This window comes from Electrona antarctica (assembly GCF_951216825.1).
Source record: "Electrona antarctica genome assembly, chromosome: 10".
Taxonomy (NCBI): domain Eukaryota; kingdom Metazoa; phylum Chordata; class Actinopteri; order Myctophiformes; family Myctophidae; genus Electrona; species Electrona antarctica.
This window is the reverse complement of record NC_136791.1, coordinates 15,776,708-15,839,908: the sequence shown is the minus strand read 5'-3', so window position 1 is coordinate 15,839,908 and position 63,201 is coordinate 15,776,708. Positions and strand designations below refer to the sequence as shown.

General features: G+C 41.2%; 3 protein-coding genes across 3 annotated transcripts; 1 reads left to right on the top strand and 2 right to left on the bottom strand.

Annotated features, from left to right (window-relative positions):
- Positions 1–30,826: 30,826 nt before the first annotated feature.
- Positions 30,827–34,610, top strand: cst7 (cystatin f). Its single transcript, XM_079512749.1, has 4 exons — positions 30,827–30,934; positions 32,170–32,354; positions 32,981–33,097; positions 33,717–34,610. The coding sequence occupies exons 1-4, from the start codon at positions 30,889–30,891 to the stop codon at positions 33,795–33,797; spliced, it is 429 nt and encodes a 142-aa protein (XP_079368875.1). The 5' UTR covers positions 30,827–30,888; the 3' UTR covers positions 33,798–34,610.
- A 2,083-nt stretch (positions 34,611–36,693) lies between these two features.
- Positions 36,694–51,673, bottom strand: apmap (adipocyte plasma membrane associated protein). The gene is made up of 9 exons (XM_079512811.1): positions 51,392–51,673; positions 48,991–49,107; positions 45,994–46,109; positions 45,700–45,792; positions 44,055–44,171; positions 43,324–43,498; positions 41,749–41,883; positions 40,885–41,077; positions 36,694–40,528 (listed from the first exon to the last, which is right to left on the bottom strand). Exons 1-9 carry the CDS (start codon positions 51,481–51,483, stop codon positions 40,319–40,321), a joined length of 1,248 nt encoding a protein of 415 aa, XP_079368937.1. The 5' UTR covers positions 51,484–51,673; the 3' UTR covers positions 36,694–40,318.
- Positions 51,674–51,975: 302 nt separating this feature from the next.
- LOC306931419 (uncharacterized protein) lies at positions 51,976–62,468 on the bottom strand. The gene is made up of 9 exons (XM_079512824.1): positions 62,245–62,468; positions 59,104–59,367; positions 58,501–58,564; positions 57,898–58,007; positions 56,833–57,435; positions 56,260–56,435; positions 55,045–55,285; positions 54,472–54,735; positions 51,976–53,939 (listed from the first exon to the last, which is right to left on the bottom strand). Exons 1-9 carry the CDS (start codon positions 62,392–62,394, stop codon positions 53,505–53,507), a joined length of 2,307 nt encoding a protein of 768 aa, XP_079368950.1. The 5' UTR covers positions 62,395–62,468; the 3' UTR covers positions 51,976–53,504.
- Positions 62,469–63,201: the final 733 nt, after the last annotated feature.

The window sequence follows — 63,201 nt, the reverse complement described above, 5'->3', positions numbered from 1 at the left end:
TTTTTTGGTACGAACAGACAGACAGACAGACAGACAGACACGTAAACTAACAAAGCCAGTCGTAGGAGTGGTTTACACCACTCAAAAATAGCTCCAGTCAGTTTCTGTCACATTATTTAGTCAATAAACTTACAGTGCCATCTTGTATTTTTAAAAAGGTGCATTAAGTGATATTTATTTGTTAAATAAAGTGTTGAATAGCTCTATATTCTGATATTATTCTGTTGAGTTATAGGTTGTGATGTTCTTCTCAATGTCAGTGCTGATCAAGCACATCCATCGCCAGCACAGAGCCTACAGTCTGAGCCTAAGTCTCTATAGGTGGAAAGCTTGTATGTCCCAAAGAAACATTACTTTTCAGGAAATGGTCAAATAAAAATACCTTAAAATGGATCCAATGTAGCAGTGTTGATTGTGTCGACTAAAACTATGATGTGTTCGTCGACTACCTTTTTTCATTGACGAAAACTAAATAAAGACTAAGCTACGATGACTAAGACTAAGACTAAATATATTAACAATTTCGTCAACATTTAAAATCTAGACTAAAATGTTAGTGCTAGTACCAAAAAAATATTTTTTGCTACACTCTTGTACGATGCGGTAGCACATTTATGAAAAATGGAAAGCACTCAAACAGTCAAAGTTGATATTATATTAAACCACTACGTATATTATCTTGCCTGCATCTCCTCTCTGTCTCTCCTCTCTCTCTCTTTCTCTCCCCCGGCACGGTCGAGGAAGATGGCCACCCACCCTAGAGTCGGGTTCTGCTTGACGTTTCTTCCAGTTAAGGGGGAGTTTTTCGTTACCACTTCCCCAAAATTGCTTATGGTGGGATCTCTGTCGGGTCTCTGCTCTACATCTAAAGTGTCTTGAGACAACTTGCTGTGATTTGACACTTGACACTAATAAAATTGAACTGAATTGGATTGAAACATGGACATATGAGGTTTCTGTTTGACAGTAATGATTTGCACTCTGAATTACGGAGAGAGGACGGATTAGAGAAGGACAGATAGGGAAGGACAATGACAGGGAGGGAGCTGGAAGGTACAGTTCCATCCCCAGCTCTGTCGAGGTGTCCTTGACCACATATTTCTTTCACAGAATGTGTTATGGTCATTCACCAGGAGCGATGACGACACAAAGACATGAGCAGACAAAATTGGAACTGGTTTGGAACACAATATAATTGAAGCTGATAAATGGGTACTTTGGCTGAAGATTTGTCACCTATATCTGAAAATGTATTTTCCGTTTATTGAAGATGTGGAGAGGTGCTGCAGAGACCAGTGTTGCTGAAGAAGAAAAACGTTTTCATTGGCTACTGGCTGTGACATCATGTGGGTCACAATAATAACTATAACAACATGAGCTATTCAAGCCCACACCGTTTCTTCAGGAACAGTATTTTCTAGTTACATAATTATTATTACTTATTAGAAATAGTATTAGAAATAGTACATATTACATATTACTCAGAATTTGTTGGCTGCCTTTTGAAAACATTTCGTTTAAAAGGTCAAGAGAGATTGCTATTTTACTTTATAGCCTTTTTGGCTGATTCTTATTATTCCAATTAATTGTATTCAGCTCCAAAAGGAGCTGGCTAAACAGATTGTGTTAACTTGTTGTACGTCTCTCTTAGTTATTTTGCGGGTGGGGGTTGGAAAAATAATAATAATGTAATATAATATATACTCTTGATTCCAAGTTATAACTAATATAATATAACTTTTTTAAGGAGTAATATGCGATATGTGGTAATTGGCGAGGGATCATGCTCCTATCTGTCCCAAGCAAGGTCCTGACCAGAGTCATCCTGGATAGATTGAGAGAAGCACTGGACAAGAGATTAAGACCAGAGCAAGCAGGGTTTCGCCAGGACAGGTCCTGTACAGACCACATCGCTACTCTGCGTATGATAATCGAACAGTCCATTGAATGGCAGACTTCTCTCTACCTAACATTTGTGGATTTTGAGAAGGCCTTCGACAGTGTGGACCGAGATACCATCTGGAAGCTGATGCAACACTACGGAATCCCTCAGAAATTCATCAACATCATCCAAAAGCTGTATGAAGACTCCGACTGCCAGATCATCCACAATGGAAAGCTAACTTGCCCTCTTGAAGTTAAGACCGGGGTGAGACAAGGCTGCATGCTCTCACCAACAATTTTCTTGATGGCCATCGACTGGATCATGAAAAACACAACCATGGCCAGTAAGACTGGCATCCAGTGGACCTTCACCCAACAACTCGAAGACCTTGACTTTGCAGACGATATCTGTCTTCTTTCTCACAAACACCAACACGCACAGTCAAAGCTAACACTACTCTCCGAAGAGGCAGCAAAGACTGGCCTCAAGATAAATGTGAAAAAGACAGAACTCATGAAGGTAAACAACAAACAGGATCTCCCAGTCCAACTACAGGGAGACAACATCAAAGAGACTGACCGCTTCACATATCTCGGGAGCATACTGGGCAAGGATGGTGGATCAGATGATGACATCAAAAGCAGAATAAACAAGGCCAGACACGTTTTCACCACACTACGACCCATCTGGAACTCCAAGGCACTGTCCTTCCGAAATAAGACCAGAATATTTAACACCAACGTCAAGTCAGTTCTCCTCTATGGATCAGAGACATGGAGAGTGACAAATACTACCACCAACAAACTCCAGACATTTGTCAACAGATGCCTAAGGCGCATTCTGAACATCAGGTGGCCCGATACAATATCAAATGCCAGCCTGTTGGAGAAAACCAACCAAAACTCCATCAGCCAGGATGTGAAGAAGAGAAAGTGGGGGTGGATTGGACACACCCTCCGAAAACCTACTGACAACATCACTAGGCAAGCACTGGACTGGAACCCACAGGGCAAAAGAAAAGTGGGGAGGCCAAAACAGACCTGGAGAAGATCAGTGGAGAGTGAGGCAAAGACGACCGGATTATCGTGGGCCCAGCTGAAGAAAACTGCTCAAAACAGAGTCCGATGGCGGAGTGTGATTGCGGCCCTATGCTCCACCTAGGAGCCTACAGGAATAAGTCAATATGCGATATGTAACATATTACTCGTCTGAGTAATATTGTCCAACACTGGTGATTGCTCCTGATGAGCATGCATGGTTGGTGCATTCCATGGTTTTTCCTCCGCCCAACGCAAATTATTGTTTCAACCAGTTCTCAAACATTTGCTTGTCAAGGATGGCCACATTAATGTATTTCTCCGCATCTCCACCTCATCTGAAGTTTGCACACACACACTAAAAGCTGGACATAGGCGGGGATATCGCCTCTCAAAAATAATAATAATCTGCCACTTGAATTAAGGTGACTTAATTGATTGACATCAAGGGCCTCTCAGCTCAAACCCACAATGCAATACTTTGTTTTCAAATATTGTACCACAAACGTCAGTAGCATTACAAAGTTATAAGGAAACCCAAACACAAGTTTTCCCCCTGTATTTCCCATTCCAAGTGCGTTAGTCTTATGTATTATGCCATTGCCGCTATACCAAAGGCCCCTCGCGTACATTATTTAACTATTTTCAGATATTTAATAAAATATCTTTTGGTGGGTTGATCTTGTTGAGCTTGTCATTTTGAAAGTAGCTCTCAAGTCAAAAAAGTGTGGGCACCCCTGGCCTAGAGCAAGTGCATGTGTCTCATTCAAATGTGAGACAGAATAAATCAGCCTTTTTAAAAAGGACGTTTAATTCTGTTCAATGGAAATCATCATGAGATTTAATTACTATGCAAATGCTGGCAGCGCACTGCATGGGAGACAAGGGCGCACGCACGCACGCACGCACGCACACGCACACGCACACGCACACGCACACGCACACGCACACACACACACACCCCTCTCAAGCCAAATCTTTGCTCCGTTCCATGGTTGCAATTAATGGCGCATTGAAAATTGCTAAATCTGCAAGCTTGCAATCAACGTATGGCAGATGGGATGTGTCGATCTGCGATACGTCGTGAGCTTGAAGATCTGATCATTTTGGAGTGTGACTCAGACGTAGGCCCCAATCATTCACAATGTGCTGAAAAATCTCATCACCCTTCAGCCAAACAAGGCCACTGGCCGTGACAACATCCCCACGAGATTCCTCAGAGACGCTGCTGTCTCTGCTGTCTGTAGCAAATTTGAACCTGGCAACTACCGCCCTGTTTCCAGCCTTTGTTCCATCTCAAAGGTTATAGATTGATTCAAGAACAAATCAACAGCTACCCTCACCGAGCGTAAGCTGCTGTTTGAATTCCAATCTGGCTTCAGAACATCCCACTCCACTGACACGTGACACTGACATTTGAACGACTACATGAAACGTGAGGTAGACTCGGGAAAATTCTGCAGCATGGTCATGCTGGACCTCCAAAAGGCGTTCAACGCTGTAAATCATTCAATTCTACTGGACAAACTGAAGACGATCAGTTTTGATAGCTCATCAATAAACTGGATGAAATCCTACCTGGAAGGAAGAGAACAAGTGGTTGACATCAATGGAGCCATGTCCTCGTCTCTCCCAGTGAACTGCGGGGTTCCCCAAGGAAGCATACTTGAGCCGTTACTGTTTCTGCTTTACATTAACGACATGAATGCTGCCTGTAACTGCAAATTGTTCTTGTTTGCAGACGACTCAGCACTCTTGATCTTGGGCGAGAACAAGATGCAAGTCGAGGAGGCCCTCAGTTCCGAACTAACCAAAATCTGCACATGCATGGCCTACCGAAAACAAACTCTCGCTCAAACCAGGCCCCACCGACTGGACGTATAGGTGGAGCTGATTCACAGCAATAGGGTATGAGGGGATTTTGTACAATGTAGTGTCTAGCTTCAGAGACGTTTTTATTTCTATGGAGAAAAAAAAGTCTATATATTGTTTATAGACAGACATACATTCTGCTGACCGGGGCTGTCAACATTGAGCAATTTCTTTTATAGGGAGTTATATGTGACCAAAACATTAACAACCTATACCAGTAAGACGCCTGAGGGCGAGAAGCGACCTTGCCCTAAAGGGCGAGGTCACGTGCATGCATCCGCCTGGGTGACAGGAGACTGCTGGCCGAGCACTGGCGCTTTGGCATGGGGGGCCAGATCAACATATGGAATGAATTCTGTAGTAGTGGCCATATACGGAGCATGTGCAGGGTTTGATGAGGTCAGATCAACATGTGGAATGTCAGAACAGGTCAGCTCCATCCCCGCACCTCTAGCTGACAGGATTCATACAGCATTAATGGTGGGCAGGAAAATCATTGTTAAGGAATGGAAGTCTGAGGATTTGCCTCCAGCACATGTATGGTTCACTCAGCTTGGTATTGTGGCTGCTTTGGAGAAGTTATCTTTTAAGATGAATAATCAGTTAGATAAATATGATTCGAAGTGGAACGTGTTCCTCAGTCATGTTGATGTGATCCATGGTCAGGCAATGCCCTTTTGATTGTTTACTGTCTTAGTATACATATGATACGGTTGATGATGCTGCGTGTTTGGTCGTGTAAACTAATTTAAATTTGATTTATTTTTATTTGTTTATCTTGTCTATCCTTGTTTTATATTATGTTTTTGTGTTAATACATAATATCCATGCATACGTATTCTGTTACTGCTTGTGTTTGTTTTTTCTGTTTATGTGTAAAAAATCCAAATAAAGTACTGATCATAAAAAAGAACAGGTCAGCTCCATATGGAGATCTAAGGTGTCTGAGGGGGCAGTGTCTTGAGTGTACAGGGTTTGATGAGGGCCCAGGTAGGGCCGGGCCTTCATTTTGAGGCCTGTTGAGAACTCTAGTTTCCGCCGGCTGCCGGGCGCGGCTGCACTAATAACAAAAGGGAGACATCGAAGAGAAAGGATGGATGGGGAAGGATCAACATATGGAATGTCAGAACAGGTCAGCTCCATATATGGAGATCTAACGGTTTGAGGTCAGATGTAGAGTTGCTGGCCAATATTGATGACATCAGTGATCTCCATCCCATTTGAAAACATTCTGCATGATGAGTAGCCTACTTTCTTCTGATACTGTATGTATGTACATTTTGAAATTTTTGATATATACATTTGTACTTTAAAAGTACATTTACTTGTAACAGAGTATAGTTGCAGTAGATACTTTTACCTAAGTCAAAAAATAGAGTACTTTTTCCATCACTGCATAGCGTTACCATTTACCATAAATTACCAATGCGAACCATATTGCATTTTGCAGAGAGTACACCAACCTTTCCATTTACAGTACATAGATGTATATTTATATATATGTACTCGCTCTCCTTTCTAAACGCGTCAGCGTGTCTGATATCTTATGTAAGGTTACTGCACATCCATGAGCCACTGTATATCTCTGTGCTCTGATTGGTGGAGAATGATCCTACATGTAGCACCCCAGGCTCTTTTGCAGACATATGTAGGATGAAGAGCAGGCATCACACACAAACACACACATGCACGCACGCACGCACGCACACGCGCATGTACTATACTGTACTTGTGAGGTCAACATTTTAGGATGGTGACTTTGATTGCCATTGATTTATTTAACATTTTTAAATCTAACCTCTAAATGTCTAAACCTAACCTCTAATAGTACCGGCAATTGAACATTACAGTATCATTACAAGTATAGGCTAGGCTAAGTAAGGCATGACAATGAAATTAAATTGGGGGGGGGGGATGTAGTGGTTATTCAACAAAAACAAAAAGTACTCGTATTCGTACTCTGTATCGGCGAGTACTCAAAATTAGGCACTTCTACTCGTACTTGGTCTGGGGGAAAAAAAAGCTAACGGGACAACTCTAGTCAACGTATCGTATCAATCAGGGCTTCCTGTCGCAAGCCTGAGTTTCATTGGTTCACTCTGTGTGTGTGTGTGTGTGTGTGTGTGTGTGTGTGTGTGTGTGTGTGTGTGTGTGTGTGTGTAGTAAGGAGTAAAAGTACAATATTTGGATCCGAAATGTAGTGCAGTAGAAGTAAAATATTGGAAATTCATGGAAAAACTCATGAATACCTCAAAATTGTATACTTAAGTACAGTACTTAAGTAAATAGTACTTAGTTACTTTCCACCACTGTGCGCGTGTGTGCGTGTGTTTGTGTGTGCATCATCTCATCTGTATTCCACTCAGACTAAAACATATTGCTGTGTTGACCCCCAGACACAGTGTGACATATGGTGACGCTCAATGTCACAGAATTATTGTTGCTATCGAGCAGAAACCTCTTATCTCTTCAGACTCCACCCTATAGCCCGCAGCACTTGCCCTCACCTTGACGACCTTGCAGGCTTATGCAAAGGTTAAAATGTGTGATTTAGATAGCATGTTATGTAGACAGATGCCAGGTCATTATTGATCCGGCATATTCTACTGTAGGACTGATGATAGGTTCTTATGTATTACCTTATGTTGTTGTTCTTATTGTAAATCGAAGCTCTGGATTAAGAGAGTCTGCTAAAGCATTCACCCCCCCCCCCCCCCCGTAAATTAACACACCTACATACTACAGCAGCGTCACACAAATTAAGCGTCAAAAATAGCAGATCCACATGAGCTCAAAATGCAGCATGAAGTGGCACATTTTGAGCTTGTATTTGAATCCTGAAAAGTAACAGTTTTGGACAGATGTTTTCACCCAAGAGAGACGATATATGCATGCCCGCATGTACGCACGCATACAATAGGACAGCTGAGAGGGAGACAGCATTATCACTTCCTTCTGTCTGAATTTCATTCTCTATTCCCATATCAGTTTATCTTTGCATTATTGGCGTGACAAAAGATTCATTTGTATTATCAAATAGAACTCTCTCTCCCTCTCTGTAACCTAGCAACAGGCTCCAAAGACTTTTTTAAAAGAAAAACAATTCTCAAGTCTCTTATAGTGTCGACTGTGCGTGCACGCGCGCGCGCACACGCGCACGCACGCACGCTCGCACGCACATATTTAAAAAATATATTTTGAAATATATATATTTTTTTCTAAATGCAGGAAAAAAAAAGTACTCGAGTCGTGACCCATACAATTACAAATGGGTCCCATAGGGGAAACAGTCCCCTATATATGCCCCAGCATTGACATTTCTTCTATACACGTCTCATTCTGCCATAGGATATAAGTCCTTTCATAGTATTAGTAATCACCTGAAGGTCATGGAGAATCAACCAGCTGCGATAAGTATAGAGCATCGCAGTCACGCCCCCTTTCAGAACAGTGGCACTGCAGGAAGTAAATTCCCCATTCATTTTCCTCAATTAATAATAATTAGAAAGAAGGGAAAAAGGCAGGATACAACACTTTTTGTTTTGTTTTTCTTCTAATTATTTGATCGGCCCAAAACATTGTGTTTATTGTCATGATTTGTCACGAGCCGAGTTAGCTTTGTCTTCTTTTTTTTTTACTATTTTGAAAAACATTTTTGTAATAGTTCAACTAGCCAATCTACATTGACACGTTGTGAGCTTGTAGACTGGCCATTTTAACTATTAAAAAATGTTTTGCAAAATAGTAAAACAAGGGAAAGAAGTTTAGGGATAAGGGGTTTAGCGGTGACGAAAATGGAGCCCTTGGTCTAAAAGGATAGCACCAAAAAAGGTCCTTGTTCCTATGTATTCAATTCATAAACAGGGTGAAAAATAACAAAATTCAATATCATCAAAATTTTCCATCTATCTCCAACCGCTTATCCGGAGTCGAGTCACAGGGGCAACAGCTCCAGCAGAGAGCTCCAGACCTCCCATTCCAAAGCAACATATAGTAACTTCATCCTAGGGATCCTGAGGTGTTCCAAGGCCAGTTTGGAGATATAATCCCCCCATCTGATCCTTGATCTGCCCGGGGGTCTCCTTCCAGTTGGACGTGCAACGAGGACCCAGTGGCAGATGTAATAATCTGGGTGCTTTATATAAATATTTTTTGAAAAGTCTATGAGGAAAATTTATGGGGAATTCACTTCTGGGTTTCTCGTCGTCATGAAAGGGGGCGGGACTGTGACGCTCTATATCGTCTCTGTTGGGTGGAAACCTCATACAGTATGTCCAAAACTGTTACTTTTCAGTAACTTTGTAGCAGGGGGCTACTAAATTGTGCGCGCAATTGCACATTTGTTTTTAAATGGCGTAATGAGCTGCAGACAGTAGGCTAGGCTACTACAAAGACAGTGTGTTAGAACAGTACTAAACACGGCTGATTTTCACCCAGACAATTATATTTTTGTAATTTTCATAATGTTGCTGATGTCTGAGGTGGGTGGGTCTTTCAGTACCCACGTTTAGTGATAAAGTGATAGAAAATCCCATACACTCACAATGGGCTTTTTTCACTGGACCATTCTCACATGTCCCATTTTTCACCAATTTTGTCTCCCTGTAGTGATGGTTTGACAGAGCTAGGGTTAATTAATAAAAGTAAATTGAATCATACAAATGAAACATAATGTGGGATTAATTGCCTAAACAGTTATTTTAGATTTGATTAATTTAAGAAGGGCACATAGCCTATCCTACAACAGCAGAACGCCAATACTTTCAACAACTTTGAAGAACTTCACCAGGTTGGTAGACAAACCGTTCCAAAGAATTTGCCAGGAAATCTGTGATTTTCCTGAAAATCCGTCTACAAGCTCAGTCAGCATAGTCATCATATTGTAATGTCTTCATGACAAATTGTATAGGCCTATTATAGCATACAAAAGCAGTGATGTGTTTTTCTACTAGAGTATCAACATATGATTTACAAATAGACATGTGTCTATGAGGTTGACAGATATAGACAGCGCTGAGTAGGCTACAAACATTTGTGCAAAAAGAGTCAAATTAATGCCATATTATTAAGTTAAGACAACTAAATTACATTTGATTTATGATGACAGACAGTTTGATTGGATAACGCATCTGTGTGCAGCAGTGCAGAATGTAGGCTAGCTAGACAGTGCAAAAATGCAATTTTGTATAGGAAAGAAAACTTTTAGCCAGCATTAGCAGTAGCCTACTCACCAATGCTGCAAAGGAGCATGAAGAATGCACTTTTGTTGGTTACAGAGCATGGAAAACATTACGTTTTGCCCTAATTAAGTATTGTGTTTATTTATATTGATAGTCCATGGTGTTGACTGTTGTTGTTTAATTGTTTTGTTTTATGCTCGGGGAGAACATAATGAGCTGAACGCACAATGAAATGCACAACAATTATACCTCCAGCTGTGAGCACAGAGCACCATCTACTGGCCAACACAACCATCACAGTTCAGTTGACCTGATACATTGACAATACAGTCTGACATGCAGACTAATGTAGAGGAGCACTCCACTGCAGCAGTTAATTGAACTTGAACAATTTAATGCATTATAACAAAATAAATGATAATCAATTTACAAATATAATACAAATATTATATAAAAAATGTACTTAAAGGTATATTCAGTGATTTCACTTAATTCAAATATCACTTATCACAACAAAACTTATTAGTTTTGTTGTGATAATCCTCCCTACTATAGAGTGTGCTGACCATATAAGGAGTTCCTCCCTGTCCCCAGTTAACCCCTGGAGGTCAAAAAACCTTAGGTTCGTTTTTGGCTAGCCAACCCCCCCCCACCAGGGGGGGCTTGGTGTGTGTGATGTTGGCCTGTCGCGTGTCACCCCACTGTAGTGCATGCATGTGCACATCTTGTTACCGGGGCAGACCGGGGTTTTTTCCAAATCACCCAAATCACTGAATGCTCCTTTAAGCAGCTAAAATAGCAGATCCTCATTGCCATGCGTCGCATCAAGACATGTACAATAGTGAGCTTGTAGATCAGTTATTTTGTATTAAACTGTCAAAGTATAAAAGTCTAGGGCTTAAGTGGTGAATCAGATTAATCGATTTATACAGAAATTATTCTATTGTTGTACCTCACTGATTCTGATTCATTCATTGATTAGGCCTATTCGATTAATCCATACGAAAGTCTTTAAGGAAATAATCAACATTTGCGGCCCTAGACCAGTGGTTCTAAAAGTGTGGTCCAGGGACCCTCAAGGTTCCTGGAGTTGAGGGGGTTCCAAATGGACCCTAGACCTAGGTATGTAAATCTGAGATCCAGCTCTAGCTTAATTTAGACTGTGGCTCAAGAGGTAGAGCAGGTCGTCCAATGATCCATGGGTCGGCGGTTCGAATCCCGGCTCCTCCTGTCTACATGTCGAAGTGTCCTTGGGCAAGACACTGAACCCCAAATTGCTCCCGATGTGCTGGTTGGTACCTTGCATGGCTTCCGCCGCAATCGGTGTATGAATGTGTGTGTGAATGGGTGAATGTAATGCACAATCTATGTAAAGCGCCTTGGATAAAGGCGCTATATAAATGCACCATTTACCATTTACCATTAGAGTAACAACTATCAAACAAAATGTGTAGGTGGCATTATACACTGGCTCCCTGTGTGTCAAGTAAGTGATTAAAAAATACGTTGCATGACAATGTTTAATCTACAACAATTGATAATCTGTTCTCAATAAAAACCTATTTGACAAAAAAAAAATACGTTGCATGGACTATAACGCTTTGAATGATTTAGGTCCAAAATACATTTCTGATCTTGTATGATATCATGAACCATCGAGAAGGCCTGCTTTCTGTCCCTAAAACCAAAAATAAACACGGGGTAGCAGCATTTAGTTTTTTATGCTCCACATATGTATCTGGAACAAACTCCCAGAAAACTGCCACCCTTATAAAACACATTGAATTGGGCCTTGTTGTTGAAATGTGCTATACCAGTGGTTCTGGTATAGCACATATACCTTATGCAACATAATGTTATCCAACGACAACAAAATATTAAAAGTTTTGGGTCTGAGAAGGCTAAATCAAATTGGCTGTGGCTCAAATGCCAAATTAATAATGGACCTTGATAGGGTACAAAAAAGGTTGAAAACCAGTACTGTGCTCTACGAATAAAAATAACTGCCTTGCCTTGCCAAGGTGGTTTTTACATCAACTGTATAAATGTAGCAGGTTTGTGGTGGTGGTACAAAAGTGTGTGTGGTTGTCGACTCAAACAGTCAAACAGGAAGTGGAAACAAAGACCACCTCCCCCACACAAGACACCCACCCAGGCGCTCTCAGTCTGCCTCTCTCTCTCACAAGCACGCACGCACGTGCGAGCACAGTCGCACACGCACACACACACACACACACACACACACACACACACACACACACACACACACACACACACACACACACACACACACACACACACACACACACACACACACACACACACACCGATGATATCTCATCATAGCAGCTGATGAGTCATCACTGATAATATGCAGGTTTAATCATTTGAAGTACAACTCTGGTAAGAGCCGGTAAGAAGTTAGATAATTGATGACTGTGTTGATTATAGCATGCACTAGGCTATAGCATGCACTCTACTTTCAATCATTGATTGATTGATTGATTTATTAACAGTTTGCTGAATTACAGTACATTTCAAGTACAAAAACTGTTAACTGTGAGTGGACGACACCATAAAGCATTACACTTGTTTACAATAGGGTCCACCATTTTCAATTCATCAAAACATTAAGAGACGTACGAATAGGCCTATACACAACTATATAGTCAAAACAGGAAATCATCATAGAGGAGGTAAAGGGGAAAGAAACATACAGTGAGGGGGAAAAGGGGTGGGTGGGGGATTCAGATTTTACGGGGGTTTTGAATTGCAGCCGTCCGTAGGTGCCCTTTGAGAGCTGGGAGTCAAGGGATTTGCATGTCTTAATGACTGTTGGTAGGGCGTTCCACATTTTGGTGACATAGGAATGAATTTAGACCCTTGTTTGTGCCAAATCTGGGTTGCACATGGTTTGTTGAACTCCCTCTGGTGTTGTGGACTTCATGGCATTAAGGAAGTATTTAGACAGGTACATGGGTATCTTGGTGGTGTAGCGAATCTTGTGGACCAGACCCATTGCAAGATGCTGTACTCTGTCGTCAACCCTAAGCCATTCCAGCCTGTCAAAGTGGGCAGGGGTGAGGTGGGTTCGGGGAGTGAGGCCAAGTAGTAGCCTGACCAGTTTGTTTTGAGAGGTCTGGAGCCTTGTTTTAAGGCCTACCAGGCTGAAATAGTATTATAGTAGTATACCTGCACTTATTATAATTAATTATTGTAGCTACAACAACGATGGGTATCACTGGTGGGTATCATGGTCATGTGATCAACTTTATATTCACATCACAAAGAAGTTTTTGTTCTTTCTTTTTAGGAATTCGAGACCTTGTTCATGCCTGAAGAAGGTCAGCATAGACCGAAAGCTTCCAAATAAATATATTGATTGTGCACAGATTTGAGTGTACGGAGCTTCCCTTTATTTTTTCTTCATTCTCCTTTTGTGACTCCAGCACCTTACTTAAGTTTTTTCCATAGATGAGCTGTGTTTTTTTTAAACATTTTTGTCAGGAAGAGGAAAACAGATTCTTTCGAGATGTGAATACAGGGAAGTCCTGAAGCGGCCAAGAGAGGTAACAGATCTGAGAGAAAGGGGAAGATTGTTCTCATGATCAAATGGAGCTTTGTAGTGGAATGACCTGCATCCAACATCAGAAAATATTCTTTAGGGAACAGTAAAATAGGGATGTTGTGTATGTCTAAGTGGAGATGGGGATGTACTGTATATGGTTCCATACGGTTTCAAATAAAGGATAGTTTAAAAAGGAATAGGTACCAGTTTAGTTGCCTTCTTGCCTTAGGCAAGAACAGTATGAGGTTAGAGTTTCATACAGTGTTGGAGGTGGTAGCACTTTGGTATGTCTACAAAGATAAAGAGCAAACTTGTCAGGTTCAACCAACCACATAATCCACAAAGGGCTTTGAGTGTACAGTGTACACAGCTATATTGCAACTAACTGGCTTTTTTTTGGCCCAGTTGCTTGCCAAAAAAAGATTTTGATAATAAAATAACATATATTATTTGATATAGAAGGATGGTTTTCCTGCTAGAACTGTCGCACCTCCCATGGTGTCCATGCGGACTGTGCATGGCAGGGCCGCCCGCTTCCCTGAGCCAGGCCTAAACCTGACCGCATACCAAAAAGTAAGTTTTGCTGCAGGGTCATCAGCTGGCGACCACCATTCATCGATGTTTCGCCACTTATCCAGAACATCTCCTGGTCGCGGGGAAATAAACAGGGACGTCTCCCTGACACCCCCTGCAGCGCAACTTATTTTGATGTTGTCCCCCCCCTGTCCCCCCCCCCCAAATCTTGTACTCTGTTCTTGGGTCACTTTGGGGTGCAACTGGGTCCACTTTTTGGGGTTCATCATCATCATCCCTTTCTTCCTCTTCTCTCCTTTCCTCCTGCCCTGCCTCTGCAACGTTGAGCCATGCATGGCACTGTGGTTATCTACCCGGCCTTGGATCCCATTTGATTGACCTACACTTTCCGGGGCAGTGCAAGGTTGCATGTGGCTACCACCACACTTCTTCTTTCCCATTGAAAAATGCATTTTCTTTGTGACACCCATGAATCGGAACTTCCAAGCCTAGAACTCGATTGATTGATTGTTCATAACATGCTCTGAAACCATGACCACCCATTGTCAGATGGTTGACTTGGTCTAGATTTTTGAGTGGGCCATGATCCAGGTTAGAAATGGTCGAGTACCAGTAGTTGAATAGGGCAGAAGTAGCATATTCTTTTGTTCTATATATCTTTTGTTCTATTGTGTGTAATTATTAGACATAATGGACATAATTTCTATAGATTTCTATACATGCTTTGTGTGCTGTTGTCTATAGTATGTACAAAATAAATCTATTCAGACTCATGTATAAACAAGACTCTTTAGAAATCTTTAGAGAACAGGGGCTTTCTTTTGTGTGTATTTGTGTGCTTATTGTACACTGTTTGTGCATGTTTTTGGTGTACACTTTCTGTTAATGTGTGACCCTCTCCTGCAGAGAGTGGGATGCTAGAACCGTCTCATGCCTTTTTGTCTCTATTGACAAAAGGCCCTCATTAGGATGTCATTGAATGGTAATGTCTGTCTGGCTGAGTGAGTGAGTGAGTGAGTGATCCTATGGAAAGAGGGTCTTTTCTTTTGTGTTATTATTGTGTACACTTTCTGTTAAAGTGTAACCATGGCATGCCTTTTTTGGCTCTATTGACAAAAGCAACTCATTTGGACTTGTGACGACTCAAAGCCATTGAATTGTAATGTCTGTCTGGCTGAGTGAGTGAGTGAGTGTGCGTGCGTGCGTGCATTAATTGCATGGACTGTTCCCCATGGATTCAGTCTGTCTGTCTGTGTGTGAGAGATGTAAAGGAGCCATAAGCCTTTGGAAGTAGGGTCTTTCTTTTGTGTTATTAGCAATAATAGCCAAGTACAGGTTTTTGTGTTCACTTTCTGTTACACTTTAACAGTCCCGTGCCTTTTTGTCTCTATTGACAAAAAAGCCACTCATTTGGACTTGTGACAACTCAAAGCCATTTAATTGTAATGGATAGGTCTGGCTGAGTGTGCGTGCTTGCGTGCGTGCATTGTAAGGACAGTTCCCCACTTTAGGGGCTCAGTCTGTCTGCCTGTGTCTCACTCGTAAAAACTTTGGGTACAGTGAGTGTGTGTGTGTGTGTGTGTGTGGGTGTGGGTGTGGGTGTGTGTGTGTGTGTGTGTGTGTGTGTGAGATGTAAAGGCCAATCTATAGAAAAAGGGGGCTTTCATTGTAATTCATGAACAAAAGCCTTTTGTTATGGATAGGTGACTGCTTAGAACTAATGGACTAATTACTTAATTAGATCTCTCTCTCTCTCTCTCTCTCTGTGAGCATGTGTTGCGTGCGTGCGTGCATGCATGTTTTAGGGTGGTTGGTTTATCCAATAACTTTAGAAATATAATATATATAATATAATATTATATATTTATTCCATGATTGGGCAACAGTGTTAAAACGGTGTTCACCCATAACTCTGAGACATCCTGTGACATAACAGCTGTAACTAGTACTAAAAGTAAAACATTTCGTAAAATACATGCCGGTATAGGGCATGCATGTTTAAAAGTATAATTGACATGATTATGGGCATGTCTTTTAGACCACTAGATTTTAGTTAAACAGAACTGTCAAACATTCATGTTTTGACAGACTGCAAATAATTACAGTAACTGATGGTCTGCTAACATTTACACATTTTAACCAAATACATGCGTACATGCGTACATACATTTACACATTTTAACCAAATACATGCGTACATGCGTACGTACATACATACGTGCATACGTACATACATACATGCATACATGCATACACGTGTATGCTATTATTATTATGCTTTTTGCATGATTTTATATGACTGGACATGACTATATTCTATAACAAGCACCAACATGATGTTTGTTACATTTATTCAGTACATAAGTCTAACCATTAATCACTGATACCATTTTTTCTTGTGTTTTAAAGTTACTAACGTATGTAGAAGTATGAAGAAAATGTGTTAGACACACTTTTAAAAATTATACGAAAGTATCAGTTCTACAATCTCCCAATGCATCACTATTCACTGCCATTGTTTTATAGAATGCGATGGCAAATTATATTGAATACACACCATACAATTGCAACACCTAGGTCATTCTGCATTATGATGTATTCTACAGCAATATGCATGAGCAGAGACCTCTAGTTCTCTAGTTTCTCAGCGACTTGCAAAAGTCACTGAGTCAAGTTTTTTAAAACTGTAGTGTTTATGATAAGTTTATGATATAAATATGCTCACGTAAACAAGTTGAATCATACAACTTGAATCATTATACAACTTGTAGTAGTTATCTTGTATGCTCTAATTAGCATCTTATGATGTATAACATCAGGTGTGTTTTTAACACATGTTGTAAGCCTATGCATACATGCAAATCTACAGTATCATATATATTTTATTCTTACATGTCCCCCGTAGTCCATACTCATACTCCATACACCATACAAACTTAGCTGTAACATTATTCCATGTCTTAATATCTGACAATGTTCATTTCAAATTAAATTAATTTGAAAAATCTATATCCATTATGACAAACCATTAGTATATATATATTTAGGCTATTGTATGATCTGTCAGTGGTCAGGGATGGATTAACCCAAGAATTATATGTGAACGGTGTGCAACACGGCCTACAGTAATTAGGCAACTACTGCTAGAAAAGCCATATGCTAGAAATGTTCTCACACTGAGTGATATATCCTAATGGTATTTGTAGTAGTGTTATGATTAGGCCTAATGATCCAATCCTTGTAGGTAGATCGGTAGCGAGACAAGTTTTATGCCTCCTGGTAAAAGTTATACTCCCATTGTAAAGAAACTGTGATACGCACTCATGCTATGGTAGAATATCAGCATGTGAATGCTCTTGCATAAGATGGTTAATTACTAAACTAGTGTTTTTCTAGGACATTACAGTAGACCTAACTAATTTCACTTGTAGAAATTCATGAAGAATAAGCCTATAGCCTTTTACTAAAGAACAGGCAATATTTTGAAATAAGGCCTCATTATGTCCATGGCAAGGCATATGACTCAACAAGTTACATTTAGACAGTTTATGCTCAAGAGACAATCTTATGATATGATTATGATATTGTGTCATAGGCACAGTAGGCATGGTGAATATTACCGGTTGTCTGTATCGTTGAACAGAGGTATTATACCTGCAAGTCTAGCATGACTACCAGTTATTCAATGCAACCTATTTTTTCCTCTAACTATAGTGTTTTTAGATGGATGCTAGTCCACATCCATGAACCTCTGCAAAAAACTTTACTCACAATACCTACAAAACCATTAAAAACATCTATACCATACACCCTACATTACGAGAATGCAAAACATGAAACAAAAACATGCAAATACAGAACAGAATGTTCTGTTACAGCCAGTGTAATATCAAAATAAATTGATACAGATCCTATACAGATCAAAGAAAAAACAAAAACTATACCTGCAATCAACACAATGGACCAATACCAGATCACCGAAACATAAGTTCATCACAAATGTATAGTGACACCTACAGTATCATCAATAAGGCACTAACATCAACACCATACAATACATCACAACACCGCAAAACACACGTAACATGAAACATGCAAAAATGCATACAAATAAAAAGTGCCATCTGACTGACTGATCAATAGTTCAAGTCAAAAGCCAATGCCTCCAATACACATCCATTAGCAAAAGGCATCGGTATCAAACATAATGTTTTGAATAGTATGATATAGGCTGCAAAGGCAGCAATATGTATGCATATATATATGCATTATAGCATAGAGGTCCATAATACAATCATATAATACACAAAAACAACTATTGCATATTATTCAGAACCAATACACACCACTACCCAACAGCATAAACACTGTACAACACCAATCAATATTAGCTGTACATCTACACATCATTACGACTAATGAAGTGCTCAACAGTCTAGTTCAACAGACACTTAATAACAAAGTATGTAAATATCTGAATACTTTGCCTTGGCAACGTAACTGTATATGATTTCTCATATAAAACTCAATTGAAACGAATTGACCGGACTATTTAATTATAGGTGAACACATTATGGTGAACACATTATGGTGCTGAAGTTAAGTAGATATTGTTGGTTATAGGTAATGATGAAGCCTTATGTCCAATAGGGGACGAAGAGGAGTAAGTAAGTAATAGGTAATGATGACTAGGGTAGATTGATTGCATGATATTTGATTGATTGACATTTGATAGTTCATAGACTATAGTCTAGACTACAGGGGTATAAGCTATGCTGCTATAGGCATACAAGGATGTATTTGCAGTATATTACAGTATATTTTCAATCCAAAAACTGTAGATAGGGTCTGCACACAAAACACACTGTTTTTGTGTTGACAACAACAACCCAACATACTAGTATATATGCAATAGTATCAAGCATATATATATATATATATATATATATATATATATATATATATATTTTCTTTTTTAAATAAAATACTCTGTACTGTGTATGTGTAGAATAATAAGATATGCTTGAACGGTTCAACTACGTGCTAATATATATATATTTTTTTTATAACCTCCTAGAAAAAACTGTATGGGGGCATATAAAACACATTAACATCAGTATGTCTGATGGTGCAGTGTGTAAATGTAACAAAGACCATTATAACAGGTTATGTACACTATGCTTATATATGGTAATATGTTTTTCCAAGAATTCAGAAACTACAGTTTAGAAAAACGTGTACACCTAAACCTTCACAAAAACGATATATAACTACTATGAGTGTATGATATTGTTGTTTGACAAGCAAGTATGTACATGATAATTTAGTTTACGCAGATATGCTAAGCATAACGACTGAATGTTACAATTATCCACCAATGGTGGTTGTTAGTTACAGAATATATCAATTCTTAGTTTCATGAGTTTCAGAATGGTATTTAGTCAAATTCCATGTAACGGTAAAAAGTTATGATCGTTGTCATGACAAAAACTGTGTATAATGATAAATTACTTATCTGATATACTGTACTGTACAAGTAGTACTGTATGTAGTACTATACCATAATATTGAAAAACATAGATATTTCAAATCCGTACACTACCGTACAATCCCTAACCCAGGCATATATTATCTACATCTAGACATCTACTCTATGTCTGCGCTATTCTATGACCCCATAAATGATTCTAAATGTTAGGCCTTCTTAAAGTAGTTTCATGTCCAGTGTATGCTACATGCTTAAATTATAAATTGTACACAATATTGTTCAAAATCATATATGTCTAATAATGAACAAATACTGATACATGTACATATAGAAACCTGCACTATTTTGCGATACATTTGTTTGAAAATGCTGTTGCATCTTGAATTGTGACATTGTAAATGTACATGTAAACAATGAATTGAATAATCAATGAGAGGGTGTGGTGTTTGGAGTCAGGTCCCTATTAAAAGGGTGGTCACAGAGCTGTAGGCCTACAGAGAAAAGACAGCTAGCCTTATTTGCACCAGATAAATTAGGAGATACTTCCTCATCAATTATTTCCTCTCAATTTTGTCATGGAGCCTATGGGTAAAGCACGTACCCCTAATGAATCAGTGGAACACCAACCGTTATTGCAGACTGAAACAACCGATGCAGATACAATTACAGTACCTAGGTACAGATCATACACCCCTCTCAAAGTATGGGGGTATAATCCGCCAGAGGACAGCTTTGCCTATACCCCTGATTTCGAAATATATGAAGAGAGAGCGGAGGACGATGTTATGACAGCGGACCCATGCTACATGAACATACCTGTATACAGGCCAAGAGATGATGAGGAGGACATGGTGGACTCTGATCTGGTGGACTTAATAATCGATACGGATGACGAGTACTATGACCAGAGAGATCCGTTAGATTTGACTACAAGCAAGAAAACTCCTGGACTTTCCGAAAATTCACTACCCATCACAATCCCATCCTCCCCAGCACCGAACTATGAAACACAGAACTATTCCAAACCACCGCCATCCCCTGCAGACTCTGGTGATGAGGATGCAACATCCATTCTAGTTGCATCCAAGGCCTGTATCTCGGAGTCTGCTTTACCTACAGTCAAAACGAATTGGCTGAAACACAAAACTAGCTGGATGAAACCCAAAACTAACTGGATGAACAGAATGGAGGACATTCTTCAGGTCCCCACATACGGAAGGGGTCGCATGAATGTTAAAGATATAAAGATTGCAAAAAAGTTATGGGATATCGAAAACGAACAGAAAAATAGAGATTCACATGAAGGGACATAGGGAATAATAGATATTAATGTAATAGACTTAGTGTAAAAACTACTAAAAGTCATTGATTTGTAAAATAATGAGGTAATATTGAACTGTGTACTACATGATTTAATATGGATATCTATGTCTATTAAATGTTTCTTGCTAAATAAAAAATATCAAATACATATTCTTCCTCTTTTTTTATTACGTGTTGTTACCCATGTTAAATTCTAGTTAGATTCTGACAATGTAATGCAGGTACTAACTTGGTAAGGCTATGTCACTGTGGGAGTGGACCTAAAAACGCAGAATGCATAATTTGTGCTATGACTAATATGACTATTGTGCATGTACAATTATCTACAATTGTCTATTAAAGTAACATTAGTACATTAATCTCTGTATCAGTGAATTAGTGTATTGGTTTTACACTACACATGTGTACTCAATGACTCAATGATTGCATACTAATAGTATTGAACTATTAAACTATTAAAACATGACTATTACTAACTATTACATGTAAATATTATAGGCCATGACATGTTTCTCGTGAAACAAAAACAATGATTCAATACTGATTTATACTATCACACAGTATGACCTCAAAGGTAATAACCATGAATAACAAAAGGAGTTATTCTTAGAAGGCTCCGCCTCTCTGAGACATGTTGTTAAATACTGCGGGGACAGGGCCCCAGCATGAGTGAGTAAGCCTAGACACGAGCTGTCCCAAAGAAAGAAAGAAAAAGAAAGAAAGAAAGAAAATATGTGCTCTACCGGTCTGAGCTATGAGGATGAGGATAGAAAAGTTTGGGCGTTATCGGACAGGCGGAAAATACGGTTGTCTTTTTTTCAGTTCAAGAATTATCCATATATTGAACTCTATACATTGGACTCAGGGGACAGTATCTTTGAAGACAGATTGCCTTACATACGAGTCTATGAATCTGAATTTGAGAGTTTGGTAAATGGTATTTTGGACTTCTGCAATTATCTGCAGTTGGAGCAGAAGCTAAACCCTGCCTATGTCAAACCATCTCGAAGGGTGCGCGTGGATGATACAATACCAGCTCGTAGTGATGATGAGGGCTTCATCGTTGACTGTTCTAGGTCAAAACTATGGCTGTTAGTGAGATACAAATCTCAATGCCATAATCTTTTGGAATTTCCTAAATCTATAATGGAGAAAGAAAAATACTTTCCAATCCAACTATCCGTTGGTTTGGACGATTTAGGTATTCTAAGGCATGTGTTAAGGGAAGGTACTGTTTTTTTCAAAGCAACAAAAGAGAGCCGAAAGATAGCTTTGATGGAAGAACGGATTAGAGGCTTCAATCGTGTAGATTCAGGGTATTCGGGGGATTGTCCTCGTGTAAAACAGAGGCGTGTGGATTGTCAAGCATGTCCTGGACCTAGAGTCCGTACAGGGATTTCATTTGGTGATTATATACCTAATAGGCATACTGGTATCGATCTCGCAAAACCTGCGGGAGCTACATTATTCTCAATGCCTGATGACAGCCTGGAAACTGACGCACCAACACCAAAATGATGCAGCTACTACGCCCACCCCTCCTACACTATAGGTAAAAAGACTCACTCCGCAACCTCTACCTTATACTCTGTGTATAATTGTGATATCACCATTCACCATGGAGGACTCTACTTTTTCAGTGTGCGAATCCAGCTCAAGTGGAGGAGACAAAGCTTGGTGGATGGACCCTTGGCGGGTTGTGTATGAGGCACCATCATGGTGGAATCCCACCAGTACTGGGGATACGGACGAAGACGCTGAATATGATGAGAGGGCATTTTGGGGTTATGATACGGGGGACGCTGAATTTGTTTGAGAGGGTAGGCCTATTATCCACAAATTCACCCGTTCCCCATGACACACCAACCACGACCACCACACCAGTGCTTTCGACGCCATCCCCAGTGAATTTTCCCCTGACTATGGATGAGACTGATGGGGTGATCAGCACAGTCTTTCTAAATATTATGAAAATACGAGTTGCTCAACTACTCGAAAAGGCTATAACTGAGCATATGAAAGAGGATTGCCATGGCTGTCAAATAGATCATACTAGTCAGGCCATACATTCATGTTTACGACCTACCCCTAGATATTACTTCTACAATCATTTTAAAGATTTAATTGAAAAACTATGGACTGTTGACTTTATACCGGGGATTATGAAGGTATTGAATACTAAAGGGAATGTAGTACCACTGTCAGTGTCAAGAATCCATCGACTATGCAAATCTTTTCTGCATGACCTGAAGGATGTACCCGATATATCACAAAAAATCAAAGACATAACTAATGGTCCGATGAATGATCCGATTGCATAGTTGTATATATTGGATGAATATATTGATGAATTCAATGTCTTGAATGTTTTTTTCTTTTTTGCAAAATTGTTTTTATTGTGATGTTATTGTTTTATTGTTGTGTTACACTGTATGTATTGTTTCACTTGTTTGTTGTGGACCCCAGGAAGAGTAGCTGATACTTCGGTGGCTGCTAATCCATGATCATCATGACAATGATACATATGAATAATAATAATGAATGCTGTGTTCATTCTTGAATATGTAATCAAAATAAATATGTAATCATAAAAATGTATATTTTGTTATCATTTTTACTACATACATGGTGTGCATACATAGAGTAGATGTCTAGATGTAGATAATATATACCTGTTCGTGTACATGCACAATAGTCATATTAGTCATAGCACAAATTTTGCATTCTGCGTTTTTAGGTCCACTCCCACAGTGACATAGCCTTACCAAGTTAGTACCTGCATTACATTGTCAGAATCTAACTAGAATTTAACATGGGTAACAACACGTAATAAAAAAAGAGGAAGAATATGTATTTGATATTTTTTATTTAGCAAGAAACATTTAATAGACATAGATATCCATATTAAATCATGTAGTACACAGTTCAATATTACCTCATTATTTTACAAATCAATGACTTTTAGTAGTTTTTACACTAAGTCTATTACATTAATATCTATTATTCCCTATGTCCCTTCATGTGAATCTCTATTTTTCTGTTCGTTTTCGATATCCCATAACTTTTTTGCAATCTTTATATCTTTAACATTCATGCGACCCCTTCCGTATGTGGGGACCTGAAGAATGTCCTCCATTCTGTTCATCCAGTTAGTTTTGGGTTTCATCCAGCTAGTTTTGTGTTTCAGCCAATTCGTTTTGACTGTAGGTAAAGCAGACTCCGAGATACAGGCCTTGGATGCAACTAGAATGGATGTTGCATCCTCATCACCAGAGTCTGCAGGGGATGGCGGTGGTTTGGAATAGTTCTGTGTTTCATAGTTCGGTGCTGGGGAGGATGGGATTGTGATGGGTAGTGAATTTTCGGAAAGTCCAGGAGTTTTCTTGCTTGTAGTCAAATCTAACGGATCTCTCTGGTCATAGTACTCGTCATCCGTATCGATTATTAAGTCCACCAGATCAGAGTCCACCATGTCCTCCTCATCATCTCTTGGCCTGTATACAGGTATGTTCATGTAGCATGGGTCCGCTGTCATAACATCGTCCTCCGCTCTCTCTTCATATATTTCGAAATCAGGGGTATAGGCAAAGCTGTCCTCTGGCGGATTATACCCCCATACTTTGAGAGGGGTGTATGATCTGTACCTAGGTACTGTAATTGTATCTGCATCGGTTGTTTCAGTCTGCAATAACGGTTGGTGTTCCACTGATTCATTAGGGGTACGTGCTTTACCCATAGGCTCCATGACAAAATTGAGAGGAAATAATTGATGAGGAAGTATCTCCTAATTTATCTGGTGCAAATAAGGCTAGCTGTCTTTTCTCTGTAGGCCTACAGCTCTGTGACCACCCTTTTAATAGGGACCTGACTCCAAACACCACACCCTCTCATTGATTATTCAATTCATTGTTTACATGTACATTTACAATGTCACAATTCAAGATGCAACAGCATTTTCAAACAAATGTATCGCAAAATAGTGCAGGTTTCTATATGTACATGTATCAGTATTTGTTCATTATTAGACATATATGATTTTGAACAATATTGTGTACAATTTATAATTTAAGCATGTAGCATACACTGGACATGAAACTACTTTAAGAAGGCCTAACATTTAGAATCATTTATGGGGTCATAGAATAGCGCAGACATAGAGTAGATGTCTAGATGTAGATAATATATGCCTGGGTTAGGGATTGTACGGTAGTGTACGGATTTGAAATATCTATGTTTTTCAATATTATGGTATAGTACTACATACAGTACTACTTGTACAGTACAGTATATCAGATAAGTAATTTATCATTATACACAGTTTTTGTCATGACAACGATCATAACTTTTTACCGTTACATGGAATTTGACTAAATACCATTCTGAAACTCATGAAACTAAGAATTGATATATTCTGTAACTAACAACCACCATTGGTGGATAATTGTAACATTCAGTCGTTATGCTTAGCATATCTGCGTAAACTAAATTATCATGTACATACTTGCTTGTCAAACAACAATATCATACACTCATAGTAGTTATATATCGTTTTTGTGAAGGTTTAGGTGTACACGTTTTTCTAAACTGTAGTTTCTGAATTCTTGGAAAAACATATTACCATATATAAGCATAGTGTACATAACCTGTTATAATGGTCTTTGTTACATTTACACACTGCACCATCAGACATACTGATGTTAATGTGTTTTATATGCCCCATACAGTTTTTTCTAGGAGGTTATAAAAAAAAATATATATATTAGCACGTAGTTGAACCGTTCAAGCATATCTTATTATTCTACACATACACAGTACAGAGTATTTTATTTAAAAAAATAAATATATATATATATATATATATATATATATATATATATGCTTGATACTATTGCATATATACTAGTATGTTGGGTTGTTGTTGTCAACACAAAAACAGTGTGTTTTGTGTGCAGACCCTATCTACAGTTTTTGGATTGAAAATATACTGTAATATACTGCAAATACATCCTTGTATGCCTATAGCAGCATAGCTTATACCCCTGTAGTCTAGACTATAGTCTATGAACTATCAAATGTCAATCAATCAAATATCATGCAATCAATCTACCCTAGTCATCATTACCTATTACTTACTTACTCCTCTTCGTCCCCTATTGGACATAAGGCTTCATCATTACCTATAACCAACAATATCTACTTAACTTCAGCACCATAATGTGTTCACCATAATGTGTTCACCTATAATTAAATAGTCCGGTCAATTCGTTTCAATTGAGTTTTATATGAGAAATCATATACAGTTACGTTGCCAAGGCAAAGTATTCAGATATTTACATACTTTGTTATTAAGTGTCTGTTGAACTAGACTGTTGAGCACTTCATTAGTCGTAATGATGTGTAGATGTACAGCTAATATTGATTGGTGTTGTACAGTGTTTATGCTGTTGGGTAGTGGTGTGTATTGGTTCTGAATAATATGCAATAGTTGTTTTTGTGTATTATATGATTGTATTATGGACCTCTATGCTATAATGCATATATATATGCATACATATTGCTGCCTTTGCAGCCTATATCATACTATTCAAAACATTATGTTTGATACCGATGCCTTTTGCTAATGGATGTGTATTGGAGGCATTGGCTTTTGACTTGAACTATTGATCAGTCAGTCAGATGGCACTTTTTATTTGTATGCATTTTTGCATGTTTCATGTTACGTGTGTTTTGCGGTGTTGTGATGTATTGTATGGTGTTGATGTTAGTGCCTTATTGATGATACTGTAGGTGTCACTATACATTTGTGATGAACTTATGTTTCGGTGATCTGGTATTGGTCCATTGTGTTGATTGCAGGTATAGTTTTTGTTTTTTCTTTGATCTGTATAGGATCTGTATCAATTTATTTTGATATTACACTGGCTGTAACAGAACATTCTGTTCTGTATTTGCATGTTTTTGTTTCATGTTTTGCATTCTCGTAATGTAGGGTGTATGGTATAGATGTTTTTAATGGTTTTGTAGGTATTGTGAGTAAAGTTTTTTGCAGAGGTTCATGGATGTGGACTAGCATCCATCTAAAAACACTATAGTTAGAGGAAAAAATAGGTTGCATTGAATAACTGGTAGTCATGCTAGACTTGCAGGTATAATACCTCTGTTCAACGATACAGACAACCGGTAATATTCACCATGCCTACTGTGCCTATGACACAATATCATAATCATATCATAAGATTGTCTCTTGAGCATAAACTGTCTAAATGTAACTTGTTGAGTCATATGCCTTGCCATGGACATAATGAGGCCTTATTTCAAAATATTGCCTGTTCTTTAGTAAAAGGCTATAGGCTTATTCTTCATGAATTTCTACAAGTGAAATTAGTTAGGTCTACTGTAATGTCCTAGAAAAACACTAGTTTAGTAATTAACCATCTTATGCAAGAGCATTCACATGCTGATATTCTACCATAGCATGAGTGCGTATCACAGTTTCTTTACAATGGGAGTATAACTTTTACCAGGAGGCATAAAACTTGTCTCGCTACCGATCTACCTACAAGGATTGGATCATTAGGCCTAATCATAACACTACTACAAATACCATTAGGATATATCACTCAGTGTGAGAACATTTCTAGCATATGGCTTTTCTAGCAGTAGTTGCCTAATTACTGTAGGCCGTGTTGCACACCGTTCACATATAATTCTTGGGTTAATCCATCCCTGACCACTGACAGATCATACAATAGCCTAAATATATATATACTAATGGTTTGTCATAATGGATATAGATTTTTCAAATTAATTTAATTTGAAATGAACATTGTCAGATATTAAGACATGGAATAATGTTACAGCTAAGTTTGTATGGTGTATGGAGTATGAGTATGGACTACGGGGGACATGTAAGAATAAAATATATATGATACTGTAGATTTGCATGTATGCATAGGCTTACAACATGTGTTAAAAACACACCTGATGTTATACATCATAAGATGCTAATTAGAGCATACAAGATAACTACTACAAGTTGTATAATGATTCAAGTTGTATGATTCAACTTGTTTACGTGAGCATATTTATATCATAAACTTATCATAAACACTACAGTTTTAAAAAACTTGACTCAGTGACTTTTGCAAGTCGCTGAGAAACTAGAGAACTAGAGGTCTCTGCTCATGCATATTGCTGTAGAATACATCATAATGCAGAATGACCTAGGTGTTGCAATTGTATGGTGTGTATTCAATATAATTTGCCATCGCATTCTATAAAACAATGGCAGTGAATAGTGATGCATTGGGAGATTGTAGAACTGATACTTTCGTATAATTTTTAAAAGTGTGTCTAACACATTTTCTTCATACTTCTACATACGTTAGTAACTTTAAAACACAAGAAAAAATGGTATCAGTGATTAATGGTTAGACTTATGTACTGAATAAATGTAACAAACATCATGTTGGTGCTTGTTATAGAATATAGTCATGTCCAGTCATATAAAATCATGCAAAAAGCATAATAATAATAGCATACACGTGTATGCATGTATGCATGTATGTATGTACGTATGCACGTATGTATGTACGTACGCATGTACGCATGTATTTGGTTAAAATGTGTAAATGTATGTACGCATGTACGCATGTATTTGGTTAAAATGTGTAAATGTTAGCAGACCATCAGTTACTGTAATTATTTGCAGTCTGTCAAAACATGAATGTTTGACAGTTCTGTTTAACTAAAATCTAGTGGTCTAAAAGACATGCCCATAATCATGTCAATTATACTTTTAAACATGCATGCCCTATACCGGCATGTATTTTACGAAATGTTTTACTTTTAGTACTAGTTACAGCTGTTATGTCACAGGATGTCTCAGAGTTATGGGTGAACACCGTTTTAACACTGTTGCCCAATCATGGAATAAATATATAATATTATATTATATATATTATATTTCTAAAGTTATTGGATAAACCAACCACCCTAAAACATGCATGCACGCACGCACGCAACACATGCTCACAGAGAGAGAGAGAGAGAGAGAGAGATCTAATTAAGTAATTAGTCCATTAGTTCTAAGCAGTCACCTATCCATAACAAAAGGCTTTTGTTCATGAATTACAATGAAAGCCCCCTTTTTCTATAGATTGGCCTTTACATCTCACACACACACACACACACACACACACACACACCCACACCCACACCCACACACACACACACACACACACTCACTGTACCCAAAGTTTTTACGAGTGAGACACAGGCAGACAGACTGAGCCCCTAAAGTGGGGAACTGTCCTTACAATGCACGCACGCAAGCACGCACACTCAGCCAGACCTATCCATTACAATTAAATGGCTTTGAGTTGTCACAAGTCCAAATGAGTGGCTTTTTTGTCAATAGAGACAAAAAGGCACGGGACTGTTAAAGTGTAACAGAAAGTGAACACAAAAACCTGTACTTGGCTATTATTGCTAATAACACAAAAGAAAGACCCTACTTCCAAAGGCTTATGGCTCCTTTACATCTCTCACACACAGACAGACAGACTGAATCCATGGGGAACAGTCCATGCAATTAATGCACGCACGCACGCACACTCACTCACTCACTCAGCCAGACAGACATTACAATTCAATGGCTTTGAGTCGTCACAAGTCCAAATGAGTTGCTTTTGTCAATAGAGCCAAAAAAGGCATGCCATGGTTACACTTTAACAGAAAGTGTACACAATAATAACACAAAAGAAAAGACCCTCTTTCCATAGGATCACTCACTCACTCACTCACTCAGCCAGACAGACATTACCATTCAATGACATCCTAATGAGGGCCTTTTGTCAATAGAGACAAAAAGGCATGAGACGGTTCTAGCATCCCACTCTCTGCAGGAGAGGGTCACACATTAACAGAAAGTGTACACCAAAAACATGCACAAACAGTGTACAATAAGCACACAAATACACACAAAAGAAAGCCCCTGTTCTCTAAAGATTTCTAAAGAGTCTTGTTTATACATGAGTCTGAATAGATTTATTTTGTACATACTATAGACAACAGCACACAAAGCATGTATAGAAATCTATAGAAATTATGTCCATTATGTCTAATAATTACACACAATAGAACAAAAGATATATAGAACAAAAGAATATGCTACTTCTGCCCTATTCAACTACTAGTACCACTTATTGTGTGGATTACATCTTTGTTTATTTTGTACACTAACATGAACAAATGAGTTGTACACAAACCCATGTAAGAAAACATGGTGTTGAAGCGCTGGGGTCAGAACAGAACTTGTCCACACAGTTCATTTAACTCAGAGAGTGTACACATGGAATCAAATGGGTCCATTTGATTCCATTCTCTGGGTTGATTCCAACTCTCTTTGAGTTACAAAAGTACAATTTACAATTTACAATTTAGGCATTTAGCAGACGCTCTTAATCCAGAGCGACTTACAATAGGCAAGAACAAAAAGCATGGGAATACATCACATATGTAACAAAATGCATTTATCGCGAAACATGCGTAAGCTAAGACCGTGACTAGAACATATCTATATAATGACACTATACATATAAACTATAACTAGAACATATCTATATAATGACACTATACATATAAACTACACATATGTGCTATACTATGCTGTAAGTAACTCAAAGAGAGTTGGGGGTGGTGGGGGGGGGGGGGGGGGCAGGATGCTGTGAGCTGTGGTCAAAGTGTTGAGTTGATACAGGAAGCCAGCGTGTGCTATTGAGACACGCACACACACACAGCACGCACGTACGCACGCACGCACGCACGCACGCACGCACGCACGCACGCACGCACGCACGCACGCACACATAAGGGGAGAGAGAGAAACTGACAGAGAAAGAAGGAAATAAAGAACATAAGAAATATAACAAGAGACAGACAGACAGAGATTCATACAGGCAGGCAGGCAGGCAGGCAGGCAGGCAGACAGACAGACCATCATGACGGGACATGTGCTGCCATTCACCTCTCTGCTAGTCTTCCTGGGTAAGAGAGTTACCATGGAAATACATCTATTTTATTGTCGTTTTTAGACAATAATCTGTTGGATTATTGTTGCCATGGAAACAGAAGAAGAATGTTCTTGTTCCATGTTTGTACCATTGTTAGTGAAATATCTGTTCTATTATTGTTAGACTGTATCCTTTATTGTGGGGCAATATGGGCTTGAAGGAGGATTTCGTACTGTAGCTGTTGGGCAGAAACCTCTTATCTCCATATTTTAACTTTTCATGGTTGTGTAATTTGTACATTAATGCCCTATTTTGTCCTACTCAGAAAAGTTGCCACAGAAAAGTTGCAAAAAATAGCAGATCTACAAGCTCAAACCGTGTCACAATCGGACCCGGTTTGAGCTAGTAGATCTGTTGTTTTTTAATCTGAATCCAGAAAAGTAACAGTTTTGGACAGTTTGGAGTGCAAGGAAGATGGAATCGTTTGAATGTTATATTTTACATCACCATCTTACATTGGGATAACTTTTCTTGCTGTGAATTTGAAATATTAGGCTATATTGTCGTCGTCAGGCAGAAACCTTGTATATTATTCATGATTCATCTCTTTGTTTTATTTTCATAAATGAATGCCCTATTTTATGCTTCGTCGTATGACTCTCAACACATCACGATGCGACAAGTTGAGAGATGCCCAAAATAGGCACGCCAGGTTGAAAGGTTAAAGTTCCATTATCTTATTGTCTTTAGTGACTTAACTATTACTTTATCCAGTCCATAAGGTAGAGTATGTTATTAATACAAACGCCCAACGTAACAATGAGGTGGTTGTATTTTATCTCCCCTGCTATTCTACTGAAACTTTAGATCCTGTGTCTACGTTTGACGCAACCTTTGACACGATCCCGTTTCTGGTTTGACAAAAATCTTGACCTGAAGCTCAAAATTGACCTCCCCTATGCCTGCAGGCTCTTTAAAGCCTATTTTATTACGATTTTTGTAGAGACCACAACATAGAGGAGCGGCAGTGGCCTGTGTTATCCTTTTAGCAATATTATATAACTAACTATACAATCAATCTACTAAACTATTATCATTCTTTTATTATATTTTTGCACTCACTTATAGGACATGGTATTTTCATAATGTGTTATATGATTGGATTAAATGCCGTAATGAGACTGTAAGGTTTTCAAGGTTTGCAATGTTTAGTGTTTTGTCCTGGTCCTGTCAATCAATCAATCAATCAATCAATCAATCAATCACCAGGGTGTTTGTCGGCGTTGGGGGAGGTCCAACAGAAGGGTCAAGCAGTGCCCGGGTTTCCTTACAACATCAGCACGAATGACACGGGTCTGCACAACGCCATCCTGACTGGCACCTACTCCTTCAACAACCAATCCAACGACATCTTCCTCTTCAAACCCTCTGCCATTGGTGGAGCCCAGAGACAGGTGGGTGAGAGGAGGTCACAGATGGTCCCGTCATGCCTCTGCTTTTAATGTCCCCTTAGGCAGTGGTGGAAAGTAACTAAGTACATTTTTTTAAGTTAAGTACTGTACTTAAGTACAATTTCCTTTACTTTAGTTACTTTGTACATTTGGATTATTATTATTACAAAACATACAGTAACCACTTCAGCCCTTATCTGTCTTGACGTGGCTTGTTGCTTGCCGGTCTGCCGACTTGGAGATCGAGGATCGATTCCAGATCGGTGCGGGTTAGGGTTAGGCCGCACGTCCGAAACAGTCGAGAAATGACAGTTACCATGTGAGGGTCCTCGGGGGGTCCGAGTGGGGGTCCCCGGTGGTCCCCGGAACATCCAATGGCCCAGGGCTCATACTGTAGTGTACTCTGTGCCACATTAGTCTGTGCTGTACTGGCCACTTTAGGTGTTGCAGCTTTCCATGCTCAGACATAGGTACAGACACAGAGACATACATATGGACGGACATAGCTCCGTAATGGAGCGGAGGCACCGCTCAAAAATTACACAGCTTTTACAAATCGAAGCATAAAACAGAAATAAAAGTACAATGTTTTTCAGTTTATTAGAACTAGCTCATGCTCTGTATTGCAGATCATTAAAGGAATCCGCTACCTGGTGGACTTGGAGATCTCCAGAACCGTCTGCAGTAAAAGACAGGAGAACCAGGATCTGTCCAACTGCCACTTTCAACAAGGACGCTTCCACCAGGTAACCAACTCAGCCTGGCATGGTGTGTGTGTGTGTGTGTGTGTGTGTGTGCAGTGGTGGAAAGTAACTAAGTACATGTATGTATAAGTAAAATTTTTAGGTATTTGTACTTTACTTGAGTATTTCCAATTTCCAATACTTTTTACTTCTACTCCTGCAGATTTTGATTATTACAAAACATACATTAATCACTTCCTACATTTGAAAACAGGACATTCTGCATAATGAGTACTTTCTACTTTTGGTACCTTGACTACATTTTGATGCCATTTACTTTTGTACTTTACGCAAGTACATTTTGAATTCCTACATTGCAGCCTGCACCTTTGACCCTACTCAGGGAGGGATTAACCCCCACCATGGCCCCTGGGCCGAGAATGTTTGCAGGGCCCCCATAGCGTACGTGCGTGCGGCATTTTTGTGTTTTTATCATCCTTTTGACCTAAATTTAACAAAATCAATGGCCAATGAAGGGCCCCAGGGCCAGGAGCCCTTTTCAGGGCATCAAACTACCGCGCGGTCCAATTTCCCCGAAGGACCCCTGGGCCACGGCCCCACTGGCCCAATCGCTAAATTGTCCCTGACCCTACTAGCCTAACCTGTTTTGTTTCCCATGCAGACTTTGCAGTGTCACTTCGAGGTGTGGTCCATCCCCTGGCAGCACGTCATGAAGACCACCTTCTTCATCTGTCTCCCCTGATGGATGATCTTAAAGATTTATGGTTGGCTTTACCGCCTGGTCCTTCATCATTAAAAATGAGCTATCAAGATATATTAATATTCCCATCAAAATGGTTAAATTTAACCATCACTGCCTTCAAACCTGGTTTAAACATGCTGTTCTCAATGCTCATCATACTGCCTTCAAACCTTATAGGTTAGGGCTGACGACAGAGTACAGCATCTTGCAATGGGTCTTGTCCACAAGATTCGCTACACCACCAAGATACCCCTGTACCTGTATACCGTATTGTTTTCCGAATAGTCTAGTCCCTCATTATAATGTGACCCGTTTTTTGGGAGATATTTACATTGGAAAAAATCTTATATTCAGGCCAATAGGGTACTTCCTTAATGTCAGTTCACACCCACAACACCAGAGGGAGTTCATCAGACCATGTGCAACCCAGATTCGGCACAAACAAGGGACTGAATTAATTTCGCTCCTATGCCAACAAAATGTGGAACGCCCTACCAACAGTCGTTAAGACATGTGAATCCCATGACTCCTTCAAAACCACTCTCAAAGGGCACCTATACAGACGGCTATGATTCAAAACTGTCCCCCTAAAATCTGAATCCCCCTACCCCCTTACTGTATGTTTCTTTTCCCTTTTTACCTCTTTACATGATTTCCTGTTTTTTATATAGAAGTGTATATTTGTACGTCTCTAAATGTTCTGATGAATTGAAACCAACAGTGGACCCTGTTGTAAACAAGTGTAATGCTTTATCAGTGTGTCGTCCACACAGTAACAGTCTTTCTATCGAGTTGTGCTTTCATGTGAAATGTACCCATTCTGCAAACTGTTAATAAATACTTCAATCAAATCAAGCAATCAAACCTGGTCTAAACATGTTGTTCTCAATGTCTTAAAACCTGGTCTAAACATGCTGTTCTCAATGCATTTTCTGACATGATTTACATCAGGGGTCTTCAACAGGGGGTCCGGGACCCCCAAGGGTCAATAACAGTTTTATTTTTTTATTTTTTACATTAATCATTAATTATATAGCAGCGCTTTTCTGAGGAGAACATTATCCGAAAGTACAAGCGAGGCGTTGTGAGCTTGTAGCCGGCTATTTTCAGCAAAGAGATTTGGTGTAGTGGGAAAAAGAGCAGACCAAGTACAGAGTCAAGTTTACTAAATACTGAGGGTTCAATGTGGTTAAAAGTCTGAAAATAGACATTAACATGAATCCAACATACACTGATGATAGTTGCTGATGAGATAATATATATGAAAACGTTTAATCTGCAACACAATAGAGCGTCGCAGTCCCACCCCTTTCATGACGATGAAGACAATTTCCAATTCATTTTTCCCATAGATGTTTCATACAGTATTTATTTAAAGACCTGTAAGCCTCGGTCAAAGCCAACTCGGATCGTGACAACTCATGACAACAAATAATTAGAAAAAAGAAAAACAACAAAAAAGTGTCGTATTCTGCCCTTTTTCTTCTTCTTTCTAATTATTTGTTCGGCCCAAAAGATTGTGTTTGTTGTTACTTTATGAAACGTCTATGGGAAAAATGAATTGGAAATTGTCTTCCGGGCCACTCGCCGGGGGCTGGACTGCGATGCTCTATTGTAGCTATACAATATGTAGTGGGGGGTCCCTGCTTCATCTCTGTCTCTCAGATAAGGGGGTCCTTGGCCTGAATGCTTTGTGAACAATTAAACAGATGTATTGTCAACACGTTTTGATAAAACAAATGAAGTATGTTGAATTTTGTGTCTCACAAATACAAATGTCAGGCAAATGTATACTTTGTTGTGTCGTATGTCAGAGTCACCAGCTATAACAATGCAGGCCCGGGGACCCCCAGGGGTCTTTGAGAGCGTATCAGGGCATCCCCATATGTTGATCAAACAGTTTAACCTCTTTAACCCTATATAAACAGTATTGGCTATTTGAAAATAACAGATCTACAACCACAACTCACAATGCATGTAGATAATATGGTATTTTCATAACAATCTACAAAAAAATTATACATTTAGAATATTTGGCTATATATTGTAACAACACAAATCTTGTATGGGAGGTCCCTATAGCTGAAACTTTTGTTTTTTGTTTTTCTGATGCGGTCCACAGCCAAATAGGCCTACAGTACATATAATATTATGTCCCCGACAGGAGAACATTGAGAGGAGATACTGCTTTATACATGTTTTTTAAAGTAGAACTTGCAGGTTAAAACCTACACTTCCAAAGATATGCAGTGGACATCGTTGGCATTTAATTTCATTGTGTTCCCACATGACGCTAGAAATTCTGCTCGGAAATGGTTTCAAATTACACATCCAGCTCCCATCAATTCTCTGGTTTCTTCAAGCACACTAACGCAAGACTGGCCCACGCGACAACAAATTAGTCAAGGGAGGCCCCACCCACATGGACAGAGTAAAGAACTAAGCAATAAACATTACACTGTCTGTTCTTCAGAGGATGTTGTGAGCTTGTAGATCAGATGTTTCTGGCGAGCATTACTCACGCCTATGTTGTTACCACAACAACCAATGGTGTCTGAATACGTAGTCGTACACATACAATCTTTTCATGCTACACTGAGTTAGTAGATCTGCTATTTCAAGTCATGAACATTGACGCAGATCTTTGAATATATATATTTGTAAGCGAATACTCAAATCTTTGCTTCTGGGGGACCCTGAAACAAAATATTGAGAGATGGGGGTGTGCGGCCAAATACATTTTGGGGGTCCTTGACATTGAAAGGTTTTAGAGCACCACTGACATAGCAACATAGGTTTTTCAGAAAACTGTTAGGATTTTGATGGCCTGTAGAATCAGTCTCATGGTCTTGACGGGTTATGGAAGATGTATTGTTAAATGAAAGACTTAAACGGCTTGTTTTAAACTTAAAACTATTTTTATTCAAAGGAAGCTCAGTGGAGCAGCAAGACTGAGCTTCTGACATCAGAGTTTATACAAACAGAAAAACAAATGAGAAGCACTGGGACAGAATTCATACAAAGTTGATGTCTCAGGAACAGTTCATCCCCCAAATGACTTTTTTTCTCTATGGATTACTAATACTCACCACATGGAGACTTGAATTCATGGATTGTTTTTTGTTTTTGTCACATTCCTAAGCCAATAATTTGAAGACCAGCTCCTTATGGAGACACAAAGGACACTTTTTACGATGGTTTATATCACATCTGCATCTTCCAACCTGAATAGAACTATAGTGACATGCCCACTTTCGTTCCCACTTCAGGGCAGGAAGAATTATTTTCTGGTTCCAAATCCCAACCAACTTTTAGGGATCTGAACCAAAAATAAAATAATGCAATCGGTTCAACGCCAGTGGAAAAGGGGCCCTGTGTCTCCATAGGGACACAAAGGGAGTCATCAAATTATTGGCTTAGTGGTTCTCAACCAGTGGTCCGGGGACCACCAGTGGTCCTTGAGGGGGTTCCAGGTGGTCCCCAGCTAAATGATGGAGATTTGGTAACCAAATGGACCCTTATAGATCTTCACCTCTTGAGAGCGTATCAAATGGTGGTCAGTGGCTAAAATGCTGAATAAATAATGGGCCCTGGTATCAAAATGGTTGAAACCCACTGGCTTATAGAAATGTGGCAATAACAAAAAATAAATACAAATATGCATGAATTCAAGTCTCCATGGGGGGGATAATCGATTTTTTTTGGGTATCCTTTAAGAACAAATGAGGGACGCTAAAATATATTATGCACATTAAAAGGATCCTGGTTTACAAAGTCAGAAATCTCCTGCGTTTTGGGAATGTACAAATCATCTCTGTCGGGTGGAAACCTCATTGTGTCCAAACCAAAACTGTTCATTTTCAGGATTCAAAACTCAAAAATAGCAGATCTACAGTACAAGCTCAAAATACGCAGCGGGAAGAGCTTGCAGATCTGCTACTTTTGATGCTTCTGTGTGACGCTGTAGTCAAGTGGAGCATTAAATTACAACAAAACACAGAAAGTTAATAAGAGGTTTCTGCCCGACAACGACATGTTTGATTCAATAGCTCTGAGGAAGTACAGACAGTGTGTGTGTGTGTGTGTGTGTGTGTGTGGACGCAGTTCAGTGCAAAACAATAGTCAAAAGTGCAAATTAATGATCATAATCGTAACTAAACAAGACAAAAACATTCACATTTGGCACAACATTGAATCAACAACTCAAAGAAATGAATAAAATCAGAAATAGAAAACCAAGATGTTGTCGGGGACACCCCCCGCCCCCACACCCCAAGAAGTTCAGGTGTTGTAGGCCAGCGGACCAGCGGTTCAACATTTTTTGTTTTGTTTTGTTAAAATAAGTGTTAACTAGACTATATTCTGATAGTACTCATTTCTATAGTGTTTGTTCAATAACAGGGATCTCCCCGTCTCTCCAGCTCCTTAGTAAATAGAAAATACATTTTGTTATCCAATCAAAGGAGTGAAATCAAAGAATGCAGGATAAAACCAAGGGAAATGGGAAATGATGAAACATCTTTGTGAGGGCTCTGAATATATCATTAACATCAACAAAAAAACAACACACTTTCCCCCTTTTAGCTAGCCAGTGGCAGTACCTGGAAGTGAAGGACAGCACGCATGCAACATAGCAAGCAGCAAGCATGCAGGGATGGCTGTACTAGACCAGTGGCTCTCAAAGAGAACTGAGGACCCCCTGGAACCCCCTGAAGGACCCCCAGGGGTCCATTAAAGGAGAATTCCGGAGAAGACATATTCTTACCGAATTCTGGCAAAAACTCCAAGCTGAGCACTCCTCAGCTCCAACCGCGCACGGCTGGTCTATTTGCTATTTTCCCAAAATGGACTTCTGTCTAAGGCGAGCAGCTGATAGAGCCCTCCTCCCTGCTCAGAGCTACAGTGCGTTAGATCATAGACATAAAAAGGTAGACGCCTCCTCCGGCTCTGGGCCGTGTGTATCTCGAGAGGCAAGCTTTTGCGGAAGCATAGTGGAAAGCTTGCCAAGCTTCCGCGTGTGTCACAGAAGGGGATGTTCGCTAGGCCAATCAGAACACATAGCTCCAACGAACTGCAGTGGCCAATGAGGCATCTATTCTTTTTATATGCGGTAGAGAAGGACGTTTTTTGCCTCTACCAGTGGTTAATGGATATATTATCATCAGATTACGGTGAGAAAACGTCTACTACGGAATTCAGCTTTAATCACCATGTACTCTGATGTAATCTAACACCAAAGTAATGGTGGACTAGGACGGAAGCCCAGGTGAGTCAGTCAGATACAACAGCAGTGACAAGTGACAACACACAGACAGATGTGTGGGAACTCGGGAGGAATGAATTGCCCGAACGACTAAATTGGAGAGTAAAAAACTCAAAACCTGTAGCTTCGTGCCACATTTTGAGCATGTGGATCTGCTACTTTTGAGTGACGCTGTAGTCACTCAAAAGCATTAATTTACGAGAAACAAGTGAATAAATATGGAGATAAGAGGTTTCTGCCCGACAGCATTGATATGCTATGTGCATACAGTGGAGGGACAGGAGGACAAAAATCAACATGCAGCACAGGTCGTGAGCAGGATTCGAACCTGTGACATTTGTACAGTACACCCACTGGTGCATGTACAGTACAGTAGGCCAAATTTATCTGAGTTTGACTTCAGCATCTTATGTTGCCGAGGCATAGCACAATTGCCTAGGAGGTAATCGTTTGACCAAATTGACTAACTCTACCTCTCCTAAGACTGCTTCATTCTACCTTAGTGCCCACATCCTCTGCCTATCAGAATGCTTGTTACATTCCAAAATCACTATCTGCCCAAGTCATTTTAAGTCAACTTTTTGTCAACTTCTGTGTGTGATTCCAAAGTTGCCATTCTGTTAAATCTCTGTGCAGGTCTACACCTTCACACATTCCTCTGTCTATTCCCTTTACCATCCATCCGTCCATTCATACCAGGGTGACCATATATTCAGCCCCTCAAACCGGGACTCTTAAATTAATGTGCACATTTGGCACGCACACACATTCATGCACGCGCACATGTATACGCACCATCTGTGTTTTCATTCATTTTGATTGTTTGAATACTTTGCAGAAAAAAGCACAGGAAAGTACAGTTCAATACAAGGTCTGCTAAGAGGATTTAAAGCCCAAGAAAGCGTATGGCTTGTTTCCATTGGGGTCCTTCATACTCAATTCATCGAACGACATCAGCCTCAGTGTTGAATTCAGACACGCAATGCATCCAATCGTGTTTCTGATTGGTTAGGCAAGCATGTTTACGTGAAAAGATACATGATGGACCTCTACGCAACCACTGAAAACAACTGCTGATATTTTAATTCTGGCAAAAAACGAGAACATTTTGTAGTGAATATTGAAAACCGGGACATATTAAGTGTTTTGGAGATATTTGTCGGGACTCAGGTGCGACACGCAGCTTGAAACGGGGACAATCCTGGACACACTTGGTCACCCTAATTCATCGATCCATTCTTCCATTCATTCATCCATCTCAGACCTTGCTGAGGTCTATTCTGGCGATGTACGGCGAGCGATAGGATCCCAGGTACAAGTACCCATCATGCTCATGGGCCTCGCTGATGTACCCAGCCACGGCGCCGTGGGGGTCGTGGAGGCTGCGTGTGCACACGCCCCCGTCATGCAGCTCCACCAACAGGCTGTAGCAAGGGACAAACTTCATCAGCACCTCCTGACTGAAGATCTAGAGAGGAGAGGAGAGGAGAGGAGAGGAGAGGAGAGGAGAGGAGAGGAGAGGAGAGGAGAGGAGAGGAGAGGAGAGGAGAGGAGAGGAGAGGAGAGGAGAATAAGAGCATTTTATACTTTCAAAAAGCAGATAAACGCATGTGAAAAAATCCTCTAAAATGGGGTGAGTGGATGGGAGCTGTTTTTTGGCGTCCAGGTGATTTCCTAGTTCCTGGTTTCAAGGACAGTCAAACGGTGACTCATAGATTAGCAAAGAGCGCCCGCCATCTATTGTACATCACACCACTGAAAACACAAAATCCTGTGTTTCTTGTGTTTGGCACTCTGAGCCCTGGCACCCAATGTAAATTATACCTTGAAGATGAGTTTCTTGATCCAGGGCCTCTGGGCCAGGAAGTCCAGCATGGAGAAGCCTGGGTTGGGCCGCACCGCAGACATGGACACCCAGTACCCCCCCGAGGAGCTGGGCCGCACGTTGTCAGGGAAACCGGGCAGGTTGTCCACAAACGTGTCCATCCCTCCTTTGTTGAGACCAGACACATGGACCCTGACACACACACACACACACACACACACACACACACACACACACACACACACACACACACACACACACACACACACACACACACACACACACACACACACACACACACACACACACACACACACACACACACACACACGTATTATGTATTATTGTATTATTATTATTGTATTATTATATTATATAATTTGTAACGCCAACAAATCTACAAACTCAAAACACGTTTTGTCTGTCTGCCCGTGAAGCGAAGTAAAATCTAACAAAAAGAAAAGTTGTATAGCCAAGTCCTAATGTATGATTTGATTCTTAAACAATTAACACAATAAATATGTTAAATGATGTTTTAGTAATATTGTTCCTGCTGTTCTGCTGAATCAACTTAATTGTGGCGACTGAGAACTTTAATCCATGTGTCTGTCTGTCTGTCTGTCTGCGTATCCTAGCAACAGTAGTCTCGGTCACTAGTACAGACTCCTGGTCAGGCAGACAGACAAGACAGACAGACAGACAGACAGACAGACAGACAGACAGACAGACAGACAGACAGACAGACAGACAGACAGACAGACAGACAGACAGACAGACAGACAGACAGACAGACAGACAGACAGACAGACAGACAGACAGACAGACAGACAGACAGACAGACAGACAGACAGACAGACAGGTACCTGCGTATCCTAGCCATTGTGGTCTCGGCCACTAGGACAGACTCCTGGTCAGGCAGCAGCTGGATCCCGTTGGGGAACCGCAGGTTCTCCATCACCACGGTAACCTCTCTGCTCTCTGTGTCGTACTCCAGAACTCTGGAAAACATCACCAGCTTTATTTATAGAGCACATTCAACCCATTTAGACCTGGGAAGCATCGGTTTCATTTTCGATCTTAGCTGTACAGTGTGTGTGTGTGTGCGTTTGTTTATATATATATATATATTGAAACCTGACATACAACAGGCCCGATTTAAATAGTGACCTAGTCATAAATGGAAGTCGCCCACATGCCGCCTAAACGCCACCAGCCAATCGCGTAGTAGCGACCTAGTCATGATTGGCTGCCTCCTAAGCTATGACACGGGCATGGCGGAAGTCTGCAAATCTGCAATGCCCAGACCACACTCTCAACCATAGACATATATAAACACCACAGCGGAGCGCCTGATAACACCGCCTAATGTTATGAGCAAACTGGAGAGCCAGCGTTTGTTTCACCTGACAAATATGACTATAGTATTTCTTGTTTAGTATCAAACGTAGCAGATCTACTAGCTCGAAGCACGGCACAAAGCAACACGTTTTGATCTTGTAGATCTGCTACTTTTGCTATTTTACAATTTGAATCCTGAAAAGTTACAGTTTGGGACATAATATGAGTTTCCCACCCGACAGAGACTATTTGTAGAATCGGCCTCAGGTCAAAATGGGTTAATACAATCAAGATTACCTGCTGTACACAGTAAAGTCAAAGCTTGCTGCGTCAACAAAAACATTATGCATTTGCACCTACATAGTTTACCAGCTCAGTGGCCTTGTGGTTAGAGTGCCCGCCCTGAGATTGGGAGGTTGGGGTTAAATTCAATCCCCAGCTGGGTCATACCAAAGACTCTAAAAATGGGACCCAATGCCTCCCTGCTTGTCACTCAACATCAAGGGTTGGATTGGGGGTAATTATTCTGCGACATACTAGCGCCATGTCCAGGGGGTGTACTTGTACATCAAGCTGCCTCACGCTACAGAAACAGGAGATAGGCTCCTGGGGCTCATGGCTTGGCAAGGCTACTTACGCCATACCAATTGGAGCCACTAGAGGCGACATGGTACACAAATCCTACAAATGGTTTACTAAGTGGGCGCCAGCATCAGACGGCAGATCTCGCAAACATCCTATGTTGACTGGTACTAGATCCCACGAGAGAGTGTTGCTGGGTCAGAGAAAGGTCAATAATAAAGTAGATTTTCTCCTGATTTTGTCTCTCTGAAAAAAGCCATTTTAGTATGCGTGGCTTTGTGTGGCTTGTGATGATCTGGTCCAATGTTTAGTTCAGTGACCATGGACCTACAGAATGATTCAGAAGCTGTGTTCACATTCACTCTACCATTGGAATAAATATACTCCAACCTTTGCACCGTTCTCCTAAAAAGGCGACTGCCTACTTCGCGCAGATACGGGAAGTAAACCGGAGATGCCATGTCTTTATTTATTTTTCGTCTTGCCCAGCAGGTAACCGTCTCCTAACATACATGTACCTTCCGTCTGCAGTGGCCTCCATGATGAGGTGCAGGTAGTGCCTACGCTGCCACCTGCTGCTGGAGTCGGTGAAGTACACCTTCTTGCCGTCACGCGTCACATCCAGGTCGTTGATGAAGGACAGCTTCCTGCCCCCTACCATCCTCCCTGGAGACACCAGATTGGTGGCCTCACCTAGCACACACACACACACACACACACACACACACACACACACACACACACACACACACACACACACACACACACACACACACACACACACACACACACACACACACACACACACACACACACACACACACACACAACTCCATATTTTAACTTGTCGTGTTTTTTCGTTAATTAATGCCACTACTTGATCATACTACAGTGTCACACGAAAGTATCAAAAGTAGCAGATCTACAAACTTGAAACGTGGCGCGAAGCGACACCTTTTTAAAAAACATTTTAAAATATATATTCGTGAATGGAAATGACAGATGACAGCCTTTATTCTCGGCTTTCGGGAGGTGTAGTTCAAGAATACACCTAACAAAAGATTTTTCTAAATGTTTAGAAAATTAGCTGAAGAATAGAATAGTGGCTAAACTGCTCCGCATTTCGCTGGGGTCCCATAGGAACCCCCCTCAAAGACCCCTGGAGGTCCCTGGACCACACTTTGAAAACATGCCAGTATAGATCGCCTCTGTCCCTCCCCCTTCACCACGGCAACAGAGGACCTCTCACCTGTGATTGGGTCAACTTCAAACAGCCCCAGGTAGGCGTCGGCCACAAACAGCGTCCCATTGGGTCCCGCTCGGATCCCCAGGGGACGCCCACACGTTGGCTCCTCCTCTTTGGAGCCTTTTAGGGAAGAGAGAGAAGGGCATGGTGAAGTTGTGATAAAAATTGTGATCACAACAAACAGCTTTGTCATAAATTTTCCACTTGACGGAGATGATTATGAATATATACAATACAAATAAACGTTGGTTATACAGGTATACTGTGAATCAACAGCACACCTCACTAATAAAATGTTATATTGCACAAATAAATGTTCAGATGAATTGAATATGAAGGACCCCAATGAAAACAAGCCTAGGCTTTCTTGGGTTTTAAATCCTCTTAGCAGACCTTGTATTGAACTGTACCTTCCTGTGCTATTTTTTGCAAACTGTTAATAGATTATTCATTCAATCAATCAATCAATCAATCAAATGATCACCTAAAAACCTTGGTGAAGTCAACATGAATGTATAACTTGTTTTGTTACATGTACAGTAGATGCGGATTGAATAATCTAGCTTACCAAAATAATAATAATAATAGAAAGTCTGCACAGCACACACCGTGGCTATAGAGCTCCCTAAGTTTCAAAAGGTTACCGATTAACGTTGTCATATGAAGACGACTTATAATACGTGAAGGAGAGACACAGGAGCAGCGTGGACATTTTTATGTTTGATGACTCTGAGGAAATTGTAGTTCACATCGGTCACCCTTGTTACTAGCACCTTTTATTAACAAAAGAAAAAGGCTTAAATGTCTGCGCTGCTCCAGTGTCACTCCTTCGCTGCTGTACGGGACTGTACAGCAGCGAAGGAGTGACACTGTGACGCAGCGGACCCGCCTTGTTCTGGGCTGAGGCCCGGTGGTACTCCTTTGTTCTGGAAGACTAGAATAATAACTCTGCAACATGCAAAAGGAATGTTGAGCAACAAGAGCTTCAGATGACTCTCTCCTCACCCCAAAAAAGAAATGTCTGTTGAAAGTTCAGTCGTTGTGAAATGAGATGAAGACAGACCAACGTTCACAGCTGTGTGTTCAGACATGCCGCACAATAACCTACTACACTCCATGAACCAACATTTTTAAATAGACGTCTAGTAATCTTTGCCAAAAACATATCTGATCTCTCAGTCAGAGGTTAGTATTAGTGAAATTGAGGGTTAGAGTTAGAGATGACTTGGGCTGCAAGCTTTAATGTTTTCTCAAAAGGCCCAAATCATTTGTTGTAGGTTTTTAAATAAACTTTTTGCACCAGCGTTGTGTGTGTGTGTGTGTGTGTGTGTGTGTGTGTGTGTCTATACAACTATGACCATAGATAGATCTCATAGTGTTTGTATCTGTTGATGACATGTATTATTGTGTTTATTTATGTATGCTGTTGAATTGAATACTGTACATAGGTCCACAATGGAAACAAGTCCCCATTACTTCTTTGGGTTATCCTTTTGGCTTTAATATCTTACTGCACATGCTGTCTAAATTTCTGACTAATAAAGTATTCAATCAATCCATCCAACATGATGTGCATTTTCTACGAGGCCATGCGAAAATGCACATATTCTGCGAGGCCACAAGGGTTTAGTGTTAGAGAGGTTCTCACCACAGGGGGGTTTTCCCAGTCTGGTCAACACATGGATCCTCTTCCCAACCAGCTTTAAGATCCTCCCATCAGCTGTACCTGTATACAACACATCTGCACGCACACACACACACACACGTTTTTGTTGAAGCACTTTGTAATACTTTCCATTGGTTCAATATTTTTTTGAACCAACACACAGACGTAAAGGGTGTTCAATAGCATTGATTCATTTAAAAAAAATGGAGTTAGGCGGTTTCTCCTTGAAATGAACAGGGTTGAGGACCACTGGTGTCGACTAATTCACACACCCACCTCCTATGTTGGTGATGGACTCTGGTCCAACCAGCTGGTCCTCAAACAGCCTCTCCGCCTGGCGAAGCTTCAGGTTGGGTTCATAACAGCCGGTCATCACAGGCGGCTCGCTGAGACTGTTCATAAACATGCCATAAAACAGTCAGTCATCACAGGCTGAGGCTTTGTTTTATGGGGTTACGGTTAGGAATTATGTTTAGGTTTAGGCATAGTTTTACAGAGGCTAAGGTTAGGAATAAGGTTTAGAGTTAGGCATTGAAGTCAGGTTTAGAAATATCTGGTGGCGACCATTCCGAGGTTGCCGGATTTGACCCGGGGCGATCGTGTTTTGGGGCGAGCTTTCTTGTATTCTTATTAATTATTCACAAGCTCTTGTTGATACTTTTCATTGGTTCTCTCTGGCGTGACGTGTCACGAGGCGTGACTGACTGACAACCATATATGGAGGCGTGACGGACTGACTACAGGTTTTTCACGTTTTAATAATAGTCGCAAATAATTTATACAATCTGTATGGTAGAGTATGTTAATGCAATATAACTTTACAATCTGTATGGTAGAGTATGCCAATACAATATAACTTTACAATCTGTATGGTAGAGTATGTTAATACAATATAAGTTTACAATCTGTATGGTAGAGTATGTTAATACAATATAACTTTACAATCTGTATGGTAGAGTATGTTAATACAATATAACTTTACAATCTGTATGGTAGAGTATGTTAATACAATATAACTTTACAATCTGTATGGTAGAGTATGTTAATACAATATAACTTTACAATCTGTATGGTAGAGTATGTTAATACAATATAACTTTACAATCTGTATGGTAGAGTATGTTAATACTAGCCTGACACTCAGCCTGAATTTTCATTTCGTTTCACTCCATTATTCAGTCTGAAAGCCCTCCCTACTACCGCCGTTTCTGAGATGGGCGTTGACAAAGAGGCAGTCTTCGGCGATTGGTTCACCCTTAACCAATCACAATAGTAGCAAAGCAGATGACAAGGCTCCGACCGCAGCAGGCTGAACTTAGCCGTGGTTGAGGGCATGTCAGCGGGGGGGGACAGAGCTAAATGGCCGGGGCATGGGACTCGAGTGCGAAATTGCGATTATGCAACAGTTACCAAAAAAAAAAAACACGTCAACTCAATGTCATTGTAACTAACATTTTCGAGCGAAAAAATAATTTTTTGAATGAGACTTTCACCCAGTATGAAGCTAAATGTGACACCAAAAGAGTAGCATAAGTTGCTATGCTACTGGCGCAGCCATGTTTGTTTGTGTCTGGACGGCGCTGTTGTTTTGACGTCATCGAGTTGAAACGACGCTGATTCGTCGGTCAGATTTCCAACCGAGTCTCAGAGCTCCTTCGAGAGCGTCACCAGACCCTGAATCGCCTGAATATATTTTTTTAATGGGCGTGGCTAGCGATTCAGGGGCTGGAGCCAGGCTATGTTAATACAATATAACTTTACAATCTGTATGGTAGAGTATGTTAATACAATATAACTTATACAATTGGGGTGGTTGTATTTAGTCTCCCTGCTCTTCTATTGAGACATTTAGAAGGTCAAAGGTCATGTCTCACCTAGACACAGGTCAAAGGTCATGTCTCACCTAGACACAGGCTAAGATTTCCACCCGACAACAGTGCAATAGAGTTGTTGCCCCATTTGAGCAAAACACAAATGACTGCAAATCTAAATTAAATCAAAGAAGGGAAAATGGAATCTGTGCAAAAGCAGCATCATCAAAAACAGAATAAAGGGTGTTGTGTAAACAGTCCTGTCCTCATCTGAACTGGACTGCTCTGGTCCACAGCCAGACTGAGAGGGTTTTGTCTGTCTGTCTGTCTATCAGTCTTGCATGCGTGCAATAAGCAATTCATCTCAACGAGTCAATAATTAGTTTTTGTAAGAACTTCTGACCAATCAGATTTCTCTGTGTGGCAGACAGCCATTTTTCAAGTAGGTTGAAAAATGGAGACAAATTAAATTACATTAGAGGAGGAGAATGGAGGAGTTGTGGCTGCCACTAAAGTTTGGATGAAAATCATGGGGTTAAACGTTCCCAACAGTAAGTAACTGACTAAAAGTCTTTATTTTTTTTTTGTATAGTATTTATAGTATAGTATAGTTTTGAGACAAAATGCTGCCATTTGTCCCAAAGTGACTGCAAAAGATTGCTGCTATTTGTCTAAAAAAGCTTTATACCCTGTATATAATGGTGCAATGTGACATATCTCTGTATAAACATTATTATATTTTGACAATTTATTTGGCAATGTAAACATATGCTTTGTCATGTCAATAAACCCTCCATGTTGACATGCATTTGGCCACTAACTTATGTAAGTTATTACGTAATACAGTTTGAATTCTTTTTTTTTTTTTTAAAGATTGACTTAAAAAACTATTAACAGGTAACATCTGATGAGTCAGCAGAAATATAGACAGGTCAACTGAATGTAATTCAGACTGTTAAAAGGGTGAGTCAGCAGTCTCAGTTCTGATTTAGCCACGTTCAGTACATTGTCTCTGTCGGGTGGAAACCTCATGTTACTTTTCAGGATTCAGACTCCGAAAAAACACGAAAATAGCAGATCTGCGAGCTTGAAACGTGGCGCGAACTTGTAATGGAGAGAAGACTGCACCTTTGTGCGCTGTGTGTTTAGTTTAATAGGTTTTTTTCTTCATAACTTAACCCTATATACAGTATACTGTTGACCAGAGACCCCCAGGATATTATGTACTAGGTCCCCTCCTCTTCCCCACTCTACATCACACCGTTTTGTTGCAAATAGCTCAAGATGTGAGCTTGTAGATCTGCTAATTTTTTACAAAGACTAAAACTCTGGACAAATATGTTACATATATATTTTCGTATTTCAGTTATACTGACATAACAACAGTATAACAAAATAACTGACTTAACAGCATTGGACAGTACACTCATCTGTGTATCTCTGACTGGACGGAAAGGCTTACCTGAATACTTCTGGCTGGATGGGAGACTCTAGAATGAAAACGATCACAAGCAGAGGGAGAAGCAGGAATCCTCCCAGAGACAGCAGAGTGACACGGAACACCTTCCCACTGTACGAACTGCAACACAATACAAGAACATGAACACCTTCCCACTGTACGAACTGCAACACAATACAAGAACACCTTCCCACTGTACGAACTGCAACACAATACAAGAACATGAACACCTTCCCACTGTACGAACTGCAACACAATACAAGAACACCTTCCCACTGTACGAACTGCAACACAATACAAGAACATGAACGCCTTCAGACTGTACAAACTGCAATACAACATAAGAACATGAACACCTTCCCACTGTACGTTTGTTCGATGGCACATTTGAACATGACATTTTTTTATTTATTTTTTCAGTTTATAGCTTCATTTTTGAGGGGCTATGTTTATAGCCCCTCAAAAATGTACACTATGTTATAGTGTACATTCTGTCAATGCCATTGACAATGAATGGAGAATTTACATCATATGTGTCTGAGCAAACGCATTGCAGCATGACATGTTGAGAGCTTGTAGATCCAAAGCCATGTGCTTGAGCTCCACGATTCATGAATCACTGACTCATTTAATAAGTGAGTTGCAAATCAAGTGGCAAAGTGAGTGGCAAGCTGGCAAAGTGAGCTTAATGTAGTTTAACGTTGTTTAATGCAATAAGATCAATCAGAGCAATCTTTTCTGTTTGGATGTAGCCTATGTGCTGTCAAGGCCAGAAACTTCTGGGTATTATGATGATGTCACACATACCCTTTATATAGAACATCTAAATGTACTGATTAAATTATGTGATAGCGACATAAAAGGGACTAGGGAGTGGGGGGACCCGGAACATCATAACCAGAACTTCATAAAAGGGGGTGGTGGGGGGGCGGAACATGGAGGATGAGACGTTTACAACTCTGGAGGGAGGTAAAAGGCAAGCCAACCGTGGAGACAATTTGGCTAATTTGAATGTTCATGGAGTGGAGCCTTGCTTTTAGGGCAAGGCTCCGCTGGCGGTCCCTGAACCCAACGTTGAGAAACAGTGTTGGTACAATACAGTGCACTACACAATCCTTTCTTATTTAATACTGAGTGACAGACAATAGGAAAGCTGAGAGGGACAGTGTAGGAGAGACACAGTGGGAAATGTGAGAGGAAGACGGTGTTGTAGGAGACAGAGAGTAGGAAAGCTGAGAGTGAGACTGTGTAGGTAGCACAGACAGACGGTAGGAAAACTGAGCGGGGGACAGTGTAGGAGAGACAGACAGTAAGCTGAGAGGGAGACAGTGTAGCCTGTAGGAGAGACAGACAGTAGGAGTTAGCTGGGAAAGCTGAGAGGGACACAGTGTAGGAGAGACAGACCATAGGAAAGCTGAGAGGGAGACAGTGTAGAAGAGACAAGACTGTAGGAATAAGAAAAGCTGAGGGACCCAGTGTAGGAGAGACACACCATAGGAAAGCTGAGAGGGGGACAGTGTAGGAGAGACAGACTGTAGGAATAAGAAAAGCTGAGAGGGACACAGTGTAGGAGAGACAGACAGTAGGACAGCTGAGAGAGAGACAGTGTAGGAGAGACAGACAGCAGTAATAGCAGAGAGATACACTGATTGAGAGGCCTGCTTTCGAACCAGACCGTAAAAGAGCAGGCGTAGGAGAGACTTGCAGTAGGAGTTAGGAAAGCTCAGAGGGAGACAGTGTAGGAAGGAGATACAGTGAACATTATCATCTGTATGGATACTATACAGCCAAACTTAGCCTACATTGAATGTCCTGTTCCTTGATAAATCGCCTACTGTTTACATTGTCAACCAATTCAAAATATAGCTATAGATAGAAGATATATGACGACAAAAGGCATGATCTACTGTGCTTAACGTCTCCTATAATGACTGTGCACGCTCTGGTGGTGTTCGTCGTGCACACATCAGTGATCACACATCAGCTGATCTGACCCAGATATTACACTGGTTTGCCTTGGACGTTACATGTGTCACCCAGACTTTAGTGACCCATTTAATTGTGTGACCGACTCCATTGATTGGTCATGTACTGTAGCAATTTTACAACATACAAAACCAAACAAAGGTGGCTGACAGTAGTAGTAGCATTTAGCTTTGAGAACATCCATCATGATCAGATCAATAGAGGATCTAAATCTAATCTGGTCGGAAACTAGCCACAGTATTCGTGTAGGTCGCCGATTTCGGCGTAACGCCCGTCCGGCGATGATGATGCGCACCTGGCTCCCAAAATATAGGTCAAGTTAACGGGAGCACGGTGCCGGTGCCGGGGGGTGCTCGCTCGCGACAAGAACAGATCTACAAGCGATCTGTTCAAGTCAGCCGAATGGTTCAGTTGGTACCTGGATCCCTTGTACTGTGGCTCCTGCAGATCATCTGTGATGACGTGTGGCCGGTGGAGCCTCCTGAACCTCAGACCCTCAGATTCATTCATGATTGATGATGATGATTGGAGACCACCGGTCCTCTCCCGGACGAAATGTATTTTGGGTCCGATGTTCGGTTACGCTTTGAATGGGTCTGCTCCGGTTCTGTTCTATGTGAACAGTGGCTTGTTGTTGAATGGACCTGGTCGGCACACAACAGCGCACATCACCATCCTCTCCTCGTCATGTCAACACACAACTGACAACCATCAAACCGTCAAGACAGACGTCAAAGGGATAAAGAGCTACTTCCTGTGCCGCGCTTCAAATTAAGAGCTTGATATATTATTAGATATTGATTCGTTGGTTTATAGTGATTTTTTGCAGTGGTGAAAAGTAACTAAGTAGCCTACGTTTACTGTATTTAAGTACAATTTTGAGAACTAAACATTTACACTGGAGTATTTCCACTTTTACTTCTACAGTAGAAGACTAGAAGTTATACTCCTCCACAGCTCCACGACATCTCAAAGGAACATATTGTATGTTTATTCCTCGTCATTTGAAAGCTTTAGTTACTATATTATATTTTAATCATTATTACATAACCACTTCATCCCTATTTAAACTTAAAAAAACACAATACCACAACTTTATTTCAATAGTTTAAACATGTAGTCATGAATGTTTGTAACATACAATAGAAACTGAAGGTTGTAGGCCTACAAAACCTTTACATTTCTATAAATGCACCAAGTCTCTGTGTGTGTGTGTGTACATCTGTAATCCACATAACTCGAGAACCGTTCGCCCCACTGACACACATGTTGCTCCCACCACAGGGGGTGCAGTGCCGGGTGTCGAGTCGGTCGGACCCACGGTTGTCCAGAACCGCCCCAAAAGGGCCCCTGCCCGGGCTCTGGACAGGGCCATTGTCTATATTTGGAGCTGGCCTGTTCTGACATCATTCTGACATCTGCATAGACTCCATATTTGGGTATGCCTGACAAAGAACTATATGGGCATAAAGGGAACACAGACATAATATCTGGGTGGGGCATTCATTTCCGACTTTACTTTGAAGGCTTATTGTGTATCACACTGAAGCTGACTTCACCCTCTGAAGAGTTTCCGGATTGGTCTTTATCACCACCTGCTGCACAGAAGTGGACATTGCACTGCTAGAGAAATAGCAAAAATATCCAACACCAAATTCATTAGCCGCAATTTGCAATGGGATGAATCTAGAGTTGCAATAACTATTCATCCAAATTGCATTTGAGATCTTGTAACGTTAAACTCACCAACATTGCAGCTAGGGCAAGCTTGAATTATCCTCTTTCAAAATGCAAAGCTTTTGTTTCATAAAAATCCACCATAGACATGTTATGAGCTACTTTCTGTCCAATATATTTCTAGCATATTTTGAGCAGCCATGTTTACTACTTGTTTTCGGCTGGTCGCAAACTTAGTATACATGGCAGCTCGAAATATGCTAGGAATATATTGGAGAGAAAGTAGCTCATAACATGTCTACGGTGGATTTTTATTAAACAATTTTTCGTAGGATAATTCAAGCTTGCCCTACAGCTGCAATGTTGGTGAGTTTAACGTTGTTTAATACAAACAGATTGCAAATGCAATTTGGATGAATGGGCAGTCACTGGATGGTATTGCAACTCTAGATTCATCCCATTAATCTAGTGTTGCAAATTGCGGCTACATATTCATATGCATTTTGGCCGCAAACCACCAATATATTATTATTATTTTGGTTCCTGAGCTCCTGCCTGCTAGAATAGCAGTTTAAATCAAGTTCAGTTTGTGTTTATATTTACTTGTTTGCTTGTTCATTGCATATTGATATTCATGTATTTTATTATTATTTTTACTTATTTGTTTGCTTATAACTAAGTTACATCTTCTCAAATAAAGAAACTTTCAAAAATACGCCCTGTGATGCGTTCTGACTGAGGTTGTACAATAGATCTGGTATTTTTGAAAATTGATTTTTGAATTTTTTTTACCTATAACATGCCCAAAATAGGGATGCCACATTGAAAGTGCTAAATACTAAAAAGAAAAAAACTCAAAAACCCAAATTGCATTTGTGGTCTCTTAAGTTCCTCATACAGGCAAATCCCTTGCTGCATTTCAAACAGTTGAAGGGTTTCTCTCCCGTGTGAACCAGCTGGTGCGCCTTCAGGTTGTTGGCCTGGTTGAAACTCTTGCCGCACAGCGTGCACACAAATGGCCTCTCCCCTGTGTGCACGCGGTTGTGGCGCACCAGGTTCTGCTCCACGCTGAAGCTCTTGCCGCACACCTCGCAGATGTAGGGCCTCTCGCCGGTGTGCGTGCGCAGGTGGAGGTTGAGGTTGTTCTGGGTGGAGAAGGTCTTCTGGCACTTGGAGCAGCTGTGCGGCTTCCCCTCGGAGTGGAAGCGCCTGTGCGTCTTGAGGTAGCTGAGCGAGCTGTAGCCCTGGCCGCAGATGTCGCATGGGAAGGGCTTTGCTCTGCCGTGGACCTGGGTGTGGGCGGGCGTTTATTGTGATGAATACATAATCACCTGATTAATCATTATTTGAGATAATCACAATTGTTTTGCATATTCGTTAAGAGTCCTTAGAGATTGGCTATTTCCACCATTACATTTATTTAGTCATAGTTTTATTAAATATAAAGTTAATAAATATGGCCTAAATGAATCCAAATGAAAATGAAAGGTTTCATTTTACGCTCTCAAGAGTTAAATTAAATTAAACATTAATTGAATGTAGAAGAATTGTTATATTGTTCAACATTTATCTGTTATTATCTCTCCAATGTTACAACATCAAAGCATGGAATTGTGGACAAAATCTTGAGGCAAAATCTCATCAAAATGGTGGTCCGTGGCTCAAATGCCAAATAAATAATGGACCTTGATATGAAATAGGTTGAAAACCTATTTCATATCAAGTAGTAGTTTATACCTACGTAGTTTAAAATTGTTAATCAGTTATTATTTATGCCAGTTAATAGTTAGGTGAAATGTGATGATGGCGACGGCCCCTAACCTGGAGGTGGGTCTTCAGTGCCTGAGCGGTGAGGAAACTCTTGCCACATTCCTCGCAGGTGTGTGCCTTCTCCCCGCCGTGCGTGCTCTGGTGCCTCTTCAGGTACTGCGCCGAGCAGAAGGCCTTGCCGCACTCCGTGCACACGTAGGGCTTCTCCCCCGTGTGCGTCCTCTCGTGCACCACCAGGGCGCTCTTCTGGCGGAAGCCCTTACCGCACACGTCGCACATGAACGCACGCTCGCCCGTGTGCGTGTGTTGGTGCACCTTAGAGAGAGAGGGGGGGAGGGAGGGGCTGGGCAATTAACCGAACATATATCGAAACCAGAATATATGCATTTGGCTGCAGGAATTTGAAATTGTTTTTTTTCCAAATTAGCCTTAAAAAAATCATCTATCAGGAGACCACAAGGAGGAGTAAATGCATAATGTTTTTTAAATTGAAATTGTCAATAAATTTAGTCTTAGTCATCATAGCTTAGTTTTTATTTGTTTTTCAATAGTAAAAAAAGTAGTCGACGAACAACATAGTTTTATAGTCGATGGAATAGTCACTGGTTTCAGGTGATACGCTACCTTCAGATGACTGGCCTGGGAGAAGCTGCGCTGACACAGCGGGCATGAGAAGGCCTTGACGCCCATGTGGGTCTGCCGGTGGCGCTTCAGGTTGGCCGCCACGTTGAAGCGCTTCCCGCACTCACCACAGCCGAACGCCCGCTCTCCAGTGTGGACGCGCCGGTGGATGTTCAGCGCGCTCCTCCGGGAGAAGCCCTTGCCACACTGCTCGCACACGTAGGGCCGTTCCCCCGTGTGGGTCCTGAGGGGTGACAGTCACCATCATTAAACTTTAACTAAATGGATTTATTGTTATACAAATAATTGCAATTAAAGCAGCACTATGTAACTTTTTTGCATGAATAAAATGTAATTTTGTCCAATCTGTATAGTAGAGTATGTTAACTTTTCCCCCCTTTTTCCACCCTTATTTTGAAGAGCCAAAACCCGTGACCGGATGTTAAAATGTCACTACGACTGTGTGTGTTTGCATCAACTTCCGGTCTTGCAATCGGCGATGAGAAAGCCTGATTGCGTTCATTACAGTGTCGGCTATGTAAGTAAGTAGCCTTGCCGAGCCATGAGGCCCATAAGGCATGAGCCTATCTCCTGTTTCTGTAGCGTGAAGCAGCTTGATGTACAAGTACACCCCCTGGACATGACACTAGTATGTCGCAGGGACTTACCCCCAATCCAACCCTTGATGCTGAGTGTCAAGCAGGGAGGCATGGGTCCCATTTTTAGAGTCTTTGGTATGACCCGGCCGTGGATCGAACCCCGACCTCCCAGTCTCAGGGCGGACACTCTCACTAATATAACCACAAGGCCACTGAGCTGGTAGCGTCAGCTATGGGCCCTGGAATAAAGCTTGTTTTGACGAGAAATGCCATCTGGGACAAGGAATTGGAGATAAAGGCGATCAAAAGAAACAGATTGGGCGCGGGCGCACGTGAAATTCAAGATGCCGCACCCCCACTGCTGTTGACATCATCACCTAGCAACCCAATGCTAATGTGAGTAGCATTATGACTTGATTGATCATAAGCACTGTAAAAGACCAATTGCCGTACATCTACGGCAATGCCGTTAAATGGGTTAATACAATACAACTTATACAATCCAATGTTATTATCCGTAGAGAAAAACTTCCGCAAACCAGGGGATGGACGAGTCACGTCAGGACTTCTGTGCTCTATAGTAAAATGTAATTGCAAGTCTGACCAAAGCCCATCATACCTGAGGTGCACCCTCAGCCCGCTCTTCTGGCTGAAAGCCTTGCTGCAGGCGTGGCAGGCGAATGGCTTGGCGCCCCGATGCACAGTCAGCTGGTGCACACGCAGGCTGCGCCGCGCCGTGAAGCCCCGCTGGCACGTGGGGCATGTGAAAAGCTTGTTGTCCCCTGTGTGCACGCGCTGGTGAAAAGTTATGATTTTAATGCAAACATAATGGTGATTAACGATATTATCACGATAATCAAAATGTCACTTATTGCTTACCACTTGAACACCCATCATCCCTATTCTGGGGGGGGGGACATAAAAAAATAGCAGATCTACAAGCTCACAACACGTTGAGAGCTTGTACATTGGCTATTTTGGGCAAATCGATTTGTGTAGAGTGAAATAAGAGTGTACCAAATGTACATACTTTAATTACTATAATTACAGGGTATATAGAGGGTTCAAGTGGTACCGAATTTCCTAGTGTGTGACGGAGGACAATTTCCCACTAAATTATAATCTCCACGATACGATTATCGTGAGTGTTTTTTTTTATCATGATAAACGATAATAATCGCCCCATCCCTACCATGTGCACACGCTGGTGCTTGACCAGGTCGCTCCGTCGGCTGAAACTCCTCCCGCATCCTCCTTCCTCGCAACCGAAGCTACTGTGGGCCACCGTGGTGGTGGCCGCCCGCGGACAGGCCTCCCTGTGGGCCTTCAGGCAGCATCTGGCCGGCAGCGCCTCGCTGCACGCAGAGCACTTCACCGCCGCCGTGCCCTCCGTCGGCCATTTTGTGAGCTGGTGCTCGCGGAGGTGGCCACGTGTGCCGAACACCTTCCCGCAGTGCGCGCACTTGAACGGCCTCTGCTTGCCGTGCACGGTCGCCTCGTGCACCTTGGCGCTGCACTTGGCCGAGAAGCGCTTGCCGCAGAGCGTGCACGCGAACGGCCTCTCTCGGACATGCGTGCGGGCGACGTGCACGCGCAGGTTGCTGCGCCGGGAGAAGGTGCTCGTGCAGAGGGCACAGGAGAACGCTCCTGCGGCGGGTTTCTGCTGGCCGGTGGCGGTCTTCTTCCCGGTTCTCGCCCTCTCGCGGGCCGGGGTCGTGGAGTCGTTGTCCTCCGTCTGTCGGGCTGAAGGAGGAGCAGGTTGTTGTTCACCTTGGATGTTCGCTTCCTCCTGCGTCTAGGGATGGGACAATATGAAAGTTTCACATCACGATTATTGTAACCAAAATAATTGAGATTTGCGATATTATCGTGATAATCAAAATATGCTTACAACTCTTAAAATGCCACTTTTATTAGTTAACCACTTGAAACCCCAGCATCCATATTCTGGGTGGAGCTTTTGCCAAAAACAGCGGATCTACAAGCTCACAACGCGTCGCAATACCACACGTTGTGAGCTTCTAGAGCGACTATTTTTGGTATTTGGTAGAGAGCGGGGAAAAAATACTGTATAGAGTACGTTCTTTACAGTTCTGTTTTACCAATTATAGAGGGTTTTTAAGTGGTACCGTGATATGCGGCTCAGCAAATTAAAGGCGAATTGATCCCAGTGCATAACAGACGACAATTTCACGATAAATTCAATCTCTGCGATACTAGCGTTTATGCTTTTTTACGTTTATCGTCCCATCCCTACCTGCGTCGCCCCCGGAGCGAGGACAAGAACCTCCTCCTCTGTGGGGAGGAGGAGAAGGTGATGTGTGGGTTCCTCTGTGGGAGGTTCAGCTGCCGCGTCCGTCGTGGGCGCTGTGTGTGAACAATCAACATCTGAACATCTGCATGTTGATCAAAACCATCGTTCCTGTCGGGCAGAGACGATCTTATCTAAAGAAATTTATGTAATGTTTTTTTTATTTTTTGTAAATTAACGCCCTACTTGATTGATCATACTACAGCGTCACAAGCGTCTACAAGCTCGAAACGTGGCTCAAAGCGACGGGTTTTGAGCTTGTACTGTAGATCTGCTACTTTTGAATTTGAATCCTGAAAATTTGGGCATAGGCCTATATTAAGTTTCCACCCGACAGAGACAATATACATATATACGAATAGCGAAAATAGTCTATGTACCATATAGACTGGCTATTTGACCAAAAAAACAATATATATTTATATACAGTACACACACACACACACACACTATAATAATACCAATGAAATTATAATAATGATAATGTAGAGGGTTTATTTTATAATCATTTATTATTTTAGGAATATGTTGGCATTGGTTTGTACTCACAGCGGAGCTCAAAAGCATCCTTTGACTTCTGGCGATGAATGAACCACTCTGCTGCTTCTACAGACTGACAGACACAGACACAGACACAGACACACAGACAGACAGACAGACAGGTTTTATGATGGCATGGGATGTCAATTTCTTTCTTGATATAGTAATTTTAGGGCGCCCTCCAACGTCTGGCTTTCAGAAATTACGTCATGTGGCAGCCAAGTGTATGGACTTTTAATGTTTTCTTTAATCAGTGACGTCATATGGCAGCCACGCTTTTTTAAACATAAACCTAACCTCTAACACGCCTAATACTAACCCTGAATTGTAAAAATTGTAACCGTAGCTTTAAACAAATCTTTGTAAACCACGAAAACAACATTTCTCTTGTGGGGTCTGCCATTTTGGACCTCCCGCGATGAAAAAAGAAGATCTACAAGCTCGCCGCTATAAATGTTTTACAAATCTTCACAAATGTTACCCCCACCCCCCTTGTTCCTTGGCACAAAATATTTTCAGATGGATGGGTGGGGGTCCGTGGCCAAATTACATATCAAGTCGGGGGTCCTTGACATGGAAATGTTTGAGAACCACTGATCTATATATAAACACCTGTAGTAAAGCCTGCATAGAAACACCCTCTGTGACTTCCATCCTCGGCTTCGCCTCCTCCTCCTCCTCTCGGTGGAGCCTCCTCTGCAGGGTGTTGTCCACCTCATCTTCCTCTTGGTGGAGCCTCCTCTGCAGGGTGTTGTCAACCTCCTCTTCCTCTCTGTGGAGCCCCCTCTGCACGGTGCTGTTGTCCACCTCCTTCTTCACCAGTCTGAGCAGCTCCTCCGCCACCTCCCGCAAGAGCCTCCTCATCACACACCACAGCTGCACACATGGACAGACACAGAAGGAGATTTGAGATTTGTTTTGAGAGATTACATACAATGTATTCAATTGATTGATTGATTGAATACAATATACAAGAATTCCATTTCATGAATTCAGCAGACGTTCTCCAGAGCGATTTACAGTAATACTTCATTAACAGTTTGCAAAAAGGTACAGGAGTATCCTTATATACAATTGAAAACATGTCCCCAAAAGCACGCACAGGAACAAAAGGCACCAGCTACTACGTCACTGACACGCTGCAACACGCTGCAACACACACTGCAACAACACACTAACACGACACAGTCTTACCCTCCGCGTCGATCCACGGCTATCTCCTCATGTCGCGCCGCACGCCCACAGTCAACAACACCCGCGTAAAAACTGTCATTGCACTGCCACTACAGCCGCCTCCCGTCCACACTCACAAACAACATCAATATCAATAATAAACACAAACACGCCACAAGCACCGACACCCCCGCCTAATTTGTTGCCAGGTCTATGAAAACAAGCCCAGAAAAAATGCCATTCAACACGCTACTTACAACTCGCTTACAATTCGCGGACCTGGCAACACTGCATCCTGTTTTCCCATTGGCTACGGTTGCTACAACACGCATTTGCACTGCATCTTGGGAGCAACACAGCTTAATGTAGGGGTCACCGATTGCTGTGCTACATCCCCCTCATGTCCTCACCACCCCGTTCGGCTACACCACACACACTCACCTACACAATTCTCCACATGCAACACAGGGCCCTTATTGGCTAGCCCCCTCACATGGCGATCCCCACGCAACAAAACACAGCCAGCCACACACACACACACCCACCCACACACACACACACACAACGCCCACGTTCGGAAATATCGCACTGAGCGCACTGTGCAAACCTGGCGTGGTACAAGCGGGACAAACCGACGCGCAAATATCGACACGAACAACAACAACAACACTACACGCACACGCGCGCGCTGCAACAACACACAGCTACGTCCAGTGTGTGTGTGTGTGTGTGTGTGTGTGCGTGCGTGCGTGCGCGGGGGGGAATTTGGATCGCCTCGCGATGCAGCGAAAATGCCACTACACTACACAGGGCTCGACAGTGCGACTAGGTACTCGCATTTGCGCCTTACAACATCACCGTGCGAGTTGTAACATTCACTTTGTACCACCGGTGCGACTACACAATCCGAACTTTAAAGCTACAACTTGCGCAGTTTACATCCACAAGAATGTGTCACTCTCTCGGTTCTGCACCGCTGCTGGAGAAGTATAGCACTGTCGCAGGCAGCGCCACTAATCCCCCCCCCCCCCCCCCCCACACACACCCCAGAGACGGAGGAGAGAGAAGAGAGCGAGAGAGACAGAGAGCACACACGTGAGTCCTGCAAATTATATTGACCCAATATTAATTTGTACAACCTAGCAAAGCATAAGATATCATGCTTTGGAGAATAGGCTGGTCTCTCTTTTTACAAGACATAAGCCATTGCATACAGCTTCTCAACCCTTTTAAATTTCAAGGACCCCCATAACTCTGAGAGTAAAACCAAATGGACCCATAAGAGTCCCATTTGATTCCATTTGTACAGTATCACAGTTAAACGTTATAACAGAGTCCATTTGGTTCCATTTGTACACTCTCAGAGTTACAGACCTGTAGGGTCCACTTGGTTCCATTTGTACACTCTCAGAGTTACAGACCTATAATGGGTCCATTTGGAACCCCCTCAAGGAACCATGAGGGTCCCTGGATCACACCTTTGACAGCCACTGCTTTAAATCTATACATAACTAATATAGAGCATATTTGATCCATTTATTGTTATGGATAAGAACAACAACACTACACGCGCGCGCGCGCACGCGCTGCAACACAAAACAGCTGCATACAACGCGTGTCACTGTGGACTTCTGTATCTGTGGACTTCTGTATCGCAACGCGGGGCAACGCAACTCTGGGATGAGCGGGCCGAAGGCCCGCGAAATTCTAGTAGTTATACAATGCTAAAAGGATTACCCATAAAGCCTTGAGGGCTTGTTTCCATTGTGGTCCTGTGTATTCAATTCATCAAGACATACAGTATAAAGACATACAATACTATACAAGAGATCATCAATATTAGGAGCAGTAAAAGTATATTTTGACAAAAACATTGTGGGGTTGTGCTGTAGACAGGTGCTCTTTCATGGTGGTTTTGATTTGAAGGGTGTTTAGTCAGACTTTTTGATGGGGAGGGGGCGGGGAATAAGATCAGTGGTACTCCCACTGATGTCGTGCCATGCTGTGGGCGTCACTAACTTTTTTTTAAGTAGTCAAAATACATGAGTAGCCTACAGTACTATTGGTCTCTTGGGTATGTTGCAGACCAGTCACCAGACCCATTCCAAGTAGCTGTACTCTGCTGATGTCACCTGCTTTGCTTCCACTGTGGATACCTTGTATATTGCTCATTACTGTATATTTATGACACTGTACAGTCAGTCAGTCAGTCAGTCAGTGTACAAATTAACTTGCACATTATGTAGATATGATAGGGTACACACAACTGCGCACATACACAATGGATGATCTATTTATAAATAGTTAATACAAACCAGGAAAACAGCACGTTCAAGCACCTCGAACGGTCCTAATCCTAGCTCTGGTCCATAGCTCTAATGCGTTACGCATTAGAGCTATGGACCAGAGCTATCCTAATCCTATGACTTGAATCTTGACTAAAACACTGCGGCAGCATTACAGCAGCATCAAACTCTCAACTTGATTCTATTTAAGGACAGTCACCCTGCAGAGGATGACGATGATATTATTTATCATCGTCATCATGAAAAAAAAAACATCTAAAATATTATCCCTCACCTCCGTTTCCCTTTCCAACGTGGTGTGTGTTGTTTTCATGTCCTCTTTATCAGCTGTGAACTCCTTCCAAAGTTTTGCTATTTCCAAAACAGCAGCCACAACAAACCGCTCCATGACGTCTCTAAATGGTTCTTTTAAAAGCAACGCCATGATTTAAATCTGTTAACAAAAACAACCCGTCAAAGCCAGCAGTTTGTTGTTGACAAAGTGATTTGTTTGTTGCGATTTGCGACAGCGTTCCGTGTAGGGCAGCTTTTACGACAACAGAGAAGTCAATAGCTGATGATAGCACTATGTCGCCCTCTGGCGGTTTGGATCAAATCCATAGAGCAGGGGTGGGCAACTTTGACGATGGCGAGGGCCAATATATTTCCACACTCACTCCAGAGGGGCCACAGCGCATATTACTGTTGTAGCAAAAATGGCCGATCTAAAAGCTCAAAACGCGTCGCAATGCGACGCGTTTTGAGCTTGTAGATCAGCTATTTTTGCTATATTTGAATTGAAAACCTGAATATTTTTTTTGCTATTTTTTTTAATTGGAATCCTGAAAAGTAACATTTTTTATTGAATTTCAAATGCATTTAGTTATAGTTATGTTAACATAACTATTTGGACACAAAAAGACAATCACATTTTAATACCAGTCATTAAGTAGGCTACTAGTCATTTAATACTAGTCATGAAGTAATTAAAGCGGGTTTGGAATTGTAACAGCTGAAATCAATACTATATCAACATGAGGGCCGCATGAAGTGAAGGTGGGGGCCGCATGTGGCCCGCGGGCCGCCAGTTGCCCATGTATGCCATAGAGTATATGATAAAATCTCATTTTACTCTGCATTTAAATTTAATTTCCATTTGTTATGGCCCTTGGTCAACAATGAATGTATCGTGGCAGCGGTGGCCGAACGGATAGCGGCGCGGTCTTGATACCGGAAGGTTCCTAGTTCGAAT

Bases quoted from the DNA above. Each gene is read 5' to 3' on its own strand.
- cst7 (XM_079512749.1), top strand. From the start codon at position 30,889: ATGACGGGACATGTGCTGCCATTCACCTCTCTGCTAGTCTTCCTGG. The intron at 30,935-32,169 runs GTAAGAGAGTTA...ATCAATCACCAG, and splicing joins CTCTCTGCTAGTCTTCCTGG to GGTGTTTGTCGGCGTTGGGG. The intron at 33,098-33,716 runs GTAACCAACTCA...TTTCCCATGCAG, and splicing joins AACAAGGACGCTTCCACCAG to ACTTTGCAGTGTCACTTCGA.
- LOC306931419 (XM_079512824.1), bottom strand. From the start codon at position 62,394: ATGGCGTTGCTTTTAAAAGAACCATTTAGAGACGTCATGGAGCGGTTT. The intron at 59,368-62,244 runs GTGAGGGATAAT...CCATGTGTGCAG, and splicing joins CGTTGGAAAGGGAAACGGAG to CTGTGGTGTGTGATGAGGAG. The intron at 58,008-58,500 runs GTGAGTACAAAC...GTTCACACACAG, and splicing joins GGATGCTTTTGAGCTCCGCT to CGCCCACGACGGACGCGGCA.
- apmap (XM_079512811.1), bottom strand. From the start codon at position 51,483: ATGAATGAATCTGAGGGTCTGAGGTTCAGGAGGCTCCACCGGCCACAC. The intron at 41,884-43,323 runs GTACATGTATGT...GATGTTTTCCAG, and splicing joins GAGGCCACTGCAGACGGAAG to AGTTCTGGAGTACGACACAG. The intron at 41,078-41,748 runs GTACCTGTCTGT...TGTGTGTGTCAG, and splicing joins ACAATGGCTAGGATACGCAG to GGTCCATGTGTCTGGTCTCA.